Source organism: Mesoplodon bidens (genome assembly GCF_964165515.1).
Source record: "Mesoplodon bidens genome assembly, chromosome: 2".
Lineage (NCBI taxonomy): Eukaryota > Metazoa > Chordata > Mammalia > Artiodactyla > Ziphiidae > Mesoplodon > Mesoplodon bidens.
The window spans coordinates 113,441,139-113,513,227 of record NC_138177.1 but is presented as its reverse complement, the minus strand read 5'-3'; positions in this window follow the sequence as shown (position 1 = coordinate 113,513,227).

Sequence of the window (72,089 nt, the reverse complement as noted above, 5' to 3'; positions counted from 1 at the left end):
GTATACTTTTTAAAGATGAAGCACTAACTTATCACATTGCCCTGCCAGTAGTTTGGTCAGCAGAGTGTACACATATTCAATTTTAGAAATATTAAAATGATATTTGATCACTTCATTAACATGTAAAATATGTGATCATAATCAACTTCAAATACTCAAAAGTTGTTTATTGATGAAAGAGAAGAGACTCCAAATTTTAGAAGTTGAGAAAAAGATACAACATTAAGGACTCAAGAGTAACAAATTCCTTCAGTTATTTCAAAACTAATGGTTTCTTTAGAGTCCAAATTTAGAGCTCTAAGTCCTGTATCACTAACCAAATCCAGTATTTGATAACAATGAACAATTGCTGAAGAGTAATGGCCTCTTTTTCCTTATCACTGGTATATTTTATCATCTTTTTGCCTGCCCTTACGATCAAAAAAACATAAAGCTACCCAGAAAGGGCGGAAATATTTTAAACAAGAGCTTTTACTTCCCCAAGGAGCTGCTAGTACCTACTTGGTTAGAATTCATTTATAAGCAATAGAGGCCTTTTAAATCTATATTACATTTCCTTATTAATAGTTTCTGTTCATTCAATTCATGTTAAGAAATTCTACACTCATTGAGCAAATATTTATCAAAGCCTATTTTAGGCCAGGCACTCTGATTAGGTACAAGGCATATACCAATAAATAAAAGTAATTCTGTTTTCAAAGATATTTTGAACATCTCCTATATATTAAGCAAGCTTTTGTTTTTGTTTTGATTTTGCAGTTTTATTCATTTATTTACATATTGCAATCTAGTGGAGAAGGGGGAAAATAAAATAAGTAAATATATATCAAACCAAATGTCAATAAGGATTAGAATTTTGAAGAACAATAAAGCAGGAAAAATAGTTGGAGAAATCCTGGGAGTGCCATTTTAGTCACAGTGATCAGGAAATTCCTCACCACAGAGGTAGTTTTGTAATAGAGATTTGGATGAAGTGAGACTGTGTGCTATTGAATACTTGTGAGAAAAATTTGTGGGAAAGTTGAGAAAACTGTGTCAGGCAGAAAGGGACAAGTTTAAAAGTTTTGAGGTAGGAATCTGCTTGACTTATTCAAGGAGAAGCTAGAGGGCTTCCCTGGTGGTGCAGTGGTTAAGAATCCGCCTCCCAATGCAGGAGACATGGGTTCCAGCCTTGGTCCGGGAAGATCCCACATGCCGTGGAGCAGCTAATCCCACATCCCTCAACTACTGAGCCCACATGCCACAACTACTGAAGCCTGAGTGCCTAGAGCCTGTGCTCCACAACAAGAGAAGCCACCACAATGAGAAGACCACGGACCACAATGAAGAATAGACCCTGCTCGCCACAGCTAGAGAAAGCCCAAGGACAGCAATGAAGACTCAATGCAGCCAAAAATAAATAAATAAATAAATTTATATTAAAAAAAGAGAGAGAGAGAAGCTAGAGAGCTAGTGGAGTGTAGTGGAGTGAGCAAAGGGAAGATTCAAAATAAGTGAGACTGAAGAGGATAAACATGCTAATCACACCAGACCTGCTGAGTTAAAAATACAGACTTTGTTCTAAGTGTTATGGGAATCCAATGAAGGTCTTGAACATTAAAATTATCACTATTTTACTTTGTGGAAGAAGGATTACCATGGATAAGAGTGGAAACAAGAGGATCAGTTAGGAACTATTGTAGTTGTTGAGGTCAAATAAAAAACAGCGAAACCAACCGTGACTAGTCTGATGATAGAGAGGAAGGGAGTGCTAAGCAATTGAATATCAGATATATTTGGTACAAACAAAATGTTAAGGATGATTCCAATTTGTTAATGTGAGCAACAGGGAAATAGTAGTGTCATTTAGTAAAATAAAAAAGACCAGGAGAAGAAAATGTTTGATAGTCATGGGGAGAAAGAATGAGAACAAAGTATTTGTTTTTGATGGCTTTAGTTAGAATATTGATTATTCAAATGGATATATGAGTCTCAAATTCAAATTGGCACCAGAGATATAATGTTTGAAGTCCTTAATGCTAATATGGTGTTTAAAGACTCGGGACTAGATGGGATAATTAACAAATGAGTATGAAAAAGAAGGGAGTTGAAGACTGAGCAAGCGAGAACACTCCAACTTTTAGAAGCTGGGAGAAAGATCTAACAGAATGGTCAGTGTTATGGGTTAAATTCTGACTCCCCAAAAAGATATATTGGTGGCCTAGACCCCACTACCTGTGAATATGATCTTACTTGGAAGTAGGGTCTTTGCAGATGTAATCAAGATCAGATGAGGTCCTTAGAGTGGGCATTAAATATGACTGGTGCCCTTATAGAATGAGGAGACAGAGACACACAGAGAAAAGAATGTCATGTGAAGACAGATGCACACGTGGAGAATGCAGTGTAAGGATGGAGACAGAAATCGAAGTGCTGCAGCCAGGGGACACTTGGCCAAGGAAAACCAAGGACTGTCCACAAATCACTAGAAGTGAGGAAGGGCTCTCCCTTCTGGATTTCAGAGGGGGCAAAGCTCTGCCAATATCTTGACTTTTGGACTTCTAGCTTCCAGAACTGTGAGAAAATAAATTTCTGTTGTAAGTCATCCAATTTGTGGTACTTTCTTAAGGCAGCCCTAGGAGACTAACCTTGTCAGTAATAAGAAATAATTAAGAAAAAAAGTATGGTGTTCTGGAAGCTAACTAAGAAACTGTTTCCAGAAGGAGGGGAAAATGTATGAAGTTATGAAGAGGGAGCAAGTGAGTTGAAGATTGAGAATTGTGCTTTGAGGATCAGAAGTGAGCTAGACAGTAGGAGAATCAATGAGGACTGTGGGTGAAATCTCTTTGAGTGCAGGTTAAACAGAGAATGAAGGACTTACGTATCTTACCAAGATGGAAGAAGAGGGACTAAGCTTGCTCTCCAACATGAAACAACTAAAAAAGCAGGCAACGAATATTTAAAAAAGAAGTTTTCAGGACACTGGCCATCAAATAACAAGATGAACTTTATTATTGCTCCAACTCACTTTCTGGAGAGAGATTTTAGGTCACAGTGCAAGGAGGACCTCGGAAATTTTTCAATATCAGCAACCAATTATTTGATTCTCCCACACCCACTGGATATTCTGCAATTCAATTCTGACCTCAACTACCCAGAGTTGTCATCGGACTCCATAAGTTTAAGGACTCAGTCCCATAAAAAAATGTCCCCACTTTATACCTAAGCTGTGAATGGTGACCAGGCTACCCACATTTCTGCCCCACTGACTACAAATTTGGGGGATCCTACAACCACCTCAGGTTCAATAATTTACTAGGACAATTCACAGAACTCAGGAAAGTGCTTCTCTTACGATTATGACATATAAAGAATACAATTCAGGAACAGCCAAAAGGCAGAATTGCATAGGACAAAATATGGAAAGAAGGGTGTGGAGCTTCCATGCCCTGTACAGGTGTTCCACCCTCACAACTCCTTGATGTGTTCACTGACCTGGAAGATCGTGAACCTCATCACTTAGGAGTTTTTATGGAGATTCAATTACACAGCCATAATTGATTAAATCATTCACCATTGGTGACTGAATTCAATCTCCAGCCCTTCTCCCCTTCATGGAGATGGGAGAAAGTGCTGAAAGTTCCAACCCTCTAATACATGGTTGGTTCCTCTGCTCACCAGCCCCTATCCCGAAGGAAGTCCAACCAGAGTCACTTTATTAACATAAATTCAGGTATGGTTGAAAGGAGCTTGTTATGAATAAAAAAGATTCTCCTACTACCCAGGAAATCCCAAGGACTTTAGGAGCTCTGTGCCAGACACCAAGGACAAAGACCAAATATATATTTCTTATTATAGCACAGAGGGAAGACTCAGGCAGAGCACAAAACTCTCCCTGATTTGAGGAGAAGGAACTGGGATCCCAGGGAGACCAGTTACCTGGCATTTATACGGCACTGTACTGAAGCAGAGAGGGCTGCACAAAGAGAAAACTCCAGAGGTCTTTAGCGAGGCCCCCATGAGCATTCCATTGCAAACTGCTCAGTGTATGTGGGGCAAGTACTTGAATTTGGGAAAGAACTACCTAAAAGGATAAGAAGGAAAATTGTTCCATTCATAGAGGAATAGTAACAATGTTGTTCTCACTAGTCAGAATGGAAACCCTTATTTATGGGGCGTCAAATAGATTGCTCAGAAAGTTTTGGCCTAACTAGTGGAATAAAATTAGCCCTAAATTAAATGCTGTTCTGTTTTCACGTAACTTAGCTTAAAAGCAAGACCCGTGTAACTTAACTGAATTACAGAAGGAAGCTCAAAACCGTTTATGTAAATACAAAAATATCTAGCACTTAACAAGGTAAAAATCACAAATATCTGGCATCCTCCCCAAAAGTTACCCAAAATGCAAAGAGTAGAAATGTACTATGTATAATAAGGAGTGAGAAAAGGATAACAAAGAGCCAGGAGATAACCTTTGTGGGTAATGGATACGTTTATTTTCATAACAGTAGTGATGGTCTGATAGGTATATACATAAACGTCAAAACTTATCAAACTGTACACTTGATGTGCAGTTTACTATTTGTCAATTACACTACAATAAACCCATTATTAAAAATCTGATCTCCCCAAACTAAAGATGGAATGGGAGGTGAGGAAATGAAAAGAACAACTCTTTGGAGGTGTCTTTCTATAAAGAGTAACAGAGAAGGAGGAGGTAACAGAAGAAGGGACAGGATAAACACAGTTTTATGTGTTTTCTCTGTGGCCAAGAAATAACAGCATTTAAAACCTAGAATTTGTAGGAGTTGGTGATTAACTGGACATAAGGGATGAGGATAAATTAGATAACAAAAAGGCAATATACTATCAAATTAGAAATAGACTTGGGTTGAGTTTACAGTTGTGGCTTCTAGCTGCTGTGTGATCCTATGCAAGCTACTTATATCCAGTGACTGTCCATTTCTTCATCTATAAAACAAGGATAATAGAAATATCTGCTTTGCAGTGTATTTGAAGTTAAAACAAAAATTTAAGAATGTGATGGAGACAGCTGGCAAGCCCTATTGAGGCCTAAGACATAATTAGATTTTTGCCTTTGCTTCCTCTGGGCCTTGTAGACAATGAAAAAGATATTCTTTGCCCTATGTACAGATTGAAGATTTTCCTCAATCTTTTTAAGAAACCTGGATGAATAAAGCAGTAGACTCAAATTAGACACCCACCTTGGCGGGGAGCAATTTGAACTGCATTTTGGAAGGTTTACAACAATTTAAATAAAATGTTCTCTGGTATTACCCATGGAACAATTTCACTTATACATTAGTGGACTTAATTTAGGGTTGTCATGACATTTATAAGAAAATAAAATCTAACATATCCTTATTTGCGAAAACTACATCAATAAGAAACCAAAACCACTGCAAATAAATAAATAAATAAATAACCTTCTACTAAACATGTAAATCACAAGTATCTGTATCCTTGTTTTTTATGAAATTGTAAGCTTCATAACTTTTAGGAGGAATTCAGTAGTCAACCACTCTACATAGCATTAGTATGCTAGGACATCAAAGGGAAATGGATAAACATCAGGCTTTATTTCCAACGGGAAAATTATTGTACACAACTATTCATAGTTCAAATATTTTCAAAAATAATATTTAATATTTAAAGAAGAAGGCTAGTCAAGGTACTGCAGGTTTTCTCATGCATTATTTACCTTTAGGAAACATGAAGAACTAGAATATAAAAATTATGAAAATGGGGGCTTCCCTGGTGACGCAGTGGTTGGGAGTCCGCCTGCCGATGCAGGGGACACAGGTTCGTGCCCCGGTCCGGGAAGATCCCACATGCCGCAGAAGGGCTAGACCCGTAAGCCATGGCCGCTGAGCCTGCGCGCCCGGAGCCTGTGCTCCACAACGGGAGAGGCCACAACAGTGAGAGGCCCTTGTAACGCCAAAAAAAAAAAAATTATGAAAATGGAAAAAGTCTTCCTACTTCACAAAAGGTTTTGTTTTGGTAATGTTCTAGTAAATGATGAGATGCTGAAATACATAAAGAATGTGTCAAAATGTCTTAATTATAATCTAAACAAATAAAATTTCATGTTATGTTGTAGGATGGAAAACCTTTCCCTTCTCCCTCTCTAAGTTATTTTACTGTTCTAATAATTAAACTGACATAAAAGAGACTAACAGGAAAAAAATAAATTTAATTTCATAGGTGTGGAATCCAAAAAATATATGAGACTCCCTAAAGTGACCAGAGCAGGCAGCTTTTATCCTTTCAGACAAGGAAACAATACACTTGTGAACTGACAAAACAAAGGGGTTTAGACTTGATATAGCAAATTAGTGAAGAAGTAACAAGATTTGTCTATACATCCTTCTCCACCCTGAATTCCCGTTCTCTGGTGATAAGGAGGGTAACTTCACATGGGAGATTTTTTTCCTGCTTTCAGGGGGACGAAGGAGATTCAGAGTGCTCTTCTTGCACCAGCTATTTCTTGAGTTACTTTAACTAAAATAATCAATATGCCAAAATGGCATATTTTGGGGTGGCATATTCTGTTCTCCTTCAATGTCTTAGGCCTCAGCATAGTTAAAATATAGTCTTGGCATTTAAACTCATCATTAAGTCAAAGTCTAACTAAGGAAATCCAGGTTTCGTTGTAAAGGGGCAAATTATGACAATTTCTCGGGTAATTTAAAGTAACACAACCACTTTCTCTTCCACGCTTCAGGAAAGTATTAAACAGCAAATAAATTCAACGTTTCATATTGGGTCAATAATAGAACTGTAATTAAATCCTGGGATCAGAATAAATTCTAGAAGGAACATTGTTTCTGTATTACAATGACTATAGAGAACCAATTTTATTGTTGAAACACCTTTGTATTATAGGTGTCCATAAGTATGCTTACTAAACCCAACTGGCAATAGAGTCTTAAAGTGAAGTCAAAAGCTATAAAAACAATAGCATAAAGTAAGAATATAGGTAATTTATGTTTCTAAGCATCTTGTTTATATAACTTAGCCATCATACTCCAGAGCCACCACCTCTTCTGCTTTGCTTGAGATTCTAACCTTCTTAACTCATCATTTTGTTTCCTATATCCTCATTAACTATATGCATAATTAACTATATGCATCATTAACTCTGGAATTTAACCTGAAATCCATCCTTTGTTCTTCCATCCCAAACTCATAAAGACTATATGATAGATATTTGGTAGAAACTAGGTCTGTCTCTCTCTCTCTCAAAGAAAACACTTAAAGCTACTGTTTCTGGAATTACCATCAAACACTTTCTCTCCCCTCCCACGGCCAGGACCTACATGATAAGACATCTTATAAAAATATGCTGTGAATGCTTTATGAGGGTGCTTTTCCTTAAGCAGGAAGTCCGTAGGAGGAGAATGACTTAACCTGACACATTTCATTATGAGAACATCTTCCTGGTGATCTATGGCTTCATAAAGTAGACTTAGAGTTTCAAAGTTGCCCTTGAATCCTGGGTCAAGAAATGCCACCAACATATATTCTTTCTTGTCACAGATTTCAATGAACTTGTAGTTTGTCAAGCCAATGTCATTACTTTGAATTTGATTTGTGAGCATTCCACAAAAAGGTATTTATGTCCACATATAATAAACAGAGCACCTGACTTTGATTTGCATTACTGTATTTGAATTCTTGATTGAATCCTTAAAACAGCCCACATTAATCCTTATGTATCTTCTTTCCTCCCTCCCTCCCTCCCTCCCTTTCTTCCTTCCTTCCCTTTTTCCTTCCTTTTTAAAATTATTTCAGGTGATGAAAACAAGAAGAAAAAATGACCGAGAAACTAGTTAGGAATTATCCCAAAACTCTCATATAAAAACAGAAACAAATACTTCCCCCACAAACACCCATTTTTCTCTTGAAAACCTCGGGAGAGCTAGTTAAAATGGTTGCTAGGCAGCCTGTTCTTCATCTCATGATGGGTTGGAACTTTCTTCGTGTTACTGAGATACTATGGTAAAATTCTAAAGCCTTTTATTTTATAGCTCCAATTTAATTAATGTTTTAGGCATATGTATAGTAATTAATTAAATAGAAATATATTCTATGAGGTACACATGTTTCCAGAATACCATGACCTTTCTAGCAACTCGTTTTTTTTTTTTTTTAAAGTCTCGATATTTTACTGCATTGGAGTTTACTTGAAAAAAGTACACACTAATTTGCTCACAGATTTTGGTCTATTTTATCATTCTACAAAAAGTGCTATATTTTCCAGTACTTCCCTTAGGAGACTGTGCATGAATCTCTCAGCAATGAGATTGACAAAGAAATTATATTAAGAGCTAGAAAGATAGATAAATGATATGTTACACACTCACATACACATATACACACAGTTGTGTGTGTGAACACATGCTTTCTCCCACAAAAATGCATACACATGTATGACTTCTATTTATTTCTAGTTATAACTCCATTAACCTTGATAAACATATCTTTTTTCCTTTACAGTTTAGAGATCTCTGTAGGCATTTTTCTTTTTCATTCTAGGGAAATCTAAAGTACTTTTAAGATTTCTTCATTTACAGATATGTTGTGTTGTTTATTTTTATTGCTTTTCCCTTGAATGTTTATTTTAGATATTCAGGTGAATGAAATAGCCCACATATAATGTCCACAAGAAATAGGGTGTCAAGGGAGCAATACAGATCATTATCTAACTCATGCTACTGAAAGAATATCCTATTTCTGACCCAAGTTCTTCTACATCCTTGCCATTGGTCTTCTTTTCCTTAGTGACTCATTGTAAATTCATCTGTAACACTCTGTCATCTATTAGTCTTTCAGTTCTTACTATGTTCCAAAGCTAGTACATTGATTCAATCCCATATTACCAGACCAGAGTATCTTAACCTACAGTGGATGAACTGTCCCATATATTCCTGTCCCAACTTTTTTGTTTCCTGGTCTTTTTCAGTTTTGCTTTGTTGGTTTCATTTTATTTTCTGAGAGCAGAGATCATGTATTTCATTAGATTTTTAAGAGACTCCAAAAGTACTGAGAAAGATCAGCCTTGATAACACTTAAGATCTTTGTAATCACCCTGAGTGACTGTAGGGACACCTCCACTCTCTCCTGATATCTTTTTCACACTTCAGTATAAAGGAGAAGTCGTGGTCTGCCCACTGCTATAAAAGGCAGGTCTGACAGTGGTAATCCAGCTTAAGGCATTTTATTTAGAAAAAGTTAATATGATCTATAACCTTGAAAATTAGATTAATTCCCTAATAACAATAGATCTGATTAATCATTTGTAATTTCAATTGAGTTTAATCTCTCCATTAATAATAGATCTTGAAAATTTGGAATCCTTAGGTAATAAACTGCATAATACAAAGGGTGGCCAAGAGATGTGGATGATCTTCTCAGAAGTACTAACATTTTGTATGACACTGGACAAATAATTTACTCTTGCTGTTCTTCAGTTACCTTGTCTTCAAATGGGAAAGCTAGGAGTTCCACTACTTCCTTTGCAAGGTCACCATGAGTGTAAAATAGAATAACTGAAAAGCTAAAATATGTATATGCAATTCATATATGTATGCTTGTGTATGAAATTTTGAGCCCTGAATGGAAATAAGGCAAATATACACTGTAGCATTCTCTAGACAAATCTATTTGCCAACATTCTGATATTGAATACTCATATACAATATCATGTTTTCATTTAAATTGAGGGAAGAATATATGAGCCTTCCCAACACAGGATTTCCCCTTCTTTCCTTTAAGTATTTGCTTTGGTAAATGAGAGGTTGTATTATTAGGGTAGAGTATAAAGTATTTGTTTTGTAGTCAGATAAAATTAAGCTTTTATCTCTACACTGATATTTACTAGATCTGGGTCCCTGGGATATTAGTAGGTCCTTTTTAAAATTATTTATTTTATTTTATCTACTTTTGGCGGTGTTGCATCTTCGTTGCTGCATGTGGACTTTCTCTAGTTGCAGCGAGAGGGGGCTACTCTTCGTTGCAGTGTGCAGGCTTCTCATTGTGGTGGCTCCTCTTGTTGTGGAGCACGGGCTCTAGGGGCACAGGCTTCAGTAGTTACAGCACACAGGCTCAGTAGTTGTGGCTCGTGGGCCCTAGAGCACAGGTTCAGTTGTTGTGGTACATGGACTCAGTTGCTCCGTGGCATGTGGGATCTTCCCAGACCAGGACTCAAACCCATGTCCCCTACATTGGCAGGTGGACTCTCAACCACTGCTCCACCAGGGAAATCCAGTAGGTCCTTTATTAATGACAGTGTTCTTTATATTTTTGGAGAAGCCAACTATAGATTCATTTCTTAATATGAATTTTGTCCTTTACAAATCTCTTGCTCCTTTTTTTTAAATCCCACTTCCAACTTCTTAAAGTCTAATTAATTATAGTATTGTCTTGAGCTTATTGATTTTTTTTCTCTTCTTCTAGGATCATTTTTGAATGTTATCAAAATGCTGATAACTTACTCCTCTAGAAGAGAGAAATCCTCTGGATCTGCTGAACTTTCTGAAGTTGATTTTTTTCTTACCTCTATTTATCAGTACCTCAATTTTTAAATCACCCTTCTCAAAGTGAAGTAAAAGTACCCAGTAAAGATTGTCCTTAAAGCTAAAAGTGAAGAACAGCTATATCATTACAATTTTACTCCATCCAAGTTGTGGCTCTTCCAATTTTTCTCTTCTTGTTTATCTAACATCTATTCTTTGGGTAAGATGTATCCATTTAAACATTTCTAAAATTTAATTTTAAGATTAATTTGGTTTACAATAACTCCTTAAATGGTCTTGAAATTGAATTCATTTTTGTAGAATGTTAAGAAATAGCATTCATGTAAATGATTTGTTTGTCTTATAAAAATTTCTATGAAGCAAACAAAAATTTTTCATATGATTTTGGCTAAGTTATCTTGGGAGTAAAGGTAAAGCCCAAAGACTTGGTAAATGTAAATGTAAAGAATTGAAAGGATAACCAGCAGATATGTCTGCCTTCCTTCTTTCCTTCCTTCTTTCTTTCTTCCCTTTCTTAATTATTTAAAAGTAGTGTCATAACATCTGCAACTTACTTTCAGTGGATCCAGGAGGAAGAGAAAAAGAAAAAGAAACAAATGGCAAATATTAACCATTAGTGAATGAACATGTACATTTTTCTACTACTTTTTCAGCTTTTCTTTAGGTTTGAAATTTCTCGACATAACTTTAAACTATGTATGTATCTATGGCTCTCCAAATATATCAGGTATTTTGCTAGACACTGGAAAAATTCAGTGTTGAACAAAAAAGATGAAATCCCTGTCCTCATGGAGCTTATGATATCATGGAGGTGACAAGCATTAAATCAATATTTACACAATTTTAAAAATAAGCTTTGGTAAGTAAGTGTGATGACTGAGTCTGATGTATATTAGGATCCATGTGGATCCCTGCCTCTCAGCACTGGAAACCTCTGGCAGGGGAATTGTTCAGCTTCAGAGCCTTCATGAAAAGGCCAGTCCAAAAAACAAGGGAAAAAATTGCCTTACCTGGACCTTTATCTATCTTTTCCTCCCATCCTCTTTGCCTCCATTCACCTCGCCATCTATGGGATCAATAGCCTACTTCTTTATAACACCAAAAATAATTTCAAACACTACTACTGATAAAAGTACAAGATGTAAAGAAACAATCTTCTAGACTCTGAGCTGCCAGATTTTAGCCTCTGAATAGAAATTCTCTTGGAGTTACATGATAAATATGTACGGATGCCATGCATACAATTTCAGGATCACTTCTCTAAAAGGAAGCTGCTTGCTTTCAACTTCCTCATTCTCTTTACAAAGAGTGTTACGGGGAGTGGTTGAGAGCCCATGTTCACTATTTCAACAACGTTGGGCATGAACTTCTAGAGTAAAGTTACATGGTAGAGCAGCACTGGACCATGCTGCTACCTCTGTTCATAGAAGAAAACAAATTATCTCTTGTTTGAATTGTTCTGCTTTTAGGTCCCTTTGTTATAGCCAGCTTGATCCATATTCTAACTAATGTACACCTTAACTGAAAATCCAGGAAGCATAATCAATTTCTCCTTCTTTGTTCCTCACCATTTCATTTTTGCTACCATAATTCATTTACGCATTGACCCTTACCTGAACTTCGGAAGTAGTCACAGACTTGGTCTCTGAAACTTCTGACTCCCTCATGTCTTCCTCCTCCTTCACATTTCCATCAGCTTTATCTTTCTAAAGCCCAAGGTGCTTGTATTACTTAATCTCCCCAAGGACATTCAAATGATTCCCCTGTTACCTAGAGAATAAAATCCAAACTCTAATCTTGGCATTCAAAGATCTGCACGTTCTGGCTTCACCTTGTATGTTATGCCCAAGTGGTTTTGTTGAGAGAGCGACACGTCCCCCAACTTCTTTATTCATTGAAATTCTAATAATCCCTGAAATTCTAGTAAGGCTGGTTTGAATTGTACTTATTATGTGAAAATCCTTTCTCAGTTCCTTAGATTCAACTCACAATCCTTCTTTTACTACTTACACACAACTTTGCTTTTGTCTCTTTCAGCAATATATTATAATTTCTTTAATGTATATCTGTCTCTATGACTAGAATATAAACTCCTTGAGGATATGCACTGAATTTATTTTTCTGTGTCATTTTTATTGTTATCTTTTATAGAAATTTGCATATTTCTTCATAGATAGAGGTTAAAAAAATGTTTATTAAGTTGTACTGACTTGAAGAAAGTTAAATTCTCCAATTCCTTTTCCAATCTGCTTTCCAGAAATGATCATTGCTGGAAACCAGGGTGCTAACAGAGAAATCTTATAAAGAGGAAGAAAAAGAGAGAGAGACAGAGAGGGAGAGATTTCATAACATTTCCCTCTATAATTGGGTATTTCCATTTATTTACTTTAAGCAAGACATGATTTCCATTTTCCAAAGGAAAAGATCTTGAATATATTATAAGAAAATGATAAGGCTTTCTGGACATCAAAGAATTCTTACAAAATAACTTTTGGGTGAGTTAAGTATAAAAGAATCAGAAACATACAAATTAAGTTTCTCTTGAGAGATACTGGGCTTAAAAATAAAGACAAAACATGTTTAAAATAATATAGAACTCAAAACCTTGAGGAAAGATTTTAGAAAACAAAATATTAAAGTTTAATAATATGGTAAAATTAAACTATAATGGCATATTATTCATATTTTTACTGCCTACTAACTTCCTCCAAATATGGACCATTTCCCAAATGACAGATTTTTTGTTGTTGTTGTTTAGAATCATGGTTTGACTTAGTGATCAAACCATTAAACAGATAGAAGTTATTTATCCTCTCCTTTTACTGTGAAATGCTGAGGGGAACTTTTATTTAGCATGTGCTTACAATGTGATGTGTATTTCTAAATAATACCTCAATTAATCTGAACAAGAATCCATGTTTTCCAGATGTCAGGGTTTTTCTCGACTCTTCGGCCCATGCTGTTTCCATATGTACCTTGTGCTGCTTCAGCTTATCCTTCCTTATCTTGAAACTCCTTCTAACTTCACAGATTATAATATGGAGTAAAAAGAAATTATTTTCCTTAAAAGTCTCACCATATCTTTGGTAAAACAAATAATATCTGACTCATTTCTGAATTCTTTTGTAGATTTACTCTAAATAAATTTGTCTAAATTATGATTAGCTGGTCAATGTGTAATAGTAATAATAGCAACCACTTACAGAACATCTTTTTTATGTCAGTTACTGTGCTAAGTATTTTAAATACTTAACCTCAATTCTCACAACAACCAAATAAAGTAGTTAATGTATTCCCACTTTCCAGGTGGAGAAGTGAAATTTCTGGAAGATTAAGCAAAAAGCCCATAGAATCACAACTCATAGTGGTAGAAAATGAATCCACATCTGTATAGTTCAACATCTTATACTCTTCCCTATGATTTCATATTGTTCTTACTTTGAAACCTAAAAGCATGGATAATAAAAATATTACTACAATAATGAGTTTCATGCATATCAAGTTGGAATAGTATACAAAATTAAATTATCAAGAGAAATTATTTTCCCTTGGAAAATTTTTTCATGCAGGTCAGTAATTTTGTAACTTAAAAGACATATCAAACTATGACCCCCAAACTCCTGTGGGTTTATATATCAGGAAGGCAATAAGATGAGCAGAATCTATTACTTTGTTTTACTTCTCATCCTGACAGATGGAAACCTTACCTATATACAGGAAATCTCAGGCAATATTTAGCAACTTTATTTTGGTTAATCTGTGTGATGAAGTGAGGTTTATTAAGTAAGCAATAACACATGACATTATGCATGTAACACTGTAATGAAGCCATGCTTGAACTGGTTGATGATGCACAGACATCTTATTCCATCAGATCCTGTCATTCTTTAACAATGGGAGCTCTGCAAATAGCCACTGGTGTCGTGATACCCTTCAGCACTGAAAATAAAGGGGATCAGACATGGGTTGAAAACATTTTTTTTATTCCTCACTTATCAATTTTTAATAGTTTGAGTTGACACTATATTCATGTAGTTCAAAAATCAAAATAATACAAAAAATATAGAGTAAGTCTCATTCTCACTCTGTCTCCTATCTTTCCTATCCATGATCTCCATCACCATGACCAGGTAATTATTTCTACTAGTTTCCTGAGTTTACCCTTCAAGGACTTTTTATGCAAATGCAAACAGATACAGACATAAAGTCTTATTTTTGCTCTTTCTTACATGAGAAACAGCATACTATCCACACTATTCTGTACATTGATTTTTCACATAATTTTATCTCTTGTAAGATCTTTACAAAAGTTTTGACAGCTTCATAGTATTCTGTTATTTAGATAAATCTATACATATTTAACCAAAGGTTTCTACATGAGTTACAAAAACATCTGCATAAGGAGAAAGCATATAAGAAAGGGAATATAACATCTGCCAAACATGCTTTCCTCGATTTTCTATTCCATTTGTTGTTGAGGGCCAGGTGCTAGATAATTAGATCTGACTAATCAATATACGCTCAGAAACCATGGTGTTATCTCCGGTTTGGTTCTTGATTCTTCTCCCACTAAGCTGTGAACAAGGAGGCTGAATGTTCCTAATGTTGCATCTACAAGGAAGAGAGCCTTCACCAGTCCACATATCTGGGCAAATTTTACTGCAGAGCTCTCTGCCACACTTCAATAGTCATATATTGTTTTGTATAATTTGGAGCTTATTTTGATATTGTATAGAATCACACATCTCAAACTAGAGGAACGTTTGATAATGTTTAGTGGCCAAGGAATCCTTAGGTCTGTGTGTGGAAATTTTGAATATGATGTGCTGCTGTTTTTCTGGAGAGTGACTAGAAAACATTAGATTCCTAAAAGGAGTCCAGAATGTATAAGTTTAACATTATCAATCTGGATTAACCTCTCATTTATAAACAATGAAAATAAGTTCCAGAGAGACCAGGGTTTTGCTCCAGAAGCTGCAGCTAAGTTTCAGGTCTCCCGCTTTTCAGTTCTGGCCATGTCTCATCATGGTCAGTCTAGGACAGTCAGTGGCATTAAACACACAGCCCTGAATAAAGCCAAGTCCTTGTACCTAACTTTGTCAGCATATACACCCCTTCAGTAGCCATGGGCAGCTTCATGTCCTTCGTGTCCACGTGTCCTTCATGTCCTGCATTTAACACGTTCATAGTCTTCTTCATCTCATCTGCTCAAATCCTCAAGCCAAAAATTTAGAAGGTAGCCTGGATCTCTCACTTCACTGTCTTCCTCACAAAAAAAACATCTCCAACTTCACCCAAACCATCTAAAAGTCCAATCAGTTCTGCCTTCAAAATACATCCCAAATTGATCATTTAGCAGCACCCTCATCACTGTCATCACAATGCAAATCCTTTTCTCGGTAATGCTGACAGCCCCTGGCTGCCCTCCCTGCTTCCACTCAGGATACCCTCTGCACATGTGAGGAAAGTAGGATGATCTTTCTTTTAAAAAGTAAATCAGAACTTCTTAATGGCTTCTTATCACACTTTGACAAAATTTTATTTTTAACCGTAGCCTACAGCCACTCCCCAATGGCCCCAGGCTGAATTACTGATCTCATCTAGAAAATACTTCCTACAAACATCCGCATAGCTGAATATTCCTTGCTATTTAAGTGTCTTCTCACAAAATAGACCTTTTGTCTCTTGACAGAGTAGATAGTAACATTTGTGAGAAAACACTTTGCACTAGAAGTCAGAAAACTCACCCCCTATCTACTTTTGATTCTAGTGCTATTGGGATAAATTATCTAACTTCTCTGAATCTCAGTTCTGAGATCTATGAAATGAGAATGATAAAAATGTTAATAATGATATGTTCCCTCTGTAGCTGCCTCCACACCCCCAGTCTGTATTGCATTTAATATACATAAATTAAAGAACATAAATCATGTTTATGCACACAGTAAATAAAAATGACATGTAAAGGAACATTGTTGTTGTTATTTTTGTTGCTGTACTGTGTTGTGTGAAGTTGTGGTTCACCTCCCCAATTCAATTTTCTGGGTGTTTCTTTTTACCACTAGTAATAGTGTCAATAAGGAAACCTAGAAATTAGCCCATTTAGTTTCTATAGCATTTCTTCCAAGAACATTATAAGAGCATTATGTGGTCTCTTGTAAAGTTATTATTAAATAACTTTAATATTTATAAATGTTCTATATTAAATATTATTGCTTGTTCTATACCCACATTTTGTGTCAATCAGATAGTTCTTTCTCTATACGGGAAAATGTGATACCATTTAGCAAGAATAGAGTTTCATGGAGCTAAAATTTTAAGCCTTTCATCAATTTTCCACAAATTGGTGTTAGCAGATAGTGTCACTCCACTGGTTTGAGAAACCTTGCCTTTCTTCCTTTAATTGGCCAATGCTTACAATGAAATGGGCTGATTTTAATATACATAAAACTGATTCTGGAATAACCCTCCATGTCATCATATCTCTGCATGTTATATAAGTGTATGAATCATGCCTATACAACAGGATGCAGAAGCACCTCTTCAGGAGCATATTAAAAAACTAAGCAATGAAAACTTGCTGATGCACTCTGAATCACATACTGTGTAAGACAAATAAATTGTTTCCTTGGTGGCTTTGACAACATTACCTCTGAACATAATTGAATGTCATTAGTTTATATGTTTGCAAATAAAACCCCAGTGATATTACACCTGGGAATGTGTACACTTGGTTGTCTGTTTATGACATAGGAACCAGACATACGGCCTGTGGCCTTGATTTGGCCCCAGAGCTGTTGCAAAATCCTCCTACCAGTTTTCAGCCAGTCTGCCCCATCACTGTGAATCAGCTCTGTCAGAAGCCGTGCTTCCCATCAGTACATGAGTGGAAATGCAGCTTTCCCAATTGCCAGCTCACAGGGCCTCACAGCTCTGAAATGGCAGAGTCCTTTATATATGCAAAAGAATATCACATGTTATGTAAATGAAATAAAAAGGATAAGACAAGGAGAATGAGAAATGTTACGATGAAATCTGCAAAGGGAAAGGTCTAGAAAAGAAAGGAAAAAAAGGCCCTGCTGCATGGAAGTCACAAGATGTAAATTGTAATACCTACTCTACCCTGAAAGTTTCGTGCAAGAGTGGACAAATCTGCTTTACCCCATTAATCTTAGTTTCCTCTTCTGTAAAGTAAGAGTTAAACTAGTTTTTCAACTTTTTTTTCCACAAAGAAATATTTTAATTTTCTTTATCAGATATCATATTTTAGAAGATTTGCTCTGTTAAACAAACTGTGTTTATTAATTTATTTTTAACCATTATTAAAGAAATTTATAGTGACTAATCAGAGTTTCTGACCAGCATGATCATTGACATATTGGGTAGGTATAATTCCAGCAAAAAAAAAAAAAAGAATGTCATTTGACTTTCGACACATAGAAAGCTGTGGAATATGGAAAATACCTTAGAATTATAAATAAAGTTTCATGAAATTTTGTTCTTCCTGTGAACATATTTTTTAGGTTTTTCTTTCAATAAATATTCAATAAACACTGTGCTAGGCACTGGCAATATTGGGTACTGATTAACAAAAACTGTTCTTGATAAATATCCAAAATGGCAGAGAAATTATCCAAGAAAAGTCAGATTCAGCAAAAACATAAATATAAAAATAGAGCTACAAATCAAGCTACAGGATTAAGAAAAGGCTTATCACTCAATAGTCCTATTGAAGGACAGCAAACAGACAAACAATAAAATCCCTATTTGTAGAGACTCCCTTAACAGGAGGGGCCATTCGTATCACTCACCCAAAGTGTGCTGCATAGAACAAAAGCCTGAGGACATGCTCTTGCCAAAACAGAGTCCCAGACTTAACTTTGCTTCTATCTCACTCTTAAAGATTTATAATGCAAATTTGCGTACTAAAGGCTCTAAGAAGTCCCTATATGTAAAGAAACACTTAGTTTGATATAGATTTTTTCTCAAATATTTAACCAAGGAATCTACTTTTTCAGAAAACAAAATAACAAACCATAGATTAAGGCACTATAAATATGGCTCTTTTGTGTGTGTGTATGTTTATCGTTGAAATATTTAAGATCTACCTTCTTTAAGAATATAATACCTATCATTAACTGTAGTATCCATGTTGTTCAGTAAATTTCCAACATTTTTTCAGCTTGCATAACTGAAACTTTGTACCCTTTGACCAACGTTTCCCAGTTTCCCCCTTCCTCCCGCCTAAAAATGGCCCTTGGAATTAATATGATAGCAGCCAAGTTTCTTGATCACATTGCTTGGTGGATTATTGCCAGCCTCTCCTTACAAGCCCTCACAACCTACAAGTTTGATATTGACAAGCTGAGCTATAGCAGTCTCCATAAAACATTTAAGAAGGAAAAGCTTTATAAAATGTATTAATGTTACTATAAAACAGTGATAAAGTTGCTGCTCACACATCACTAAGGAGAGACTCAGTCTAGAATATTTTCCTCAGGTACTGATCTCAGGAATGGTGTGTATCTCCTGAATAACTAGTTTATGTTTTAATGATTTGACACCATGATTTAACTGGTCATGTTTGGCAGAAAATACCAGAGTAAAATTTATGACCCACATGTATAATGTCTGGAGAATTTCATATACATATTTGGGGTATTAATTTCACTCTTTATTTTATCTTGCTTTTCTTATATTATTTTGCTTTTGCCATAATTTTCTCATTTTCAAAATTTATAAACCCTATAGATGAATAGTGCCAGTTTAAGAATTTAATGGCAACGGGAGGAGAAATTCCCAGAGAATCAGACTTTGAAAGCTAGCAGGATTTGATTGCAAGACTTTGACAGGAATGGGGGAAACAGAGACTCCACTCTTGAGGGACACACACAAAGTAGTGTAAGCATCAGGACCCAGAAGGGAAGGAGCAGTGACCCTACAGGAGACTGAACAAGACCTACCTGCTAGTGTTGGAGGGTCTCCTGCAGAAGTGGGGGGTGGCTGTGGCTCACCACAGGGACAAGGACACAAGTAGCAGAAGTTCTGGGAGGTACTCCTTGGTGTGAGCCATCCTAGAGTCTGCCATTAGCCTCACTACAGAGACTGTAGCCTCCAGTGCTGGGTAGCCTCAGGTTAAACAACCCACAGTGAGGGAACTCAGCCTTACCCATCAACAGAAAAGTGGATTAAGGTTTGACTGAGCTGTGCCTACCAGAACAACACCCAGCTGTACCCACCATCCAGTCCCTCCAATCAGGAAGCTTTCACAAGCCTCTTAGATACTCTCTTCCACCAGAGGGCAGACAGCAGAAGCAAGAACTACAATCCTGCAAACTGTGGAATGAAAATCACATTCACAGAAAGATAGACAAGATGAAAAGGCAGAGGGCTATATACCAGGTGATGGAACAAGGTAAAACCACAGAAAAACAATTAAAATGAAGTGGAGATAGACAACCTTCCAGAAAAAAAATTCAGAATAATGATAGTGAAGATGATCGAGGATGTCAGAAAAAGAAGAGGCAAAGATCGAGTGGAGGCAAGAAATGTTTAACAAAGACCTAGGAGAATTAAAGAACAAACAAACAGATGAACAATAAAATAAGTGAATCAAAAAATACACTAGAAGGAATCAAGGCAGCATAACTGACAGGAGAACTGATAAGTAACCTGAAAGACAGAATGGCAGAATTCACTGCCGCAAAATAGAATAAAGTTAAAAGAATGAAAAGAAATGAAGCCAGCCTAAGAGACTTCTGCGACAACATTAAAAGCAGCAACATTCGCATTATAAGGCTCCCAGAAGAAGAAGAAAGAGAGAAAGAACCCAAGAAAATATTTGAAGAGATTGCAGTCACAAACTTCCCTAATATGGGAAGGAAATAACCACCCAAGTCCAGGAAGTGAAGAGGGTCCCAGGTAGGATAAACATGCCGAGACACATAGAACTCAAATTAACAAAAATGAAAGGCAAAGAAAAATTATTAAAAGCAACAAGGAAAAAATGACAAATAACACACAAGGGACCTCCCATAAGGTTAACAGCTGACTTCTCAGAAGAAACTCTACAAGCCAGAAGGAAATGGCATGATATACTTAAAGTGATGAAAGGGAAGAACCTACGAACAAGATTACTCTACCCAGTGAGGATCTCATTCAGATTCCACAGAGAAATCAAAATCTTTACAGATTAGCAAAAGCTAAGAGAATTGAGCACCACCAAAACAGCTCTACAACAAATGCTAAAGAAACTTCTCTAAGTGGGATACACAAGAGAAAAAAAAGACCTACAAAAGCAAACACAAAACAATTAAGAAAATGGTAATAAGAACATACATATTGATAATTACCTTAAACGTGAATGGATTAAATGCTCCAACCAAAAGACACAGGCTTGCTGAATGGATATAAAAACAAGACCCGTATATATGCTGTATACAAGAGACCCACTTCAGACCTAGGGACACATACAGACTGAAAGTGAGGAGATGGAAAAATATATTCCATGCAAATGGAAATCAAAAGAAAATTGCAGTAGCAATATTCATATCAAATAAAATAGGTTTTAAAATAAAGAACGTTATAAGAGACAAGATAGAACACTACATAATGATAAAAGGATCAATCCAAGAAGAAGATATAACAATTATAAATATATATGCACCAAACATAACAGCACCTCAATACATAAGGCAAATGCTAACAACTATAAAAGAGGAAATCGACAGTAACACAATAATAGTGTGGAATATTAACACCTAACTTACACCAATGGATAGATCATCCAGACAGAAAATTAATAAGGATATACAAGCTTTAAATGACACAATAGACCAGATAGATTTAGTTGATATTTTTAGGACATCCCATCTGAAAAGAGCAGATTACATTTTCTTCTTGAGTGCACAATGAACATTCTCTAGAACAGAACACATCTTGTGTCAGAAATCAAGCTTCAGTAAATTTAAGAAAATTGAATTCATATCAAGCATCTTTTCTGACCACAATGCTATGAGATTAGACATCAATTACAGGGAAAAAAATGTAAAACACACAAATACATGGAGGCTAAAAATTATGTTACTAAATAACCAAGAGATCACTGAAGAAATCAAAGAAGAAATCAAAAAAATACCAAAAAACAATAGACAATGAAAACAGGATTATCCAAAACCTATGGGACACAGCAAAAACAGTTTTAAGAGGGAAATTTATAGCAATACAATCCTACCTCAAGAAACAAGAAAAATCTAATAAACACTCTAACTTTACACCTAAAGGAACTAGAGAAAGAAAGACAAACAAAACCCAAAGTTAGTAGAAGGAAAGAAATCAAAGATCAGAGCAGAAATAAATGAAAGAGAAAGAAGGAAAACAATGGCAAAGATCAGTAAAACTAAAAGGTGGTTCCTTGAGAAGATAAACAAAATTGATAAACCTTTAGCCAGGCACATCAAGAAAAAGAGGGAGAGGACTCAAATCAATAAAATTAGAAATAAAAAAGGAGAAGTTACAATGGATACCACAGAAATATAAAGCATCATAAGAGACTGCTACAAGCAACTATATGCCAATAAAATGGACAACCTGGAAGAAATGGACAAATTCTTAGAAAAGTATAACCTTCCAAGACTGAACCAGAAACAAATAGAAAATATGAACAGACCAATCACAAGTAATGAAATTGAAACTGTGATTAAAAATCTTCCAAGAAACAAAAGTCCAAGACCAGATGGTTTAACAGTGAATTCCATCAAACATTTAGAGAAGAGCTAACACTCATCCTTCTCAAACTCTTCCAAAAAAATTGCAGAGGAAGGAACACTCCCAAACTCATTCTACAAGGACACCATCACCCTGATACCCAAACCAGACACAGATACTACAAAAAAGAAAATTACACAACAATATCACTGATAAATATAGATGCAAAAATCCTCAACAAAATACTAGCAAACAGAATCCAACAACACATTGAAAGGATCATACACCATGATGAAGTGGGATTTATCCCAGGGATGCAAGGATTCTTCAATATATGCAAATCAATCAATGTGATATACCATATTAACAAATTGAAGAAGAAAAGCCATATGATCATCTCCATAGATGCAGAAAAAGCTTTTGACATAATTCAACACCCATTTATCATTAAAACTCTGCAGAAACTGGGTGCAGAGGAAACCTCCCTCAACATAATAAAGGTCATATATGACAAACCTGCAGCAAACATCTTTCTCAATGGTGAAAAATGAAGGCATTTCCTCTAAGATCAGGAGCAAGACAAGGATGTTCACTCTCACCACTATTATTCAACATACTTTTGGAAGTGCTAGCCATGGCAATAAGAAAAGAAAAAGAAATAAAAGAATCCAAACTGGAAAAGAAGAAGTAAAAGTGTCAGTGTTTGCAGATGATATGATGCTATATATAGAGAATCCTAAAGATGCCACCAGATTACTAGAGCTAATCAATGAATTTAGTAAAGTTGCAGGATACATAATTAATGCACAGAACTCTCATGCATTCCTATACACTAATGATGAAAAATCTGAAAGAGAAATTAAGGAAACACTCCCATTTACCATTGCAACAAAAATATTTAAATACTTAGGAATAAACCTACGTAAGGAGACAAAAGACCTGTATGCAGAAGTCTATAAGACACTGATTAAAGAAATTAAAGATGATACAAACAGATGGAGAGATATACCATGTTCTTGGATTGGAAGAATCAATATTGTGATAATGACTATACTACCCAAAGCAATCTACAGATTCAGTATACCTATCAAATCACCAGTGGCATTTTTTACAGAGCTAGAACAAAAAATCTTAAAATTTGTATGGAGACACAAAAGACCCCGAATAGCCAAAGGAGTCTTGAGGGGAAAAATGGAGCTGGAGGAATCAGGTTCCCTGATTTCAGACTATACTACAAAGCTACAGTAATCAAGACAATATGGTACTGGCACAAAAACATAAATTTAGATCAATGAAACAGGATAGGAAGCACAGAGATAAACCCATGCACCTACGGTCAACTAATCTATGACAAAGGAGACAAGGATATACAATGGAGAAAAGACAGCCACTTCAATAAGTGGTGCTGGGAAAACTGGACAGCTACATGTAAAAGATTGAAATTAGAGCATTCCCTAACACCATACAGAAAAATAAACTCAAAATGGATTAAAGACCTAAAAGTAAAACCAGACACTATGAAACTCTTTGAGGAAAACATAGGAAGAAGGCTCTTGGACATAAATCACAGCAAAATCTTTTTTGACCTACCTCCTAGACTAATGGAAATAAAAACAAAAATAAACAAATGGGACCTAATGAAACTTAAGAGCTTTTGCACAACAAAGGAAACTATAAACAAGATGAAAAGACAACCCTCAGAATGGGAGAAAATATTTGCAAATAAATCAACGGACAACGGATTAATTCCAAAATATATAAACAGCTCATGTAGCTCAATATTAAAAAAAATGAAGAACCCAATTCAAATATAGGCAGAAGATCTAAATAAACATTTCTCCAAAGAAGACATATAGATGGCTATGAGGCACATGAAAAGCTGATCACCATCATTAATTATTAGAGAAATGTAAATCAAAACTATAATCAGGTATCAACTCACATTGTTCAGAATGGTCATCATCAGAAGATCTGCAAAGAATAAATGCTGGAGAGGGTGTGGAGAAAAGGGAACCCTCTTGCATTGTTGATGGGAATGTAAATCGATACAGCCACTATGGAGAACAGTATGGAGCTTCCTTAAAAAACTAAAAATAGAATTACCATATGACCCAGCAATCTCACTACTGGGCATATACGCAGAGGAAACCATAATTCAAAAAGACACATTCACCCCAATGTTCATTGCAGCACTATTTATGATAGCCAGGTCATTGAAACAACCTAAATGCCCACCAACAGATGAGTAGATAAAGAAGATGTGGTATATATGTATACAATGGAATATTACTCAGCCATAAAAAGGAACAAAACTGGGTCATTTGTAGAGATGTGGATGGACCTAGAGACTGTCATACAGAGTGAAGTAAGTCAGAAAGAGAAAAACAAATATCGTATATTAACACATATATGTAGAATCTAAAAAAAAATGGTACAGAGGAACTGGTTATTTGTCAGGCAGAAACAGAGACACAGATGTAGAAAACAAACATATGGACACCAAGGGGGTAAAGTCAGTAGTGGGTGACAGTGGCTGTGGAATGAATTGGGAGATTGGGATTGACATATATACCATAATATGTATAAAATAGATGACTAATAAGAACCTGCTGTATAAAAAAGTAAAATAAAATAAAATTCAAAAAAATCAATTAATTAAAAATTTCACATTTGCCCTTTTCTCTTTACCCCATCAAACCTCGTCCCCTGCCTAACTGTATTCACTGTTGCAAATCACTGTGGTGTTTCTTTCTAAATCAATTTATATATAGAGAGAGAAATGTACATATATACTTTTAATTTGTCAATGTAATCCTATTCTATGTTTTATTTTATTTTTTTAAAGTTTATTCATAGTCTGGGAATTTTTTCATGTCAGATTTTTTAATAGCATAATTTCTACATAATGAATAAAACCTCCTTTAACCATTCCATTATTTATATTGTCCAATTTTTTCCTGTTAAAACAAGGATGCACAGAGTGTTTTTATCCATGTATATTTTGCACAAATATATTTATTCAGTAGACAACTATTAATTGATGGCATGTTTAATATTTTACAGGTTATTGTTGTGATTTTTCAGTGAACCAAAGAGCAAAAGATTCTTGCCCTTCTGGAGCTTAAAATTTAATGATAGAGAGAGGTATTTTAAAAATATAAATAGTTAAATGTAAATTGTATGATATGTTATAAAGTGTGAAGTCCTATGGAAAAAGGAGAAGCAGAGCAGGATAAGGGGCACAGAGTATAGGGAGTGAGAGTGTGGCTACAATTCTAAATAAAATGGTTTAGGCAGGACTAGTTTAAAAAGTGACATGGACAAAGACTTGAATAAAGTGGTGAAGTTAACTTAGTGGAAGATCACCTCCAGTATGGGAATAACAAGTACAAAAGCCTTGTGAGGAAATGTGGGAGAAACATCGAAGGAAGAGCAGTAGACATCCGTGGCTGGAGCAGAGTGGTCCATGAGGAGAGAAGTGGGCAAGAAGGTCAGAGAGTGGTAGTGGGGGGGAGGATAAATGATGTAAGACCTTGTATGACAAGTGAGAACTTGAGGGTTTACTCTGAGTGACATGGGGATTCAGTGAGGATATTAGAAGAGGGGGCATTCATTATGACTTGAACTATGTTTTAAAAAGTTCTCTCTGACCACTATGATGGGAACAGTTTGTATGGGGGACAAGGAGCAGGTAGATGTAGGAAGACCCATCAGTAAGCCATTGCAGTAATCCAGGAAAGAGGTAATGGAGCCCAGACAAGTGTAGTAAAGATAGAAGAGAAAAAAGTAGTCAGATGCTTGTTTGTATGCTGATGAAAATGATCCAGTAGAGATGCAGAGAAACTGGGAGAAGAGAAAGGGGAATTGCTGGGGAAAGTTTTTGGGTAAATAGGAGCTGCTGGAATCTAGAATGCGTGTAGAATTGGCTTTAGCTAGTAGTAGAGATAGTTCACCTCTGACAACAGGATGGACAGATAACAAAGAGTGTGGGTTCATACGTGGTAAGTGGACAGATGTAACGGTGGGAATCTATGATGTTTTCTTTTTTATTATTTCAATTTCCTTCATGAAATTGGGTGTACAGCCATAAGTTGAGAGTAAGGACAAGGGAGGAGATGTGGTAATTATAAAGAAGGAGTAGAAGATATGAAACTGAAATAGAAGAGTGGAGGAATTAATGGAATAGTATGACTCCCTGACTAGCATGAAGAGATCTCATCAGGTTTGTGGTTATGAGTAAGGATGGTTGTGTATTTTATCTGCTTATGTTTAGCTGCAGAATAGTATGCATAGTGAATGGTGACCTGGATTTAACCAAATTGCGGTCTTGCCAAACAGGAAGAAACAATAAAAAACATGACAGGCAGTTAATGGTGCACATCAGGAGGTGATTTTATAGAGCACTCATGAAATTTAGGTTGGGTAAGGAGAGGAATGGCAGCATCAAAGGGATGAGGGACAGTAAAAAGTTGATTGAAGCAATTGATTAGATTTCCCAGTGTAATCAAAGAATTTTTGGTGTTTGGAACTAGAGAAAGTAAATTAGAAAGATGGCCGTCAGAAATTATGGAAAATGGAACTGAAATTATGGTGGAGTTGTAATTTTTGATAATGACACATGACAGGGTACCTAAGGCAAGGCAAGTGGAGGACAAGATCATTGGAAGATGGAATGAAAGGGTCAGAGAACTTAGGGTGTCATAAGGATTATTTACCTGAAATATTGAAATTGCTAAGAACAAAAACAGAACTTGTGTCAGTGAGAAAGGGGGCCAAGAGCTAAAAGTCAAGAAACCAACAGGATAAGTCTGGGAATGTAACAAAAAAGGATACTGGATGGTACAACTAGTTTACATGATATTCAGAAATAGAACATTTTAGGGAGAAGGAAAGAGGGAGTGGTTTAAAAATGGCATTGAAAAACAATAAAAGTCACCTATCTCAACCCAGGTCCAGTAATAGAAAGGTATTCTAAAGATGGAGTAAAAACAGTCTTCATCAGACAGCCTTGCAGGGAAACCAGAGCCTTTGACAGAGAGCCAAGTTTTCATTAGATAAAGAGAGCAAATTAAACAATAGAAAAGAGGTTGAAGATGCAAGGAATTTTTATAAGGATCAACTGTGAATTCCAGAGAATACAATGGAAGACTATCGGAAGATGGAAAAGTATGAAAAAGGGAATGAATGTGGGGTATATGAGCATTATAAGGATTAGAGTTTGGGAAGTGAGAGATACCTTGGAAACTAGGTCAGGATAAAAGACAAAAGAAATTAATTCTGGTGGATTCAAGGCACATGATGGTGTCAGGTCTGTAAGCATGGGTTAGTAGGGAAGATGGGTATCTTGTGCTCTCTTTTGATCCCAGTCAGTGGAAGCAAAAGAGCCTAGGGATTTGCTCATTTGATTAACAAATATTCATTGAGCACCTACTACACATCATACATTGTTATAGGTGCTAAAAATCCAGCTCTGACCAAAGCACTGTTCTTACCTTATAAAACTTACATTCAAATAAAGGAAACAGAGAACAGATAACTGGATAATAATAATATCAGTTGTTAATAAACTTAAGGAGGAGGATTAAGTGTAACAGGGGTGTAAGTTTTTATAGGGTATTCAGTGAAGACTTCTTTGAGAAGGTGATAATTGAATAAATTACCTGAGTAAAATGGAGTGAGTTTTACAAATAACTGGGGGAAGACAGTTCCAGGCAAAGTAATTGAAAATATAAAGACCCAGAGAAATGAAAGCATTTTGAGTGTTTAAGTGACAGCCAGATGGACAGTATGAAAGATGCACAGTAAGGAAGAAAGATAAATAGTAATAGGAAATTACATGATGTGGGAGCAGTAGCCAGGATCCTAATTCAAAAGTGTAAAATGTGGTTGTGTGTGTGTATATGTGTGTGTGTGTATAGAATACACAGAAGAAATGAATTACTGTATCAAAAGTTGTATTCATTTCCAAAAAGATTTAATAGACTCTATATATCCTTCAGTAATATTCCAATTTAACTGTCATTAACAATGCATTAGGTGTTTGGAACTAGAGAAAGTAAATTAGAAAGACTTAGGTCAGAGAGAGACATGTACAGCTGAAATTGTGGAGGGGTTGCAATTTTTAATAATGACACATGACAGGGTACCTGACATGTACTTCTACAATCCTTATGAAAACCAAATTACTACTGATCTTTATAAATTTATCCCATTTAAATAGCAATATTATCAAAAGTTATTTAAATAAGTAATTTACATGTTTATTGTATATTTGCATGCCATTTATATTTAATATTTTTTACTTATTATTTTATTTATTTGGTCTTCAAATTAACTAACTTGCAGAAGCTCATTACTCAATGTGGGTATTAAACCATTATCACATATGTTGCAAATATAGTGTTTTGGTTTGTCACTTGCATTCTAGAGATGGGTTTACCAAGGGTTAGACAGGTTTGGAAACTTGCCTGATTTCAGAGAGCTAGATATGGAGAGTCAGAAGTGGAAGCTGCTCTTAAAGGCTATACTCTGCCGCCACGACAACCAAACTGTTCCCTTATTTGGGATAAAATACTGACCTTTCGCATGGCCTCCAAACCCTTTAACACAAACCTTCCTTTCTCACCTCAATTCCCACCCCCACCTCATGTACCTGACATACCTGTGACAGTCTGGGAGGATAAAATATTGAGACTGAGATTTCTACTGAGGGTTGAGAAACGAATAGAATTTTGACAGAAGGAAGTGTGAGGAAGAGCCTATGCAGTAAGACAGCACTGTAAGTAGGTGACAGTTTCTAGATTTAGAGAAAAGGCCATTGTCACAGGTGTATCGGGTGCAGAGACTTTCAGCAGCTTCCAGTTCTGGTTCTGTCAATATCTAGTTCTCTGAAAACAGGAAAATCATCAAACGTATCTAACTAACCCTTAGTAGATTCTTTTAAATGAGAATAAAAATAAAGGTTGCTTTAAAGATTTAAATAAATAATGAATGTTCAGGGTTTAACCTATAGTCTAGAAAATAATAGATATGCAATCCTTTCAGCTCTTATTATTACTAGTCAAAGTAAACTTTGATGAGAGATAGTGGGCAATAAAATAAAAAAGATAGATTAAAGTGTCTTTTAGAAGGTAGCAGACTCCTAACCATTCAGATTCAGAGAATCAGAAAAGAAAAACAGATAAGGCTTACCCTGATAATTTGAGGTTTGGAGACTAGGTATTTGAAAATATAAACTGGGGTCAAAAATGAAAGAATAGGAGAGTTAAGGACAAAGTACTCAGTTTGTTTTTAGAAACATTTAAGTAAGATGCCTGAAATCCATTTAGCTAGAAATATCTAGTATATATGTGTATAAACAGAAGTCTCTTTGTATTCTGATCATCTTTATGTTAAGAAAAGATGTAGTAAAATCAGTTCATAAAACATTGTGTCTTCAGGAAATGTCTATTAATCAATATATCCGTGTTTGCCAGTAAAACAAAAAGATATAAAGTACCTAATGTTGACTTCAAGAAACTGTAATAGCTTAAAGTGCCTTCTGAATCACCAAATATTAAATTTTGTACAGTATAATTTTATCATTCAATGTATGTTATTGCATTCTAATTACATAAAAGTATGAAAGCCACAAATATTATGGGTATGGAAAAAGATACATTCCAGTTTCTGGAACAATCTTAATTTTAAATGTATTTATTTTTTTAGCTGTTTATTTAACATAAATAAATAAAAACATCCATTTGAGTTTGTCCATTGAATGTCAAATACCTCTGTCTGTCCAGAGCACAGGCCAAAATATGAAAAGCTGGTGACGGCAGGAAATGAAACTGAAGGGAGGAGCATGGTAGCATCCTTACAGCAATACTGGAACAATGGGTCCCCGCAAACACAGGCATTGCTGCACTGTGCTTGACTCTAAAAACTCTCTGGTTGATTATGCAAAAATGCCCTAGTCTTGTGCTATACTAGAACAAATTACGGTTATTGTGCTGTTATGTTTCCATTTTTATTATATCTGAATGTTAATACAGGGTTTTCAGAATGCCAGATTAAAGTTTTCAAATTAGAGTTTAAAAACCTTCTTACAACCTGAGAAAATTAATTATATGAGCAACTTAAGCATAATACACTCTTAAAAGACACCTGCTTTCTCATGGTAAATATATGACTTTAGGATAATTCAAAGAGCCTTTGAAAAGTTAAAAAAAATCAGCAAAATCTACTAATAGAAATAGACAAAATATAAAGTAGGTTAAGATAGCAAAATGTAAATGCTATTTGAAAGGATTCTGGCACTAAATTTAGGATTTTAGCATTTGACACTGATAAACCTTGCTGTAGGGTTCCTAAATCTGATGAGAACACCTGTTAGTGATGCCCAAATGCCTAAATTAAAATGTAGCTTTGATATTTCAGTTATTAGATTAAAATCAGAAACCATTAAACACACAGTAATTTATGTAGTATTCTTTTTGTGGGGGGCTTTTAAAGCATAAATTCACTCAGTTTGATTCTGGAAAGTTTCTAAATTGAAGACTAAGTGAATGTGCTTTGGCCATATGATGCAATTTTATTCCATATCAAATGCAGAAGTCAAAAAAGTAGAGTATGATATCATGCTGTTAGGACATAATGAGAAGATTATAAAATTCTCTTAAATAAACTCTTAAATGGAAATATTCATAGAGGATAAAAATATTCAGGTGGTATGCTTTGACCTTTAGAGTCAAATAAGAAAGATGAGTCCAATTCATTATTCATCTAGGTATTGTCTATTATAAAATAATAGAGGCTTCAAGTGCTTTATATATAACCATTAGAAAGATCTGTGCATAATCCAGCCTCCATAATGTAATTGAGGACTGCAAAAAATACCTAAAATGTAAGAAACTCAGATAATATGCAACAACACTATAAAGCAATTTTTTAATTAACTTAGGAAATAAAATTATTATAAGAATGTTTTGTAACTTAGGAGATAACAGATAGGAAAACTCTCTTTCTCCAAATCTGGCTTCAGTACTCTTCAGAATGTTGGATATGGCTATAAATAACTTCCTTGAATTACTTTAAAGTTTTTCAAAAAATTGGCTTATATTAAAGCATGTTAAACCTGTATAAATAAATAATTTTAAAAGATCTCCAAACCTAAGTCTTGGAAAATTTTATTAAAATTAACCTTCTATTTGTAATTCCTTCTGAGATATCTACATGAAAAATTTACTAGAGATCAGGAAAAAAAAATCTAAGCTCCTTCTAAGTCAAAAGGTTTTATATGCAATTTGAGCTTTCAAAAATTGATAAAGCAGAACACATTTATTTTATAGAAATTGAAGCTTCAAATGTATGTGTTTTCCTACTATGATATATGTGTTGGACAGGACATAACATTGATAAGTGATTTAGCAGGCTTGTTTAAATAGACATTGAAAATAACTAGACCGAGAGAGAGAAGTGAGCTGAGTTCTCGGAACGAATATTTTGGAGTGAATTATAAAACAGATTTCTGATGATAATGTATATAAATTAAAAATAGGTCAGCAAAGAATGAGTAAAAATAGCCAATTTTCAAATACTTTTCACAGTTTTCTAAGCCTGACTATTTCTTTGGCTAAAAGGAAGAAACACTTCTATTGGAAAGACTTCAGAACAACCAATTGCTAAAGCTTGCCAAACCAAATTAAAGTGGCTTTCTTGTGACTCTGGTATGTTGCACACTGTCCTAAGTTTCTGAGCATAATATTTCCACACTTCTCTGCAAGACTCTACTTAATTTTGAATAATTTATTTTTTCTAGTAGGTGTATTATTCTACATTTTATGGGAAGTTTAAATAAATAGTGTATGAATGTTATATATGCTCCCTGGAATACTATGCAACAATGAAGGTTTGCACTTTAACATAAATGAGTCCCAAAAAGAGCCAGCGAAGGCTTTGATTGGCCAGCAATGTCTCCATGAGATATTTCAAGTCCATCATGGCTCTGAATTTCACAAAGGTCTTCTTTGGAGCGTGAAAGCCAGTTTTGCATATATCATCTAATGAAGAGAGGAGAGTTTGAAAGTCACATGAAATTTTAGGACCCCCAGGATATCAGTCAGGTCAGTGTTATTATAGTGTTATTATAAAGTGCCATGGATAGACAGATAAAAGATAATTAACCTAGAGTAAGGATACATTGGGAGAAGTTTGAGGGACTGTGTCTTCTGTTTTGGAGTGAATTCTACAGAGATCTTATGATAAGGTATGTAGATTAAAATTAGGTCAGGAAAGTATGAGTAAAAATAGTCAATTTCCAAATATTTTTCACAGACCTTCTTAGTTTATATTTAAGCATATATTCTGCTGCATTGATTTTGTAAACATAGAATTATTCTCTTTATCTCCATAAAGGGATGGGAAAGGACACAAATTTGCTTGGCAATTGCCCAGTTTCATAGAGGTGGTGCAGACTTTCAGAAATATTTTCATGTTAGTTAAATTGATCCAGGTTAATCTGGAAACAACTATAAAGCATATACAAATTACAAATCATCAAACGTATAGTGTGAAGATTTGCATAGTTATAAGAACCCAAAAGATTCAAGCTCCATTTCCTAAGAGTAAAACTCTGATAGCCATGAGTTGCAGTTGTGGTTTAGATGTACTCAGAAAAGTTAACTACGTAAAAAATGTCACCTTCTTATTTAGCATGTTAGCTCCCTGGGCGTCTTCAAGAAATATCTGCTGGCTTTTCTTTCAAAAATTACACTTCCTTTAGCTATGCTACAATATTACACTATGGAAGAGTGATCTGACTTCCATTCTGCCTTATGCATCATCACCAGAACTGTCAGTAAAGTGCTAATTACAGAAACTTTATTACTTGAGGCGATATTGAACCAGAGAGAACATAGCTTGACTTTTCATATTCCAAACTTTGCAATGTGAGTAATTAGGAAAAACAATTTTTTTTTTCCTTTTTGTTTCAATTTGTAAGCTAAGAAAAATTGAAATGGATGTCACTGACAGTAAAACAGAACCTTAAAATGTCATCCTTCTAAGTGACTTTATAACCTGGTATAAAAATATCCCATTAACCCCTTCTTATCAAAATGAATATTTTGTACCTTAACAGCACTTGCAATTTTACAACATAACTGGATATCTTTAATTGGAGAAAGAGAGAACTGTACCTTTTTTTGTGATTCTGTCATTCAAGTATTTTCTACAGAGGAAGTATTCTTCAAAGATAAGCTTTATATATACTTTTAAATTTCATATAATATATTTCCTATGGGATCTAAAATATTTAAAGCACCTTTTAAACATTATTTCGGAAAATGGGTTTGGAGGTAGCACAGGAATTTCATCTCGAAATACAAAAATAGATGAAGATACTTTAATGGAAAATTTATTGGAATAGATGCATGGAGAGTAGGCTGGGACCATTCCCAGGGTGAATGGTGGAAGGGGTGATTAGAAAAACCAGCATATATAATTCCATGAAAAGTCCTTGGGGAGATTAAGTGTTCATTAAAACATATGAGAGGGGCATCTAAATCGGACTTAAGGATCTAAAGAAAAGGAAACAAACCTGTGCTAAGATTTTAAGGAGGAGAACTAATTAGGGACATGGAATTGGAAAGGACAGAGTGGAGGAAAAATAAAAGGAGAAAGGAAATATTCTCATTTTAGGAAACAACTATACGTGGTATGACCTTAAAAATGTTTTTTTTTTTTTTTTTAAATCACAGCAATTTAGAGACACTTAAAATTCAATAAGACTCAAGCCTGGGAATTAAGTAGGTTGTGTGGATTAGAAGGACACTAGTTTATGAAGTAAACTCTGCAAAATCTTGAAAGGGCTGGCAAACCATGCTGAAGAATTTCAAATTTATCGAAGGGCAGTGGGAAGTCATTAGGGTTTTGAGTAAGAATTTAACATGATCAGATTTTTATTTTCGAAAGGTCAATCTTACTTCAGTCTGGAGAATTGCCTGGAGGGAGACAAGACTGAAAATAAGGAAACCAGTCAGAAAGCTGTTGCAGCAATCTGCGTAGGATATGATGTGGGGCTTAGCTAAGGTAATAATAGCAGGAAGGTAAAGATGGATTTGAAAGTTATGTAGGAGATAAAATCAACTGGGTAAATGACTAGCTGTGTGAAGTGAGGGAAAGGGAACATTCAGGGATGACCCATAGGTTTCTGATCAGGAAAACAGAATGAATGGTAATGCCATTTACTGGAACATAGGAAGAAGAGTGCATCTTCTTCAGCTGTGAACCTGTTGAGTTAATATGAAATATAAGTAATTAATGAAGGTTGAAATAGTGGACCATAGAATACAAGTCAGGTGGGAAGGAAGTGAAAACAGGAAAATAGTGATAGGTGGGAGGAAAGGATAGGGGTCAATATCTGGAAATCGTAGTAAGTTACATGGGCAAGCATGGGGAGAGAACTGCAAGAGATCTACACAGGTAGGAGGTTGTGCTCGGAGAGTGAGATATCTAAATTTACAAATTCAGAAGTGGCCAATCCTCATGATAAGTGCCTGGGTGACTATGGGCCAAAGTGGAGTTGAGGTAGGAGTCACTGGAAAAGAAGAACTAGCAGCTCTACTCAGTGTTATGATTCCATTATCCCAGTGCACATGCTGATATTTCAGTTGGGACTCAGATGCTGTTAAGGTACAGAGTTATACTGATATTAATATCCATATCCTAATGTTTGTGCCCATACACACAGGGGAGTCATATATAAAAGTCATTGGATAATGATTTTGCTGCAGCGAATCATGAAGAGAATTGTATATTTACTGAAAAAAAAGGATGACAGCCATTCTACAATAAATTAGCAGTGAGAGTTAAGGTTGAAACCAGAGATATGAACTTAATTTATAATTAATTTAATTAACATATTCCCCTCACAACTGGGTTGAATTCAATTTAATAAATGTTAGTGCAAAACTGCTAGCATTGATAAAATTACAATGTGTACAGACAAACATTTGAAAAGCCAAGGGAAAAGAATGATCATTAAGGACTAAAAGTTCAGGAAGCCTTACAGAAGAGATAACACTTTACCTAAATTTTAGAAGATGGACTAAAATTTAAACCAGAGAACATATATTATTTAACAATTAAACATTTAACAGGCTTGGGTTCAAAGTCTAAGCTGTAAGCCCTTGATCAAATTAATTAGTCTTTCAAAACGTAAATGTTCTCAACTGTAATGTATGAATGAATAGTATATTACTGTTTATAAAAAGTAACTAATTTTAAAGCTTTTTCTCTGTAATTGATGGAACTTAAATGCTAAAAACATTAATCTGCAAAAGGACAAAGATTATAGAATATAGAGGAATACAGAAAGTGATTCCTATCTTTATAAATAGAACATACATTTTGTTGTAAAATAAAATTTTTTAACATCTTTATTGGAGTATAATTGCTTTACAATGGTGTGCTAGCTTCTGCTCTATAACAAGGTGAATCAGCTATACATATACATGCATCCGTATATCTCCTCCCTTGTGCGTTTCCCTCCCACCCTCCCTATGCCACCCCTCTACGTGGACACAAAGCATCGAGCTGATTTATCTGTGCTATGCGGCTGCTTCCCACTAGCTATCTAGTTTACATTTAGTAGTGTATATATGTCCATGCCACTCCCTCACTTCGTCCCAGTTTACCCTTCCCCCTCCCCATGCCCTCATGTCCATTCTTTATGTTTGCATCTTTATTCCTGTCCTGCCCCTAGGTTCTTCAGAAGCATTTTTTTTTAGGTTCCATATATATGTATTAGCATATGGTATTTGTTTTTCTCTTTCTGACTTACTTCACTCTGTATGACAGTCTCTAGGACCATCCACCTCACTACAAATAACTCAGTTTCATTTCTTTTCATAGCTGAGTAATATTCAACTGTATATATGTGCCACATCTTCTTTATCCACTCATCTGTTGATGGACACTTAAGTTGCTTCCATGTCCTGGCTATTGTAAATAAAGCTGCAATGAACATTGTGGTACATGAATCTTTTTCAATTATGGTTTTCTCAGGGTGTATGCCCAGTAGTGGGATTGCTGTTTTGTATGGTGGTTCTATTTTTAGTTTTTTGAGGAACCTCCATACTGTTCTCCATAGTGGTTATAAAATTTACATTCCCACCAACAGTGAAAGAGGGTTCCCTCTTCTCCACACCCTCTCCAGCGTTTATTGTTTGTAGATTTTTTAATGGTGGCCATTCTGACATGTGTGAGATGATAACTCATTGTAGCTTTGACTTGCATTCCTCTAATGATTAGTGATGTTGAGCAAACTTTCATGTGTTTGTTGTCAATCTGTATATCTTCTTTGAAGAAATGTCTATTTAGGTCTTCTGCCTATTTTTGGATTGGCTTGTTTGTTTTTTTGATATTGAGCTGCATGAGCTGCTTGTATATTTTGGAGATTAATCCTTTGTCCATTGATTGGTTGGGAAATATTTTCTCCCAAGGGTTGTCTTTTCATCTTGTTTATAGTTTCCTTTGCTGTGCAAAAGCTAAGTTTCATTAGGTCCCATTTGTTTATTTTTCTTTTTATTTCCATTACTTTAGGAGGTGGGTCAAAAAAGATCTTGCTGTGATTTATGTCAAATAGTGTGCTTCCTATGTTTTCCTCTAAGAGTTTTATAGTGTCCAGTCTTACATTTAGGTCTTTAATCCATTTTGAGTTTATTTTTGTGTATGGTGTTAGGGGATGTTCTAATCTCAATCTTTTGCATGTAGCTGTCTAGTTTTCTCAGCACCACATACTGAAGAGACTGTCTTTTCTCAATTATATATCCTTGCCTCCTTTGTCAAAGATTAGTTGACCATAGGTGCATGGGTTTACCTCCGGGTTTCTATCTTGTTCCATTGACATATATTTATGTTTTTCTGCAGTACCATATTGTCCTGATTACTGTAGCTTTATAATATAATCTGAAGTCAGGTAGTTTGATCCCTCCAGCTCCATTTTTTTCCCTCAAGATTGCTTTGGCTATTTGGGTTTTTTTGTGTCTCCTTACAAATTTTAAGATTTTAAAATTTTAAGATTTTAAGAGTTCTTGTTCTACTTCTGTAAAAAATGCCATTGGTAATTCGATAGGGATTGCATTGGATCTGTAGATTGCCTTTGGTAGTATAGTCATTTTCACAATGTTGATTCTCCCAATCCAAGAACATGGTATATCTCTCCATCTGTGTGTATCATCTTTAATTTCTTTCATCAGTGTCCAATAGTTTTCTGCATACAGGTCTTTTGTCTCCTTAGGTAGGTTTATTCCTAGATATTTTATTCTTTTTGTTGCAATGGTAAATGGGACTGTTTTCTTGATTTCACTTTCAGATTTTTCAACATTAGTGTATAGGAATGCAAGAGATTTCTGTGCATTGATTTTGTATCTTGCTACTTTACCAAATTCATTGATTAGCTTTAGTAGTTTTCTGGTAGCATCTTTAGGATTCTCTATTTACAGTATCATGTCATATGCAAATAGTGACAGTTTTACTTTTCTTTTCTGATTAGGATTCCCTTTATTTCTGTTTCTTCTCTGATTGCTGTGGCTAAAATTTCCAAAACTATGTTGAATAATAATGGTGAGAGTCGGCAACCTTGTCTTGTTCCTGATCTTAGTGGAAATGGTTCCATTTTATCACCATTGAAAATGATGATGGCTGCACGTTTGTCATAATTATGGCCTTTATTACGTTGAGGTAAGTTCCCTCTATGACTATTTCTAGAGGGTTTTTGTCATATGTGGGTGCTGAATTTTGTCAAAAGCTTTTTCTGCATCTATTGAGATGATTATATGGTTTTACTCCTTCAATTTGTTGATATGGTTTATCACATTGATCGATTTGCATATATTGAAGAATCCTTGCATTCCTGGGATAAACCCCACTTGATCATGGAATATGATGCTTTTAATGTGCTGTTGGATTCTGTCTGCTAGTATTTTGTTCAGGATTTTTGCATCTATGTTCATCAGTGATATTAGCTTGTAGTTTTCTTTGTGTGTGGCATTGTTTTCTGGTTTTGATATCAGGGTGATGGTGACCCCATAGAATGTGTTTGGGAGTGTTCCTTACTCTGCTATAGTTTGGAAGAGTTTGAGAAGGATAGGTGTTAGCTCTCCTCTAAATGTTTGATAGAATTAACCTCTGAAGCCATCTGTTCCTGGGCTACCGTTTGTTGGAAGATTTTTTTTTAAATTTTTTTATTTTTTGCTTTATAACAAATTTAATCAGTTATACATATACATATGTTCCCATATCCCCTCCCTTTTGTGTCTCCCTCCCACCCTCCTTATCCCACCCCTCCAGGCGGTCACAAAGCACCGAGCTGATCTCCCTGTGCTATGCAGCTGCTTCCCACTAGCTATCTACCTTACGTTTGGTAGTGTATATATGTCCATGCCGCTCTTTCACTTTGTCACAGCTTACCCTTCCCCCTCCCCATATCCTCAAGTCCATTCTCTAGTAGGTCTGTGTCTTTATTCCTGTCTTACCCCTATGTTCTTCAGGACATTCTTTTTCTTAAATTCCATATATATGTGTCAGCATACAGTATTTGTCTTTCTCTTTCTGACTTACTTCACTCTGTATGACAGACTCTAGGTCCATCCACCTCATTACAAATAGCTCAATTTCATTTCTTTTTATGGCTGAGTAATATTCCATTGTATATATGTGCCACATCTTCTTTACCCATTCATCTGATGATGGACACTTAGGTTGTTTCCATCTCTGGGCTATTGTAAATAGGGCTGCTATGAACATTTTGGTACATGTCTCTTTTTGAATTATGGTTTTCTCAGGGTATATGCCCAGTAGTGGGATTGCTGGGTCATATGGTAGTTCTATTTGTAGTTTTTTAAGGAACCTCCATACCGTTCTCCATAGTGGCTGTACCAATTCACATTCCCACCAGCAGTGCAAGAGTGTTCCCTTTTTTCCACACCCTCTCCAGCATTTATTGTTTCTAGATTTTTTGATGATGGCCATTCTGACTGGTGTGAGATGATATCTCATTGTAGTTTTGATTTGCACTTCTCTAATGAGCAAAGATGTTGAGCATCCTTTCATGTGTTTGTTGGCAGTCTGTATACCTTCTATGGAGAAATGTCTATTTAGGTCTTCTGCCCATTTTTGGATTGGGTTGTTTGTTTTTTTTGTTTTTTTTTTTGTGGTATGCTGGCCTCTCACTGCTGTGGCCTCTCCCGCCGCGGAGCACAGGCTCTGGACGCGCAGGCTCAGCGGCCATGGCTCACGGGCCCAGCCGCTCCGCGGCATGTGGGATCCTCCCAGACCGGGGCATGAACCCGTGTCCCCTGCATCGGCAGGCGGACTCTCAACCACTACACCAACAGGGAAGCCCTGTTTGGTTTCTTTGGTATTGAGCTGCATGAGCTGCTTATAAATTTTGGAGATTAATCCTTTGTCAGTTGCTTCATTTACAAATATTTTCTCCCATTCTGAGGGTTGTCTTTTGGTCTTGTTTATGGTTTCCTTTGCTGTGCAAAAGCTTTTAAGTTTCATTAGGTCCCATGTGTTTATTTTTGTCTTTATTTCTATTTCTCTAGGAGGTGGGTCAAAAAGGACCTTGCTATGATTTATATCATAGAGTGTTCTGCCTATGTTTTCCTCTAAGAGTTTGATAGTGTCTGGCCTTACATTTAGGTCTTTAATCCATTTTGAGCTTATTTTTGTGTATGGTGTTAGGGAGTGATCTAATCTCATACTTTTACATGTCCCTATCCAGTTTTCCCAGCACCACTTATTGAAGAGACTGTCCTTTCTCCACTGTACATTCCTGCCTCCTTTATCAAAGATAAGGTGACCATATGTCCCTGGGTTTATCTCTGGGCTTTCTATCCTGTTCCATTGATTTATCTTTCTGTTTTTGTGTCAGTACCATACTGTCTTGATTACTGTAGCTTTGTAGTATAGTCTGAAGTCAGGGAGCCTGATTCCTCCAGCTCCATTTTTCGTTCTCGAGATTGCTTTGGCTATTCGGGGTCTTTTGTGTTTCCATACAAATTGTGAAATTTTTTGCTCTAGTTCTGTGAAAAATGCCAGTGGTAGTTTGATAGGGATTGCATTGAATCTGTAGATTGCTTTGGGTAGTAGAGTCATTTTCACAATGTTGATTTTTCCAATCCAAGAACATGGTACATCTCTCCATCTATTTGTATCATCTTTAATTTCTTTCATCAGTGTCTTTTAATTTTCTGCATACAGGTCTTTTTTCTCCATAGGTAGGTTTATTCCTAGATATTTTATTCTTTTTGTTGCAATGGTAAATGGGACTGTTTTCTTGATTTCACTTTCAGATTTTTCATCTTTAGTATATAGGAATGCCAGAGATTTCTGTGCATTAATTTTGCATCCTGCAACTTTACCAAATTCATTGATTAGCTCTATTAGTTTTCTGGTAGCATCTTTAGGATTCTCTATGTATAGTATCATGTCATCTGCAAACAGTGACAGCTTTACTTCTTCTTTTCCGATTTGGATTCCTTTTATTTTCTTTTCGTCTCTGATTGCTGTGGATAAAACTTCCAAATCTATGTTGAATAAGAGTGGTGAGAGTGGGCAACCTTGTCTTGTTCCTGATCTTAGTGGAAATGGTTTCAGTTTTTCACCATTGAGGACGGTGCTGGCTGTGGGTTTGTCATATATGGCCTTTATTATGTTGAGGAAAGTTCCCTCTATGCCTACTCTCTGCAGGGTTTTTATCATAAATGGGTGTTGAATTTTGTCAAAAGCTTTCTCTGCATCTATTGAGATGATCATATGGTTTTTCTCCTTCATTTTGTTAATATGGTGTATCACGTTGATTGATTTGCGTATATTGAAGAATCCTTGCACTCCTGGAATAAACCCCACTTGATTGTGGTGTATGATCCTTTTAATGTGCTGTTGGATTCTGTTTGCTAGTATTTTGTTGAGGATTTTTGCATCTATGTTCATCAGTGATATTGGCCTGTAGTTTTCTTTCTTTGTGACATCCTTGTCTGGTTTTGGTATCAAGGTGATGGTGGCCTCATAGAATGAGTTTGGGAGTGCTCCTCCCTCTGCTATATTTTGGAAGAGTTTCAGAAGGATAGGTGTTAGCTCTTCTCTAAATGCTTGATAGAATTCACCTGTGAAGCCATCTGGTCCTGGGCTTTTGTTTGTTGGAAGATTTTTTATCACAGTTTCAATTTCAGTGCTTGTGATTGGTCTGTTCATATTTTCTATTTCTTCCTGATTCAGTCTTGGCAGGTTGTGCATTTCTAAGAATTTGTCCATTTCTTCCAGGTTGTCCATTTTATTGGCATAGAGTTGCTTGTAGTAATCTCTCATGATCTTTTGTATTTCTGCAGTGTCAGTGTTATTTCTCCTTTTTCATTTCTAATTCTATTGATTTGAGTCTTCTCCCTTTTTTTCTTGATGAGTCTGGCTAATGGTTTATCAATTTTGTTTATCTTCTCAAAGAACCAGCTTTTAGTTTTATTGATCTTTGCTATCGTTTCCTTCATTTCTTTTTTATTTATTTCTGATCTGATTTTTATGATTTCTTTCCTTCTGCTAACTTTGGGATGTTTTTGTTCTTCTTTCTCTAATTGCTTTAGGTGCAAGGTTACGTTGTTTATTCGAGATGTTTCCTGTTTCTTAAGGTGGGATTGTATTGCTATAATCTTCCCTCATAGAACTGCTTTTGCTGCATCCCATAGGTTTTGGGTCGTCGTGTCTCCATTGTCATTTGTTTCTAGGTATTTTTTAATTTCCCCTTTGATTTCTTCAGTGATCACTTTGTTATTAAGTAGTGTATTGTTTAGCCTCCATGTGTTTGTATTTTTTACACATCTTTTCCTGTAATTGATGTCTAGTCTCATAGCATTGTGGTCGGAGAAGATACTTGATACAATTTCAATTTTCTTAAATTTACCAAGGCTTGATTTGTGACCCAAGATATGATCTATCGTGGAGAATGTTCCATGAGCACTTGCGAAAAATGTGTATTTTGTTGTTTTTGGATGGAATGTCCTATAAATATCAATTAAGTCCATCTTGTTTAATGTATCATTTAAAGCTTGTGTTTCCTTATTTATTTTCATTTTGGAAGATCTGTCCATTGGAGAAAGTGGGGTGTTAAATTCCCCTACTATGATTGTGTTACTGTCGATTTCTCCTTTTATGGCTGTTAGTATTTGCCTTATGTATTGAGGTGCTCCTATGTTTGGTGCATAAATATTTACAATTGTTATATCTTCTTCTTGGATCGATCCCTTGATCATTATGTAGTGTCCTTCTTTGTCTCTTCTAGTAGTCTTTATTTTAAAGTCTATTTTGTCTGATATGAGAATTGCTACTCCAGCTTTCTTTTGGTTTCCATTTGCATGGAATATCTTTTTCCATCCCCTTACTTTCAGTCTGTATGTGTCTCTAGGTCTGAAGTGGGTCTCTTGTAGACAGCATATATATGGGTCTTGTTTTTGTATCCATTCAGCCAATCTGTGTCTTTTGGTGGGAGCATTTAGTCCATTTACATTTAAGGTAATTATCAATATGTATGTTCCTATTCCCATTTACTTAATTGTTTTGGGTTCGTTATTGTAGGTCTTTTCCTTCTGTTGTGTTTCTTGCCTAGAGAAGTTCCTTTAGCATTTGTTGTAAAGCTGGTTTGGTGGTGCTGAACTCTCTCAGCTTTTGCTTGTCTGTAAACGTTTTAATTTCTCCATCAAATCTGAATGAGATCCTTTCTGGGTAGAGTAATCTTGGTTGCAGGTTTTTCTCCTTCATCACTTTAATTATGTCCTGCCACTGTCTTCTGGCTTGTAGAGTTTCTGCTGAGAGATCAGCTGTTATCCTGATGGGGATTCCCTTGTGTGTTATTTGTTGTTTTTGCCTTGCTGCTTTTAATATGATTTCTTTGTGTTTAATTTTTGACAGTTTGATTAATATGTGTCTTGGCGTATTTCTCCTTGGATTTATTCTGTATGGGACTCTCTGTGCCTCCTGGACTTGATTAACTATTTCCTTTCCCATATTAGGGAAGTTTTCAACTATAATCTCTTCAAATATTTTCTCAGTCCCTTTCTTTTTCTCTTCTTCTTCTGGAACCCCTATAATTCGAATGTTGGTGCGTTTAATGTTGTCCCAGAGGTCTCTGAGACTCTCCTCTGTTCTTTTCATTCTTTTTTCTTTATTTTGCTCTGCAGCAGTTATTTCCACTATTTTATCTTCCACCTCACTTATCCGTTCTTCTGCCTCAGTTATTCTGCTATTGATCCCATCTAGAGTATTTTTTATTTCATTTATTGTGTTTTTAATTGATGCTTGATTCATCTTTAGTTCTTCTAGGTCCTTGTTAACTGTTTCTTGCATTTTGTCTATTCTATTTCCAAGATTTTGGATCTGGGAAATAGAATCTTGGATCATCTTTACCATCATTATTCTGAATTCTTTTTCAGGTAGACTGCCTATTACCTCTTCATTTGTTAGGTCTGGTGGGTTTTTATCTTGCTCCTTCTCCTGCTGTGTGTTTTTCTGTCTTCCCTTTTTGCTTATGTTACTGTGTTTGGGGTCTCCTTTTTGCAGGCTGCAGGTTCGTAGTTCCCGTTGTTTTTGGTGTCTGTCCCCAGTGGCTAAGGTTGGTTTAGTGGGTTGTGTAGGCTTCCTGGTGGAGGGGACTAGTGCCTGTGTTCTGGTGGGTGAGGCTGGATCTTGTCTTTCTGGTGGGCAGGTCCACGTCTGGTGGTGTGTTTTGGGGTGTCTGCGGACTTTTTACGATTTTAGGCCACCTCTCTGCTAATGGGTGGCGTTGTGTTCCTGTCTTGCTAGTTGTTTGGCATAGGGTGTCCAGCACTGTAGCTTGGTGGTCGCTGAGTGAAGCTGGGTGCTGGTGTTGAGATGGAGATCTCTGGAAGGTTTTCGCCGTTTGATATTATGTGGAGCTGGGAGGTCTCTTGTGGACCAGTGTCCTGAAGTTGGCTCTCCCACCTCAGAGGCACAGCAGTGACTCCTGGCTCCTCAATTTGGGATGATTTGTTGTCCATTCATGTATTCCACAGATGCAGGGTACATCAAGTTGATTGTGGAGCTTTAATCCGCTGCTTCTGAGGCTGCTGGGAGAGGTTTCCCTTTCTCTTCTTTGTTCTCACAGCTCCTGGGTCTCAGCTTTGGCTTTGGCCCCGCCTCTGCGTGTAGGTCGCCGGAGGGCGTCTGTTCTTCGCTCAGACAGGACAGGGTTAAAGGAGCAGCCTCTTCGGGGACTCTGGCTCACTCAGGCCGGGCGGGAGGGAGGGGCACGGAGTGCGGGGCGAGCCTGCAGCGGCAGAGGTCGGCGTGACGTTGAACCAGCCCGAGGCGCGCCATGCGTTCTCCCAGGGAAGCCGCCCCTGGATCCCGGGACCCCGGCGGTGGCGGGCTGCACAGGCTCCCGGAAGGGCAGTGTGGACAGTGACCTGCGCTCGCACACAGGCTTCTTGGCGGCGGCAGCAGCAGCCCCAGCGTCCCACGCCCGTCACTGGGCTCCGTGCTTTCAGTCGTGACTCGCGCCCGTCTGTGGAGCCCCTTTAAGCAGCGCTCTTAATCCCCTCTCCTCGCGCACCAGGAAACCAAGAGGGAAGAAAAAGTCTCTTGCCTCTTCGGCAGCTCCAGAGTTTTCCCGGACTCCCTGCCGGCTAGCTGTGGCTCATTAGCCCCCTTCCGGCTGAGTTCTCGCCGCCAGCCCCAGTCCTCTCCCTGCGCTCTGACCGAAGCCCGAGCCTCAGCTTCCAGCGCCGCCGGGGCGAGCAGACAAGCCTCTCGGGCTGGTGAGTGCCGCTCGGCACCGATCCTCTGTGCGGGAATCTCTCCGCTTTGCCCTACCCAGGTATGTGGGGAGTTTCTTGCCTTTTGGGAGGTCTGGGGTCTTCTGCCAGCGTTCAGTAGGTGTTCTGTAGGAGTTGTTCCACGTGTAGCTGTATTTCTGGTGTATCCGTGGGGAGGACGGTGATCTCCGCGTCTTACTCCTCCGCCATCTCTGTTGGAAGATTTTTAATCACAGTTACAATTTCAGAGCTTGTGATTGGTTTGTTTATATTTTCTATTTCTTCCTGGTTCTGTCTCGGAAAGTTGTGCTTTTCTAAGAATTTGTCCATTTCTTGCAGGTTGTACATTTTATTAGCATATACTTGCTTGTAGTAATCTCTCATGATCCTTTGTATTTCTGCAGTGTCAGTTGTTACTTCTTTTTCATTTCTAATTCTATTGATTTGTGTCTGCTCCCTTTTTTTCTTGATGAGTCTGGTTAATGGTTTATCAATTTTGTTTATCTTCTCAAAGAAACATCTTTTAGTTTTGTTGATCTTTGTTATTGTTTCCTTCATTGCTTTTTCATTTATTTGTGATCTGATCTTTATGATTTTGTTCCTTCTGCTAACTTTGGGGGGTTTTGTTCTTCTTTCTGTAATTGCTTTAGGTGTAAGGTTAGGTTGTTTATTTGAGATGTTTCTTGTTTCTTGAGGTAGGATTGTATTGTTATAAAGTTCCGTCTTTGTACTTTTGTACTGCTTTTGCTGCATCCCATAGGTTTTGGGTCATTGTGTTTTCATTGTCATTTGTTTCTAGGTATTTTTTAATTTCCTCTTTGATTTCTTCACTGATCTCTTGATTATTTCGTAGTGTATTGTTTAGCCTCCATGTGTTTGTATTTTTACAGATTTTTTCCTGTAATTGATATCTAGCCTCATAGCGTTGTGGTCAGAAAGGATACTTGAAACAAGTTCAATTTTCTTAAATTTACCATGGTTTCATTTGTGACCCAAGATATGATCTGTCCTGGAGAATGTTCAATGAGCACTTGAGAAGAAAGGGTAATCTGCTGTTTTTGGATGGAATGTCCTATAAATATCAATTAAGTCCATCTTGTTTAATGTATCATTTAAAGCTTGTGCTTCCTTTTTTGTTTTCATTTTGGATGATCTGACCATTGGTGAAAGTAGGGTGTTAAAGTCCCCATTTATGATTGTGTTACTGTTGATTTCCCCTTTTATGGCTGCTAGCATTTGCCTTATGTATTGAGGTGTTCCTACACTGGGTGCATATATATTTATAATTATTATATCTTCTTGGATTGATCCCTTGATCATTATGTAGTGTCCTTTCTTGTCTTTTGTAACATTCTTTATTTTAAGGTCCACTTTATCTGATATAGTATTGCTATTCCGGCTTTCTTTTCATTTCCATTTGCATGGAAAAACTTTTTCCATCTCCTCACTTTCAGTCTATATGTTTTCCTAGGTCTGAAGTGGGTCTCTTGTAGACAGCATATATTTGGGTCTGTTTTTTTATCCATTCAGCCTGTCTGTGTCTTTTGGTTGGGGAATTTATTCCATTTACATTTAAGGTTATTATCGATATGTATGTTCCTATTACCATTTTTTTAATTGTCTTGGGTTTGTTATTGTAGGTCTTTTTCTTCTTTTTGTTTCCTGCCTAGAGATGTTCCTTTAGCATTTGTTTTAGAGCTGGTTTGCTAGCATTGAATTCTCTGAGCTTTTGCTTGTCTGTAAAGGTTTTAATGTCTCCATCAAATCTGAATGAGATCCTTGCTGGGTGGAGTAATCTTGGTTGTAGTTTTTTTCCCTTTCATCACTTTAAATATATCTTGCCATTCCCTTCTGACTTGCAGAGTTTCTGCTGAAAGATCCACTGTTAGCCTTATGGGGATTCCTTTGTATGTTAATTGTTGCTTTTCCTTTGCTGCTTTTAATATTTTTTCTTTGTAATTAATTTTTGATAGTTTGATTAATATGTGTCTTGGCATGTTTCTCCTTGGATTTATCCTCTATGGGACTCTGCATTTCCTGAACTTGATTGAGTCTTTCCTTACCCATATTAGGGAAGTTTTCAACTATAATCTCTTCAAATATTTTTTTAGCCCCCCTTTTTTCCTCTTCATCTTCTAGGACCCCTATAATTCAAATGTTGGCACATTTAATGTTGTCCTAGAGGTCTCTGAGATTGTCTTCAATTCTTTTCATTTTTTTTCTTTATTCTGCTCTGCAGTTGTTATTTCTAATATTTTATCTTCCAGGTCACTTATCCGTTTTTCTGACTCATTTATTCTGCTATTGATTTCTTCTAGAGATTTTTAAATTTTATTTATTGTGTTGTTCATCATTGTTTGTTTGCTCTTTAGTTCTTCGAGGTCCTTGTTAAATGTTTCTTGTATTTTCTCCATTATATTTTCAAGATTTTGGATCATCTTTACTATCATGACTCTGAATTCTTTTTCAGGTAGACTGCCTATTTCCTCTTCATTTGTTTGGTCTGGTGGATTTTACTTTTGACCTTCATCTGCTGTGCATTTCTCTGTCTTCTCATTTTACTTAACTTACTATGTTTGGGGTGTCCATTTTGCAGGCTGCAGGTTTGTAGTTCCTGTTGTTTTTGCTGTCTGCTCTGAGTGGATAATGTTGGTTCAGTGGATTGTGTAGGCTTCCTGGTAGAAGGGATTGATGCCTGTGTTCTGGTGGATGAGGCTGGATCCTGTGTCTCTGGTGAGCAAGACAATGTCTTGTGATGTGCTTTGGGGTGTCTGTGAACTTATTAAGATTTTAGGCAGTCTCACTGCTGATTGGTGGGTTTGTATGCCTGTCTTGCTAGTTGTTTGGCATATGGTGTCCAGCACTGTAGCTTGCTGGTTGTTGGGTGGAGCTGGGTCTTAGCATTGAAATGGAGATCTCTGGGAGAGCTTTCATCATTTGATATTATGTGGGCCTGGGAGGTCTCTGGTGGTCCAGTGTCCTGACCTTGCCCCTCCCACCTCAGAGGCTCAGGCCTGACACCAGCCAGAGCACCAAGACCTTGTCAGCTACACGGCTGAAGCAGAGTACCATGGGAAGAAATGTCTCACATACCAAGCCCTGACCTTTGTCAGGGCCTTCGCAGCTGGGTCTCTGTAAAATAAAATTTTAAACAATAAAAATAATTATTGTATTCCAACTATTGGCAAATAATTTCATCAGAATACACTAAATGACAAATTGATGTTACTATTGTTGACCAATTATTCCATTGCTCAGTACACAGAGAATTGTGCCTTCCTGCCTCCTTGAAGTTAGGTATGGCCATGTGATTAGTACTGGCAAATAAAATGTGAATGGAATTCTTTCTTAAAATAAAGCATTTAATTAGTTGTGCTCAATTATCCAATTTTCTTCTTCTGCCATAACAAATCTCCAAGACTGTTGTTGAGATGGAATAATCAAATAACTTTAGGACATTAATTAATCTGGTTATTTGAGCCAAAGATCTCTGACCCAACTGCATTAAACATGAACAAGAACCAAGATTTCAGAGTTATTTGTTGATGCAACATAATTTAAACTATATCAGCTGATATAGGCTATAACACTGTCTGTCACAAATGGGATAATAGTCTATTAAAAGAGAAGAAGTTAATCTTTTATCTAGGGCTGAACAGACATGATAAATCAGGAATAAAATAGTAAAGTTGAGATGTATAATAAATGATGCCATAATTTTATCCTTCTAATGAAAATATAGTCAATAGTATTCTTGAGATTACAAATATTAAATAATTTATCATCTTAAAATTTATTTTCTAAGCTTTTAAAAACCTTCCATATTTCATGTTCCCTTCCCTCTAGGGGTTTACAGTGTAAGACCTAAAATATAGCACAGACACAAGCATAAAGCAAATAAATTCTGTTAAATATATCAGTATCCTATGTATGGTGAAAGGCATGATAAAAGGCACAATTAGCAGTGAAAACCACATGACTATATAGACCTAAATGCTCTATAAATAAGAGAGTAAAAGGCATTTGTGGAGAAAGGAGATATGGATATTTGAAAAAATAAGAGTGTAGGGGTGGAACACAAGAAGTTTGTAGCAGAAATAGATTGAACTTTGAAATGATATGTACTTTTTTATTTAAGTAGAGATGTCAACTACTTATTGTAGCAGAAGAAATGACAACAAACTCTGTCTGTATGAGTGTACTTTCTGGAGCAATAAGTGGTTAATTGTACAATATATATCTCTTACTTAATTTATATCTCACTATGAATTTCAGTATTACTTTAATGACAATTGTAATGAACTCATTAAATGTGAAAGTCAACATTAATTTATTATCAGAAGACTCTTAGTGAATTGCACTGACAGGTGAGACTAAATGATATAATATTATTTATTCTATTATTGCATAATCTATGTGCAGTTTATAAAGGAGTTTCTGATTGCTGAAATTTTTATTTCAATTATAATTACCTGATACTGAAGTATACTATACTAAAGTAGCTTTTCAATGGAAAATTATAGCATCACCTTTTAAAACTATCTTTGCTGCCTCTTTTCATGCAGAACACTTATATGTAAAGTCTTTTTTTAGTATTGAGGTCAATTGGTGTATAATATTATGTTTGAAAAAACATAGTTTCTAACTGTTATTTTAAAAAAAGAGCATCGCATAAATAGTTCCCTTAAGAAGGAATGTTTTATTAATGAAGTATTTCAAATGAAATATATATATATATATATATATATATATATATATATATATATATATATATATTCAGTGAAAGGAAGTGAGTTTTTCTTATTTGGAAAAATTTAACATAAAAATATAAATTATTGAATGAGAGCAGGTAATATGTTTATAAATGTAGAAAGAGATCTTGCCATATTAAGTCTTGCTAACAATCAAAAGTTCACATATTGTTACATATTTTAAAAGCACAGTTAATATTTTCTTCACACTGGGAAAATATTTCTACATTTTATAGTGGGGGAGGTGTTCAATTTATTTGCATGAAGAATAGTGTAAAATGCATACCCATTTATTGCTAATTTTGCCTACATTAAATAATCTTATTTTTGTGTGTGTGCTATAATCAGGCATATATTTTTTAAATAACAAAAACTTTATTCCTGGCTACCTCTATTATCTATATTCCCATTCTTAGAAAGAAATTACTGGACAACATTTTTAGAAGGATGACTTATTTTTACACGTATATTATGCAAGGTGAAGAAGAGAACTTTCCCAGGAATAAACTATCCTCCACAAAGCAAGTGAAGATTTCATCCAATTTTGTTCCTTGTAGTTGAGCATTATTAGAAAATCCTCAAAGATCTCACAACTGGGTCCTGTTTCTATTAAGAGACTACAGATATGGTATTAAGTTTGGAATTAGAGAGCTGTAAGGAAAATTCTAACCATGTCTCCATACATTAAAATCACCAACAGGGCTTCTCTGGTGGAGCAGTGGTTGAAAGTCCGCCTACTGAAGCAGGGGACATGGGTTCATGCCCCGGTCTGGGAAGATCCCACATGCCGCGGAGCGACTAGGCCCATGAGCCATAGCCGCTAAGCCTGCGCGTCTGGAGCCTGTGCTTCACAACGGGAGAGGCCACAACAGTGAGAGGCCCACATACCGCAAAAAAAAATAAAAAAACACCAACAAACATCATTTTATTTTAGGCACTCTATTGTAAAACAAGTAGAAAAGAATTATTTAAACTGTGCAAGATTTTAATGTACAATTTTTCTAAAATAACTATGTTATTTCTAGGGTCCATGCATTTGTACTTGTTTCCATTCTGGAAGTTTTTTTTGTTTCTCACCTTGAGGATCCATGTTCTGAGCAAATTCTTCCCATTTTTAAACTTGAGTGCAAACCATCATCTCCTCTGGCCTGGACTATTACAATATCACCTCAGAGGTTTCTCTGATTCTGTTCTTGCTCTTTTGCCATCTTTTTCCACACAGTAACAAGAGGGATCTTTTAATGATATCACCCAACTATTTAACTTCCTTCCTCTCCCAACTTCTCTTAACACTTTGAATGAAAAATCCACAGTCTTTATTTTACTAGCACTCAGCATATTATAATCTGTCTCTTCACTATCCCTTCAAATTCACCTTCTTGCTATTCCTCAAAGCTGGCAAATTCCAGGTCTCTTTTTGTAGTAATCTCTCACTGAACTAGACAAGCCTTAATCAAATCATTTAAGTTTCTGCTCAATGTCATCTCCTCTGAGAGGTCTTGCTTGTGATTCTGCCTAAAATAGTAGACAACCGAATCACTGTCTATTCCTTTAGCCTGCTTTATTTTCTTCATAGCACTTACTACTTAGTGAAATTATATGTTTTGTTTTGTTTTGTTTTGTTTTTCACTTTTTATGGTCTATCTCCTGGACTGAAATATATGCTCAGAGTGTAACGCTTTTATTAATCTATCTGCTGCTATCCCCAGTGTGTAAAAGAACATGTGACACATATGTTCTCAGTTTATAGTCCCTGAATGAAAAAAAGAAATGAGAATCTCTAATTCCATGAAGTCTTTTCCAACAAACTCCCACCCTCAACATACATCAGTTAAACAGAGGTAATGATTCCTCTCTTTATCCCAACTTGGCATAAAATTTGACATTTATTGAATAGTCACTGTGTGCCAGGCAGTATCTAAGACTTTTACCTACATTATTTTATATAAACTCACAACTACTTTGTTGCAGTAACTTCTTCTTCTCCTCCTCCTCCTCCTCTTTCTCTTCTTCTTCTTCCTAGCCCAATGTCACACAACAAGCAAGTGGCAGAGTCAGGAATCAACCCTAGGTAGTCTGGCTCCAGAACTGGACTTTAACACCACCACGTTACACTACCTCTTTTTAGAGAAATCATCACAGTATTTTGCAATGGTTTGTTTGCAGATTAATATCACTATACTGTGAGCTCTCCTGGGGAAAAGGCATGATTATTTCAACACAGCACAAACACAATGGTAGTAACTGAGAGAATGAATGAAGAATTATCTATATTTCGACAGCAACCAATGAACCCATACAATCTAAAGTCAAAACAAATGCATTTTTGTCAGACTCTCAGTGAGACCAACGAGGAACCTGTAGTTTACCTGAAGAACAGATAACTTTACTATCATAAAAGTGTTCAGAACAGATATTAATCATGCATCCCTTCAATCTATAAACCTTTATAAACATCCACATGGGCAGAAGAATTCCGAGAATATTCTTTGAAATTCAGACATAAAACATTACTAAGAACACTTGGAGAAGCCAGATAAATCCTCATTTCATCCTGGTGATTTTCCTCTTTTCTTTTTCTTCTTTTTTTTTTTTTTTGGTAATTCTTTGTGGAGATATAGATGGAATATGACTTGATTTTACTAATGAACTCCAGACATATGTTATAAATTTCCTTTCAACACTTGGACCTCTCTGACCCTAATATTATGCAGTGAAGTTAGAAGCACCAAACACTTTGAATACAGGAAAATGTGAAAATGTGAACAGGCAAAAATCTGCTCTATGTGTCTGAACAAGTAAAGGGAAAACATGTCTATTGTTTTTCCCAAGACTCTGTATGTGTCAGAGATGCATCGCAGATCAGCTATGATAAAGAGTATTATTGGGTGAACCAACCTAGCTAAGGAAAGGCAAGATGAAGTGCAGCCTCACTGTCTAGTCTGGGGCATGTGAACCAGGTACGCAAATGCTATCAGTATTCTTAAAGAGTTTTATGTGTTTATTCTTAGTATGTGTCATTTATGTCCACTAACAAGGGAGGAGAATAATTGAGTTAAACACCTGAAAAATTAAATCCAAAAAATTGTCTTCATAATAGTGGCTCTGTTCACAATTCAAAAGCAGTCAATTAATTTTTTCAGTCAAGTGGGAGATAATTTTTTTTTTAAAGAATACTCTAGGTAAAATTTTTATTAATCAATTTTTGTTTAAATGATGTTACACTGAGATCATCTTTGGTATTTGAAATTCTTTAATTAATTTAGGAAGTTTACCATAATGCCTCAACCAGAAATATGTATTGAGTATATATACAGTAGTGAACAGTATATATACAGTATATATTTTTAGATATAAAGCAACACTAAGAAAAGTTTGAACAAGAGAAATATATTCCCTCTCCAGGAGAATACATTTCAAAATATCTGCAGTACAAAACCAGATTTTTGGTTGTTTTCTTTTCTCCCTAGTACCTCAGGTACCAATATTTTTGTTAAAAATAATGAAATAACTACAAAAATAAAATGAAAAGGCAAAGACATCCAAAATGCAAACCCAAATTATTTATCTTTAGATTTAATGAATGTAAAGTTGCATTTCAATAAATATAAACACAAGAAATATTACATAGAAAATAACTATAAAATTTCTGTAAACTGTTTACTTAAAATGTGTATATGGGTGATTAATATAGATAAGAACTATTGTATTCATAATATTTTCTTCAATTGTAACTAAACAAAAATTATGTGTAAAAACAATTATCTCAAACATAGTTTTTGCACATTTTTAACCACCACCATGTAAATCAATATTTAAAGTTTTTGATGTAACAAATGAACTTTCTTCTTACTTCCTTATTTATCTAATGTAAACTGCATGAATACATTTCTAAATTTTAATCTACATTTTTGTTCTTATTTCATCACAGACCATAACAAATAGTTAAAATGTAGTATGAGAATATAACTTCCTACAAATTCTTACTGCTATGGCCTCCCCAACTCCTTTTTTGGCCCCTCTGTTCTACAAGCCCTTAAATCTGTGTTCTCTCTCTGGCATTGCAGGCTAGAATATGCTTCTAGTAGTTAGTTCCTGTAAGTGTACAGGTCACCTTGTTTGTTATCCTTGTCATATGGCTCGCATTTCTTCACTATTTTCCAATGTATGGAATGTTGTTTCGTATTTTCTCCTCTTTCCTTTGTTGTTGAAGAAGAATGTAGATTTGGTCTTGCTATACCACCTTGGCTGTAAATGAAAAGTACTACACCACACATATTTTGTTGTTTCATATATTTATTGTTAGTTGCTTCAAAATATTTTCTGCTTTTATTTCCTATTTGTACCTTGAATTATTTAGAAATGTATTATTTCATATCAGGCAGTTGGATTTTTCTGATTCTATTTTGATTATTGATTTCTAGATAAATTCCACTCTCATCAAAAAACATAACTGGATAATTTCAAGTTTTTGGATTATATTGAGGCTTTCTTTTCAGCTAGCATATGGGTAAATTTTATACATGTGTACTTAAAAATATATATTCTGTTGTTCTCAGTGAAATGTTCTGTACATATCAATTAGATTGTTTTTAAAAATGTAATTGTTTATATCTTCTAATTTTTTTGTGTGCACATTTCTTCTGATATAGAAGGAAGTGTTTTGAATGATTGTGGATTTTCTCTTTTCTCCTTTTTGTTCTGTAATATGAATTTATGATATTTGAGATTGTAATATCTTCCTATTGAATTGACTTTTTAAATATTTTAATATGGCCCTTTTATCTCTAGTAGTGCTCTTACCCTGAGGTCTATTTTGCCTTATATTAGTATAGCAACACCAACTTTTTCTTTGTCAATGTTTCATGCTATCATTTTCCAAAATTTCTCTTTCAACTATTTTGTGTTCTTATACATAAAGTATGTCTCATAAGTAATATATAGTTATTTTTAATAGATATTTATTGGAGTATAATTGCTTCACAATACTGTGCTAGTTTCTGTTGTACAACAAAGCAAATCAGCCACATGCATATACATGTCCCCATGTCCCCTACCTCTTGAGCCTCCCTCCTATCCTCCCTATCCCACCCCTCTAGGTCATTGCAAAGCACCAAGCTGATCTCCCTGTGCTATGCTGCTGCTTCCCACCAGCCAACTATTTTACATTTGGTAGTGTATATATGTCGGTGCTACTCTCACTTCACTGCAGCTTCACCCTCCACCCCATGTAATCAAGTCCATTCTCTATGTCTACCTCTTTATTCCTGCCCTTCAACTAGGTTCATCAGTACCAATTGTTTTTCTTTTTAAAAAAATTCCGTATATATGCATTAGCATATGGTATTTGATTTTCTCTTTCTGACTTACTTCACTCTGTATGACAGACTCTGGGTCCATCCACCTCACTACAGATAATTCAATTTTGTTTCGTTTCATGGCTGAGTAATATAGTTGTTTTTTACCTTGACCATCTTAGTCTTTTACCTGATGAATTTAACCTATTTACATTTAATATATTAACTGATATAGCTGTATTTATGTCTGTCATCTTACAATGTTTCTTTTTTACTGTTTTCTTTCTGACTTTTGATTTAGCAAAATATTTTTTTTTCTTAAATGAACTCTTTAGTTATATATTCTGTAACTATTTCTACTGACTACCCTAGAGATGATAAAACTCATCCTATACTTATTACAGGCTAAAACAAGTTATTTTACCACTTTCCTGCTACTGAATAAACCATAGACCTTTTAACTCCATTCACTGAACTACTTCATTTATCATTCTTACTGTTTTTAAAATGGGAAAATATTCTAAAAATTCACATTGCAACTCCAACCAGGCTTGGCTTGAAAGTTTCCCCTGCACTTGTTGAAGAAAAAATATATCATGATACTATTTAATAAGGAAATATTTCTTTTCTATAAGAAATAGAATTCAATTGGTGAAGTCTTTTAGCTTCCATCATAAAAAATCATCAAGGTTCTCCCCTTCTCCCATGTAATGATTGGTTATGGTAATTTATTTTCTAGTAATGAAAGTCCCTTGAGTTCTCACAGAGAACTTCTTTTTATAATGGTACCTTATAAATGTAATATTCTGTTATATTTGATTCACTACTACTGTATGTATCATTTATCTATATCCATAAAGTGAATGTCTTTGTATGGTGTTGTGTCATTTTTGTTTTATTCTATTTACTTAATGTTTGTTAGGAGTTGGTAGCAGCATCATATTAACTTCATAAAATGAATTGGGAAATTTATCTTATTTCTCTGTACCTTGGAAAAGATTGAAAAGCAAATAAATTTTGTCTTTTTAAAAGTTTGTACAAATTCATCTATGAAACCATCTGGGTCAGGAAATTATTTGAGGAATTTCTTTGGTCAATGTAACAATTTAATTTTATAACAATAATTTTGTTATTTCATTGAGTGCTTAAGTTTCATGATCATGATTTCATGTACATAATTAATCTGATAATAATTTTTCTGTGTCTGAAATTTTATCTTTTTTCACGTGCCTAATATTGTGAATTACTATTCTCATACACTTTTTCATGATTATCTTTCAGATGTTTATTTATTTAATTATAGTGTTCAAATAACTAGCTTTATATATGTTCTCATTTCTAACTATCCTTATTTATTAAGTTATTTTGTCATTTTTATAACTTCTTTTCTACTGATTCTTAGGGGTTATTTCATTGTACTTCTACAATTTTTGTATTAATGTTTATTACTGCAAAACAAATGACAACAAACATTGCAACTTAAGATAATACCATTTATTACCTCACTGAAAGTCAGAAGTTCGACATGACAGTGCTGGGATCTCTGCTTGAGGTATTGTAAGGTCAAAATCACAGGATTGGTCAGGCAAATCTCCTGGAGGCTCTGAAAAAAAATTCTACTCACAAGTTTATTCTTATTATCTTCAGAACTCAGTTTTTGCTGTCATAGAACTGAAGTCCCTGTGTCCTTTTTGCTGTCATCTGCTTCAGCTTCTAGAGACCACCCACCTTCCTTGCCATGTGGTCTTCCATCCTCAGATGGAAGCATGTTAAATCCTTCTCATGCTTTGGATCTCTAACCTCTCATATCTCCCTGTAGATCATATTTAAAAAGATTATGTGATTAGGCCAGGCACATCAGGATATTTTCCTACCTTAAGGTCAATTGGTTTGGGACCTCAAATACATTTGCAAAATCCTTCATAGTAGTGTCTAAATTGGTATTTGACTGAATAACTGGGCAAAGGCATGTGTATATGGGGTCATGTAGAATTTTGCCTAACAAATCTCCGTTAGTAGAATATTTGATTCATTTATTATTTTACCTATTTTGCAGCTGTACATTTCCCGAGTACATATTTCTTTACTTTTTGGTATATTCTGATTTGAGTAGTTGATATCCTCTATGACTCAAGAATTAACAAGTTACTATTTTTGGTTCCTATGTGGTTCCTTAAGAATTGCTTTTGTAGAGCTTGAGCTTCAAGAGGGCAGAAGAGTAAGATGTGGAGATCACATTCCTCCCCACAAATACATCAGAAATACATCTACAGGTGGAACTGCTCCTATAGAACACCCACTGAATGGTGACAGAAGACCTCAAACCTCCCAAAAGGCAAGAAACTCCCCACGTACCTGGGTAGGGCAAAAGAAAAAAGAGTAAACAGAGAAAAAAGAATAGGGATGGGACCTGCACCAGTGGGAGAGAGCTGTGAACTAAGAAAGGTTTCCACACACTAGAAGCCCCTTTGCAGGGGGAGGCTGCGGGTGGTGGAGGGGAGAAGCTTCAGAGTCACGGAGGAGTGTGCAGCCACAGGGGTGCGGAAGGCAAAGTGGAGAGATTCCTGCACAGAGGATCGGTGCCGACCAGCACTCACCAGCCCGAGAGGCTTGTCTGCTCACCCGCTGGTGCGGGCAGGGCTGGGAGCTGAGACTCGGGCTTCAGTCAGAGTGCAGGGAGAGGACTGGCGGCGTGAACACAGCCTGCAGGGGGATAGTGCACCATGTCTAGCAGGGAGGGAGTCCGGGAAAATGTCTGGAACTGCCGAAGAGGCAAGTGACTTTTTCTTGACACTTTGTTTCCTGGTGAGCGAAGAGAGGGGATTAGGAGTGCCATTTAAAGGAGCTCCAGTAACGGGTGCAAGCCGTGGCTATTGGTGCGGACCCCACAGGTGGACATGAAACATTGAGGCTGCTGCTGCCACCACCAAGAAGCCTGTGTGCAAGCACAGGACACTCTCCACACCTCCCCTCTTGGGAGCCTCTGCAGCCCGCCACTGCCAGGGCCCCTTTATCCAGGGACAACTTCCCCAGGAGAACGCATGGTGTGTCTCAGGCTGGTGCAACGTCACGTTGGCCTCTGCCATCACAAGCTCGCCCTGAACTCAGTACCCCACCCTCCCCCCAGCCTGAGTGAGCAAGAGCCCCCGAATCAACTGGTCTTTTAACCCCATCTTGTCTGAGCGAAGAACAGACAGCCTCAGGCAACGTAAACGCAAATGCGGGTTCAAATACAAATCTGAATTGTGGGAGCTGTGCAAACAAAGAAGAGAAGGGGAATCTCTCCCAGGAGCCTCAGAAGCAGCAGATGAAATCTCCACACTCAACTTGATGTACCCTGCATCTGTGGAATACATGAATAGACAATGAATCATCCCAAATTGAGGAGGTGGACTTTGGGAGCAAAGATATTTTGCTTTTTCCCCTTTTTCTCTTTCTGTGAGTGTGTATGTGTATGCTTCTGTGTGTGACATTGTCTGTATAGCTTTGCTTTCACCATTTGTCCTAGGGGTTTGTCCATCCGTTTTTTTGTTTGTTTGTTTTTTAATTTTTTTCTTAATTATTATTTTTTTATTTTAGTAACTTTATATTATTTTATTTTATTTTGCTTTACATTATTTTATCCTCTTTCTTTCTTTATTTATTTCTATGGTTTTCACTTTTATTCTGAGCCGTGTGGAAGTAAGGCTCTTTGTGCTTCAGCCAGGAGTCAGTGCTGTGCCACTGAGGTGGGAGACCCAACTTCAGGACACTGGTCCACAAGAGACCTCCCAGCTCCATGTAATATCAAATAGTAAAAATCTCCCAGATATCCCCATCTCAATGCCAAGACCCAGCTTCACTCAACGACCAGCAAGCTACAGTGTTGGACACCTTATGCCAAACAACTAGCAAGACAGGAACACAGCCCCATTCATTAGCAGAGAGGCTGCCTAAAATCATAATAAGGCCACACACACCCAAAAACACACCACCAGATGTGGACCTGCCTGCCAGAAAGACAAGATCCAGCCTCATCCACCAGAACACAGGCACTAGTCCCCTCCACCAGGAAGCCTACACAACCCACTGAACCAAACTTAGCCACTGGGGACAGACACCAAAAACAATGGGAACTACGAACCTGCAACCTGCAAAAAGGAAACGCCAAACACAGTAAGTTAAGCAAAATGAGAAGTCAGAAACACATAGAGCAGATGAAGGAACAAGGTAAAAACCCACCAGACCTAATAAATGAAGAGGAAATTGGCAGTCTACCTGAAAAAGGATTCAGAATAATGATAGTAAAGATGATCCAAAATCTTGGAAATAGAATAGACAAAATACAAGACACATTTAACAAGGACATATAAGAACTAAAGAGCAAACAGAAAATGATGAACAACACAATACATGAAATTAAAAATTCTCTAGAAGGGATCAACAGCAGAATAACTGAGGCAGAAGAACGGATAAGTGACCTGGAAGATAAAATAGTGGAAATAACTACTTCAGAGCAAAATAAAGAAGAAAAGAATGAAAAGAACTGAGGACAGTCTCAGAGACTTCTGGGACAACATTAAATACACCAACATTCGAATTATAGGGGTTCCAGAAGAAGAAGAGAAAAAGAAAGTGACTGGGAAATATTTGAAGAGATTATAGTTGAAAACTTCTCTAATATGGGAAAGGGAATAGTTAATAAAGTCCAGGAAGCACAGAGAGTCCCATACAGGATAAATCCAAGGAGAAACATGCCAAGACACATATTAATCAAACTATCAAAAATTAAATACAGGGCTTCCCTGGTGGCGCAGTGGTTGAGAGTCCGCCTGCCAATGCAGGGGGCACGGGTTCGTGCCCTGGTCCGGGAAGATCCCACATGCCGTGGAGCGGCTGGGCCCGTGAGCCATGGTAGCTGAGCCTGCGGGTCCGGAGCCTGTGCTCCGCAACAGGAAAGACCACAGCAGTGAGAGGCCCGCATACCACAAAAAAAAAAAAAAAAAAAAAAAAAATTAAATACAAAGAAAACATATTAAAAGCATCAAGGGAAAAACAACAAATAACACACAAGGGAATCCCCATAAGGTTAACAGCTGAACTTTCAGCAGAAACTGTGCAAGACAGAAGGGAGTGGCAGGACATATTTAAACTGATGAAGGAGAAACACATACAATCAAGATTACTCTACCCAGAAAGGACCTCTTTCAGATTTGATGGAGAAATTAAAATCTTTACAGACAAGCAAAAGCTGAGAGAGTTCAGCACCACCAAACCAGTTTACAACAAATGCTAAAGGAACTTCTCTAGGCAGGAAACACAAGAGAAGGAAAAAAGCTACAATAACAAACCCAAAGCAATTAAGAAAATGGGAATACGAACATACATATCAATAATTGCCATAAATGTAAATGGAATAAATGCTCCCACCAAAAGACACAGACTGGCTGAATGGATACAGAAACAAGACCCATATGTATGCTGTCTACAAGAGACCCACTTCAGACCTAGGGACACATACAGACTGAAAGTGAGGGGATGGAAAAAGATATTCCATGCAAATGGAAATCAAAAGAAAGCTGGAGTAGCAATTCTCATATCAGACAAAATAGAGTTTAAAATAAAGACTTTTACAAGAGACAAAGAAGGACACTATATAATGATCAAGGGATCGATCTAAGAAGAAGACATAACAATTGTAAATATTTATTCACCTGGAATAGGAGCACCTCAATACATAAGGCAAATACTAACAGCCATAAAAAGGGAAATTGACAGTAGCACAATCATAGTAGGGGACTTTAACACCCCACTTTCACCAATGGACAGATCATCCAAAATGAAAATAAATAAGGAAACATAAGCTTTAAATGATACATTAAACAAGATGGACTTAATTGATATTTATAGGACATTCCATCCCAAAACAACAAAATACACATTCTTCTGAAGTGCTCATGGAACATTCTCCAGGATAGACCATATCTTGGGTCACAAACTAAGCCATGGTAAACTTAACAAAACTGAAATTGTATCAAGTATCATTTTCCCACCACAAGGCTATGAGACTAGGTGTCAATTACAGAAAAAGATCTGTAAAAAATATAAACACATGGAGGCTAAATAATACACTACTTAATAACCGAGTGATCACTGAAAATATCAAAGAGGAAATAAAAAAAAAATCTGGAAACATATGACAATGGAGACACGACAACCCAAAACCTGTGGGATGCAGCAAAAGCAGTTCTAAGAGGGAAGTTTATAGCAATACAATACTTCCTTAAGAAATAGGAGGGAGCTCGAGGATTCTTAGGGCATAAGCTTGCATGGCCTTGCAGTAAAACTTTCTCTGCTCCAAAAAAAAAAAAAAAAAAAAAAAGAAATAGGAAATATCTCAAATAAACAACCTAACCTTGCACATAAAGCAATTAGAGAAAGAAGAACAACAACAAAAAAAACCCAAGTTAGTGAAGGAAATAAATCATAAAGATCAATCACAAATAAATGAAAAAGAAATGAAACGAGAGCAAAGATCAATAAAACTAAAAGCTGGTTCTTTGAGAAGTAAACAAAATTGATAAACCATTAGCCAGACTCATCAAGAAAAAAAGGGAGAAGACTCATATCAATAGAATTAGAGGGCTTCCCTGGTGGCGCAGTGGTTGAGAGTCCGCCTGCCGATGCAGGGCACACGGGTTTGTGCCCCGGTCTGGGAGGATCCCACATGCCACGGAGCGGCTGGGCCCGTGAGCCATGGCTGCTGAGCCTGCGCAGCCAGAGCCTGTGCTCCGCAGCAGGAGAGGCCACAAGAGTGAGAGGCCCACGTACAGCAAAAAAAAAAAAAATAGAATTAGAAATGAAAAAGAAGTAACAACTGACACTGCAGAAATACAAAGGATCATGAGAGATTACTACAAGCAACTCTATGCCAATAAAATGGACAACCTGGGAGAAATGGACAAATTCTTAGAAATGCACAACCTGCCGAGACTCAACCAGGAAGAAAGAGAAAATATGAAGAGACCAATCACAAGCACTGAAATTGAAACTGTGATTAAAAATCTTCCAACAAACAAAAGCCCAGGACCAGATGGCTTCACAGGCGAATTCTATCAAACAATTAGAGAAGAGCTAACACCTATCCTTCTCAAACTCTTCCAAAATATAGCAGAGGAAGGAACACTGCCAAACACAGTCTCTGAGGTCACCATCACCCTGATACCAAAACCAGACAAAGATGTCACAAAGAAAGAAAACTACAGGCCAATATCACTGATGAACATAGATGCAAAAATCCTCAACAAAATACTAGCAAACAGAATCCAACAGCACATTAAAAGGATCATACAGCATGGTCAAGTGGGGTTTATTATGGAATGCAAGGATTCTTCAATATACGCAAATCAATCAACGTGATACACCATATTAACAAATTGAAGGAAAAAACCATATGATCATCTCAATAGATGCAGACAAAGCTTTCGACAAAATTCAACACCCATTTATGATAAAAACCCTGCAGAAAGTAGGCATAGAGGGAACTTTCCTCAACATAATAAAGACCGTATATGACAAACCCACAGCCATCATCATCCTCAATGGTGAAAAACTGAAACCATTTCCACTAAGATCAGGAACAAGACAAGGTTGCCCACTCTCACCACTATTATCCAACATAGTTTGGGAAGTTTTAGCCACAGCAATCAGTGAAGAAAAAGAAATAAAAGGAATCCAAATTGGAAAAGAAGAAGTAAAGCTGTCACTGTTTGCAGATGACATGATACTATACATAGAGAATCCTAAAGATGCTACCAGAAAACTACTAGAGGTAATCAATCAAATTGGTAAAGTAGCAGGATACAAAATTAATGCACAGAAATCTCTGACATTCCTATACACTAATGATGAAAAATCTGAAAATGAAATTAAGAAATCACTCCTATTTACCACTGCAGGAAAAAGAATAAAATGTCTAGGAATAAACCTACCTAAGGAGACAAAAGACCTGTATGCAGAAAATTATAAGACACTGATGAGAGAAATTAAAGATGATACAAATAGATGGAGAGATATACCATGTTCTTGAATTGGAAGAATCAACATTGTGAAAATGACTCTACTACCCAAAGCAATCTACAGATTCAATTCAATCCCTATCAAACTACCACTGGCATTTTTCACAGAACTAGAACCAAAAATTTCATAATTTGTGTGGAAACACAAAAGACTCTGAATAGCCAAAGCAATCATGAGAATGAAACATGGAGCTAGAGGAATCAGGTTCCCTGACTTTAGACTAAACTAAAAAGCTACAGTAATCAAGACAATATGGTACTGGCACAAAAACAGAAATATGTATCAATGGAACAAGATGGAAAGCCCAGAGAAAACCCATGCACATATAAGAAATATTAAAGGGACTTCTTCAAGCTGAAATGAAAGGATGCTAATTAGTAACAGGAAACTATAGGAAAGTATAAATATCACTGGTAAAGGTAAATATGTAGCTAAATTCAGAATACTCTAAATTCAGCATTGTAGTGTAAAGATGGTGGGTAAATCAGTTAGAAGTCTAGCATGAAGGTTAAAAGATAAAAGTAATAACAATAGGCACACTATAATAATTTGTTAATGTATACAGAGTTTAAAAAGATTAAAAACTGTAAAAAAAAGATGTAAAGATAAAGAATGTAAATTTTGACATAAAACATGGGCTGGAACTGTAAAAACATATAGTTTCAGTATGTTTTCACACTTTAGTTGTTATCAACTTAAAATGGACTGTTGTATTTTATATAAACCTCAAGAAAACCCCAAAGTAAAAACCTATAACAGATACCCAAAGAATAAAGAGAAAGATGTCTAAGCATACCACTACTGAAAATTATCAAATCCCACAGAAGAGACAAAGGGAAGAAGAGGAGAACAAAGGAATTACAAAACAACCAGAAAAACAATTAACAAAATGGTAACAGTAAGTCCATACATATCAATAATACTTTAAATTTAAATGGACTACATTCTTGAATCAAAAGACATGGAGTGGCCAAATGGATAAAAATCAAGACTGAACTATACTCTAATCATAAGAGACTCATTTCAGCCTTAGGGATACACACAAAATGAAAATGAAGGGATGAAAAACATTCCATGAGAACAGAAATCGAAAGAAAACATAGATAGCTAGACTTATATCAGAAAAAAAGAAAACTTTAAGGCAAAGACTGTAAAAGAGTCAAGAAATGTCATTATATAATGATTAAGGGTACCGTCAACCAAGAGAATAAAACATTTGTAAATATTTATGCACACAACGAAGGAGAACCTAAATATATTCACCAAATACTTGTAGAACTAAAGGAAAAATAAATAACAATATAAGGATAGTAAGGAACTTCAATACCTCACTTTCAACAATGGAAAAATCATCTAGATAGAAAATCAACAAGAAAACATTGGTCTTAAACTACACGTTAAACCAAAGGGACTTAACAGGCATTTTCAAAACATTCCATCCTGCAGCAGCAGAAAAAATATTCTCAAGTGCATATGAAAAATTCTCTAGGATAGATCATATGTTAGGTCATAAAACAGTAATATATTATTTGACTCATAAATATTTTTGGTGATTAAATGTTCATATTATACTGTACATTTAATCCTGATATAGTATCTGGCAACATGGTAAATAAAAATTGCTATGATGATTATAATCATGTTGATAATGACCATGATCATTTGTATAATATTGATATTTCCACTATTGCTTTTTAATTGTTCTCATATCACATTATTTTTATTCTGTTTGTGTTATTTAGTTTTTGGTCTTCATATACTTTCATTGTTTTGTGGCCTAAGAGCTTTTAAGTAGTGAGTTTTAGCACATTTATCTTCAGTTGGGCTTACTTCTTTTGTTTTTTAAAGTAACTTTATTTTCATTTATTTATTTATTTATTTTATTTATTTTTGGCTGAATTGGGTCTTCATTGCTCTGTGTGGGCTTTCTCTAGTTGTGGCAAGTGGGGGTTACCCTTGTTGTGGTGCATGGGCTTATTGTGGTGTCTTCTCTTGTTGCAGAGCACAGGCTCTAGGCATATGGGCTTCAGTAGTTGTGGCATGCAGGCTCAGTAGTTGTGGCTCATGGGTTTAGTTGCTCCACAGCATGTGGGATGTTCCTGGACCAGGGCTCAAACTCATGTCCCCTGCATTGGCAGACAGATTCTTAACCACTGTGCCACCAGGGAAGTCCCAGTTGGGCTTACTTCTGTTATTATACTTTATATTTTATACTTTTAATATTTCACACTATTCTTCTACCCCAAGTTCACTGCTTTAACTAAATTACTCAAACCTTCTTTTGTCTTTTGTTCTGTAGTGACTTGAGAATTATTTATCTTATATTTATCCTGCAAGTGATTATGTTAAAATTTTTATCATATATGTACATTTCTATGAATTCATATTTTAAAATTTATTTTTATTCTACCAATACAGAGTAATCTTTTAAATAAAACTAAAATTATAATCTCATTTCCCAACATAGTACTCTAAATTACTATTTCTGAACATAAAAGTCATACATCTTAGCTTAGAAATGAACATCTTTCATTAAGTGACTTATTCCTCTCTCTGTTGCTTTGTAACATCTGTTCCCCTTTTCTTTAGCCAGCAAAACATGTTCTTTTCTTTTAGACTTCATGCCTTCACACATGCGGTTATTCCAGTTGGAATGATTTCATTTTCCTTGTTCATCTACTAAATACTAAATCCTATTCAAATTTCAATATTCAGTTCAAGCTATCATATCCTCTGGTAAACCTTCCCCAGTCATCTTCTCCACAGAGAGTCTAATGTTTTGAAATTTTATCTTTTTTTGAAGTGGCACTCTGTGAATATCCCACCACAGCACCTACTAACCTGCCATCAAGTAATTAGGTCACTCATTTCTCCTCTCTTCCACAAATGAGTGGGAGCTCAGTAATGGAAGGGGCATATCTTATTCAGCTTTGAATCCTCAGAACCTAGCACAGCACTTCATATATTTGTAGTACTTAATAAATATTTGTTTAATTAAATAAGTATATTAGATAAACTTCACCAGTGTTTGCCCATATTTTGGCCCAAATCCTTAGAATTTTCATTTTATATTTATAATGTACAAAATGCAATTTTCTGATTTATTCTAAAGTACCAGAAACAAGGAAAAAATGTAAATCTACATAAATCATAATGTAACCTGTGGACTTTGCTTAATAATAATTTTATCAGTATTGGGTCATTAACTGTAACAAATGTACCATATAATTCAAGATATTAATAATAGAAGGATACAAGTAGGAGATTTTATGGGAACTCTCTGTACTTTCTTCTCAATTTTTCTGTGAACCTGAAACTTCTCAATGAAATGATGTCTTTTAACTACAAAAAGTTACTCTTTCAAAAATATAAAATATTACCATTGAATATACATTACTATTTAGTAATAATTTTTATTTATGAATTCAGTAACGTATTTGGGCAACTACTATACCCACTACTGTGTTTAGGATTAGGATACAGAGGTACAAAACAGGAAGCTAGAGAGGCAAACAAAATATTAATTACTATGTTTTGTGATGAGCACTGTGAAAGCAGTAGGATAGGAGTCTTTGAGAGCACATAGGAAGTTACACATCCTAGGACAGGTTGAGTGACCAGAAATGATTCCATAATAGAAGTGACACCTTAAAAGAAGCCTGAATAATGGGCAGGAGTTATGAGTAGAGAATTAGAATTGGAGAAAACAGAGACTGAAGAATCCAGTTTAATCTTATTTCAGATTTTGAATTTTATCCAGAGGACAATGTAATACCCTTGAAGATATTTTAATGTGAACGTGACATAACCAGATTTTCTTTCAAGAATGATTAATCTGGATCCTGTGGAGAGGAAAATGGACTAGAAATAGACAAGACCAGATGATACTAAGAGAAAGATAAACTTTATGAAGCTTTTTTAGTCACCTAGGCTAGAAATGATGCCTCTCTGAAACTGTGTAGTGTCACTAGGAATACACTGAGGAGAATTTCAGAGATTAGGAGATAGATGGGTGAGTGTGAGTGAGAAGAAGATATCTAGGATAACTCTTCAGTGTCTCAGTATTCAACTGAGTAGATATCCTCATGCCACTCACAGAGAGAAGATAGAGTGTAAATTTGAGAATGGAAATCAGAATGTGTTTAGTTAGGGATTTGAAATGACCATGTAATATGCAAGTGGACACCTCCAGTTGTGAAATGGTTGAGCAGATCTTGACGTATGTAAGAAAACTGACCCATAGAGAGAGACTTGGGAGTTGTCAGACTAAATCTGCTACTGAAGAAGGAGAGCAGGAGAACTTGTAATGCAAGTTTGGATACTTTCCCCACCAGAGAGCTATAGAGAGTTGATATTTCAGAAGTGTAACTGAGAAAAGAGATATTTTCTAGTTGAGAAACTTCATAGATATTATACTGTTTTTTGTTTTGTTTTTTTTTTGTTATTTTTTTTTTAGTGATAAAGCAAAGCATATTTATTTGTAGTGGACATTACATTTTTTAAAAGATACAAGGACACTTACTCTAGAATCTTCAAAAGCTCTCAGGTCAACATTCATATTATAGATCTCAAGGACTTTATCATTTTCCTGACATTTACAATGTGTGTACTTTAATGAAGTTGTTATCAACTAAATCATTTAATGCCTCTTTTTATAATAAATACTGTGGAATGTTTCCTCTACAATCCCAAAATTAAACTCAAAGATAATACATACAAACATATTTTTTTTTAAAAAATACAAGGCCTTAAGTTCAGGATAAAGGAGGAATAAAGACAAAGTATAATAAAATTATTATGTCTCTATATAAATGCTCAGACATAACAGCACTAGAAGTTATAATGAAATAATCAGATACTTGAACCCTTATGTGTAATTACCATGAAGCTACATCTACAAATGAAGGTTGTGTAAACTTCAGAAAGAAAAGGATTTTTTTCTGTTTCATTCACTGCTGTATCCTCAATGCCTGGAGCTGTGCCTGACACATAGTACATGCTTGATAAATACTTTGTTAATAATTTTAAAAAAAAGTTTTGTACTGGTTTAAATACCACTAGTGGTATTATTCTCAGTGATGTGAACCAATTATTGAATTTCCAATCAAAAGTTTTCCCAGCATTACATTTAAATATTTTTACTGGTTTAGTTATTACTGGTTAAGCATTAATCCATGAAAAGAAATCACTAATCTGAAATAATTTCTTTAAAATAGTTTCATATTAAATACTTTAATTTTTGAATAGACAAATTCTTGCAACAACTCTGTTATGTGGGTGTTTTGACACTATTGTCTTTCCATTTGCTATGACTAAGGTTTATACTGATTGGTCTATTACCTATATTTGAAGTAATTTGGCAGAATTGTCTAGCTTCTTTATTTACAAAAAAAAATACTTATTTTACCCAGAAATTTAAGAGTATGTTTAATTCAGCAGTATTTAAAGAAGAAGCAACAAAATACATCCGACAATTTTTATCATTGTCGATTCTCTGCCCGGAAGCTTTGGATCCCTCCTCTCTTCTGTGAGTGCCAACGTAACTTCCCTTCATCAACACTGCCATCTTTGTTGGAAGGCTGACCAATATTTCCAGTGCCATATTTGCCAGTGCATAAGTGACCAGAAATGTCTGTGAATTAAGGAACATCCCTTAACCAATGGGTTCAAGAATATCAATAATCTAGTTCCTTAACCTTTGGCCAGAATAATTTTGAGGTATGTGTTTTACCTTTTCCCAGAGCTTCCCCGGAGATTATGTTTAATAATAACTTGACATGCTGCTTTTCCTTTTCTGTATCATCTTCATATTCATTTGCTTTTTTAAATTTTTGTACTTCCCCCCAAAAATAAAGAGTGCACAGGATCCTCTCAGGATTTGATTCTAAGGGGAACCCCACTAAAGGAGTTAGAAATTATTCTAGGAAACAGATCCTCAGAGGGTACTCCAGGGTTGGGTCACTGGCCGGTCAGATAGCAAAAAATGACTGCATTGTTAGTATTGGGGGGATGGTGATAATCCTTTGCATTCTGTAACACAACTATTAGTAAGCATCTCACAGGTGGCGAATTGAGATGAAATATCTGTGGGAGAGGATTACTGATTTATACAATATCTTTGAGATTTGAGATATGTAGCAGCAAGGTAATTATGAAGACTGAAATTATTTAGTCATTTTTAAACTATATTAATGTGCTAAATAAAAATGACAGACTCAAATCAGCCAACAGATACCTTTAGCACAGAGTGAGGCTTAAGGATATTTTTGATAATATTTAAAGAGACCCTTATTCCTGCAACTGGAGGGCAAATCAGGAAAAAACATATCAAGGACCTAATTGTCAGAGTAGCTGAATTACAGAGAAGGCTTGATTCCCAGTCTTGATATGTCTCCCATGCTAAAGAAAGAGTCTAGATATAAAAGGAATGGTCCCCAGCTACCTGCATGGATACCCTTGAGAATCTTGAATAATCAGATTCCCAGAACCCTCCAAGGCTGCAGATCTGGCTCATGTCCCTTTCTAGAGGATAATAGCTTTCTTTTTCCTGGAGAACTTGCAGAGGACTCTACTGAGATGAATGCTTCCCAAGATGATAATCACCTTCTTTAAGATTTCCTTCCACCTTCCCCCATCACTTCTAACTAACAGCTAGTATAAAGTTCAGTAAACTACTGTACCTCTTCTAGGAGGAAAGGGATTGTTTCCCCAAAAGAGCTATAATAACTTGCAAATATGTACTGGTAAGACACCAAGAATGGGTTTTGAAGGTACAGGATGAATGGAGGAAGTGATATGGATGAATCGGTAGCATACAGAATACAAGGTTGTGTAAGGGAGATGATAGATAGGTGGATGGATTTATTTTAAGGAATTGGCTTAAATGCTTATGAAGGCTGAGAAGGTGCATGATCTGTAGTTATCAAGCTGGAGACCCAGGAGAAGCCTATGGTGCAAGTTCTAGTCTAAGGGCAGGTGACGACTGATGTCCCAGTTCAGTAGTCAGGCAGAGAAAGAAATAATTTCTCTTTTTCTGCAGTTTTGTTCCATGCAGGCCCTCAGTAGATTGGATGATGTCACTCACATTGGGGAGGGCAATCTGCTTTATTCAGCCTACTGTTTCAAATGCTAATCTCATCTAGAAATACTTTCACAGTAGAAATATTGTTTAACCCAAAAATAATGTTTAACCATATATCTGGGTACCCCACAGCCTAGTCAAGTTGACACATAAAATTAGCCATTATGGGTTGTTTTACTTCTCATTATTAAGAACAATTTTATCATCCATATTTCTGCCAATTTTATTTTTTTGTTTTGCTTTATTTCAAAATTTATGATTAATTTTTATAAAAGATTTCCAGAAGTGGAATTATCAGATCAAATTGTATAAGTATTTTGAATTTTCACAATTGTCCCAAATTGTTCCTAAGATAATTTTTATTGCATTGTACTTGGGCACAAATTTATCATTTTGTACTACAGTTTTACATGTTTAATTTGCCTACAATTAAAATTTTTATTTTAATTTATTTGTCTTTTGAACATTGATAAGGGCGACAATTTCCTATATGTTTATTAACCGTTTGTATGTCCTCTTTTGTTAAACATTAGGTCATATCCATTGGTTGCTTATCTAGTGAGATTACAAGACTTCTTAACTTGATCTGTGAAATCTTCATGTTAATAACATTAATATTCTCTTAGTGTGAACTTTTAAATTGTATTATTTAACTTTGTATTCTGTTTTGAATAACGTTCTAATTTTATGTACCTCAAATCTATTCTAATATATTTAAGTTTATAAAAATGTTGTTAGCACAAGTTTAATAAATTATTTTTATTTCTCCGTAAATTCATGTTTGAATTTTTCCATTTCATATCATTATTTTCTAAGTAACAAACTGATTAACAAAACAGTTGTATTAAGTAATTCTTCCCTTGCTCACTGGTTTATGATGTTTCTACGACACACAGTATTTTGTATGGGAGAAAAATATCTAATCCTCATATATATAATCTGTGTTACTTATGTGTATCTAATTATGTTATGCTCATTTACATTTTATAATTTTGTAACATATATAATGTCTGATGGGTCTTGCTTTTCCTTCAATTTTATTTTGAAAAATAGCTCTACTGCCATAAAATTTAAAATTATAATTTCAAAAATTTAAAAATTATTTTATTTTCCATTTTGAATAAAAGTATTTTAAATAAATGTAATAATTTGGAATAAAAAATATATCTTTAAATATGCAGTCCTTTCATTTAAAGCATGGTGTACCTATCCAATTTCTCAATTATGTTTAATTCTATACTTGATAATCTTCTTCAAATATATACTACACATGTTTCATCAAGGTTGATCCTGAACATTTTGTTACTGCAAATGACAATGAAATTATAGGCAAAGCAGGAAGAAATCTCTGCTTTGATAAAACCCCTAATATCAACAGTCAATTTATATTTGACCATATTGATAGACCTATGAAAGTTTCAATTTAGGTAAAACCTCACATTTCATTTGATCACGTTTTTTCTTCAGAGCCATGTGTCTAGTGTTCTGGTTAGTTATTGATGTAAAAATCCCTCACAGATAGCACTGTATCAAGAAAAGCTTTCCTCCCTAAATCCCAGTAGGGTAGACTTAGGAATGTAGGAAAAGTTGATTTAATTAATGACATTCATAATGCTATAGAGGAGGTAAGAGAGAAGAGCGGAAAAGTTCTATCACTGTTGCTATGCCAATCTATAAGCTTTTCTTTCCTCTTCTCATTCTCACCCAGAACACCAGCTGTCATACGCATGTAGGTGATAACCAAATATGAATTTCTAGTCCAGGTCCTCTGCTGAACTATAGATACATATAGATATTGATCTGGGTCTAGATCTATCTATCTATCTATCAAGATATCTTAACCTGGACAA